The sequence below is a fragment of the Neltuma alba genome, unplaced genomic scaffold, assembly GCF_004799145.2.
Source record: "Neltuma alba isolate B1F8T4 unplaced genomic scaffold, ASM479914v2 tig00011574_pilon, whole genome shotgun sequence".
Taxonomy (NCBI): Eukaryota; Viridiplantae; Streptophyta; class Magnoliopsida; order Fabales; family Fabaceae; genus Neltuma; species Neltuma alba.
Window position 1 is genome coordinate 37,246 of NW_021636228.1, and position 72,089 is coordinate 109,334.

General features: G+C 31.8%; 4 protein-coding genes and 2 long non-coding RNA genes across 6 annotated transcripts; 1 reads left to right on the forward strand and 5 right to left on the reverse strand.

Moving 5' to 3' along the window:
- Positions 1-3,002: 3,002 nt before the first annotated feature.
- LOC114715071 (probable disease resistance protein At5g63020) lies at positions 3,003-10,891 on the reverse strand. The gene is made up of 6 exons (XM_028899881.1): positions 10,856-10,891; positions 10,691-10,749; positions 5,490-6,863; positions 4,404-4,946; positions 3,100-3,574; positions 3,003-3,016 (listed from the first exon to the last, which is right to left on the reverse strand). The coding sequence occupies exons 3-6, from the start codon at positions 6,849-6,851 to the stop codon at positions 3,003-3,005; spliced, it is 2,394 nt and encodes a 797-aa protein (XP_028755714.1). The 5' UTR covers positions 6,852-6,863; positions 10,691-10,749; positions 10,856-10,891.
- An 11,617-nt stretch (positions 10,892-22,508) lies between these two features.
- LOC114715110 (uncharacterized) lies at positions 22,509-23,367 on the forward strand. The gene is made up of 3 exons (XR_003737522.1): positions 22,509-22,655; positions 22,934-23,001; positions 23,198-23,367. It is a non-coding gene; the product is annotated as an uncharacterized LOC114715110 (long non-coding RNA).
- Positions 23,368-31,620: 8,253 nt separating this feature from the next.
- Positions 31,621-32,418, reverse strand: LOC114715072 (uncharacterized). The gene has a single exon (XM_028899882.1). The coding sequence runs from the start codon at positions 32,416-32,418 to the stop codon at positions 31,621-31,623; it is 798 nt and encodes a 265-aa protein (XP_028755715.1).
- Positions 32,419-35,333: 2,915 nt separating this feature from the next.
- On the reverse strand, positions 35,334-41,947 carry LOC114715073 (probable disease resistance protein At4g27220). Its single transcript, XM_028899883.1, has 5 exons — positions 39,494-41,947; positions 38,024-38,773; positions 36,618-37,334; positions 35,489-35,812; positions 35,334-35,390 (listed from the first exon to the last, which is right to left on the reverse strand). Exons 1-5 carry the CDS (start codon positions 41,945-41,947, stop codon positions 35,334-35,336), a joined length of 4,302 nt encoding a protein of 1,433 aa, XP_028755716.1.
- A 24,011-nt stretch (positions 41,948-65,958) lies between these two features.
- On the reverse strand, positions 65,959-67,331 carry LOC114715064 (uncharacterized). Its single transcript, XR_003737520.1, has 3 exons — positions 67,283-67,331; positions 67,071-67,126; positions 65,959-65,970 (listed from the first exon to the last, which is right to left on the reverse strand). It is a non-coding gene; the product is annotated as an uncharacterized LOC114715064 (long non-coding RNA).
- Positions 67,332-67,364: 33 nt separating this feature from the next.
- Positions 67,365-71,970, reverse strand: LOC114715074 (uncharacterized). Its single transcript, XM_028899884.1, has 4 exons — positions 71,587-71,970; positions 68,868-69,536; positions 67,482-68,095; positions 67,365-67,392 (listed from the first exon to the last, which is right to left on the reverse strand). Exons 1-4 carry the CDS (start codon positions 71,968-71,970, stop codon positions 67,365-67,367), a joined length of 1,695 nt encoding a protein of 564 aa, XP_028755717.1.
- Positions 71,971-72,089: the final 119 nt, after the last annotated feature.

A 72,089-nucleotide genomic window follows, 5' to 3' on the forward strand; every position in this document is an offset into this window, starting at 1 on the left:
AATATTTATATTAAGGCTTGTTGTTGTTGATTTTCCCTCTAAAATCACATCCATATTTTAAAATTTAAAAAAATTCTTTTGAATCATTTTATAGCTCCCTTTTAGGAAAAAACGTACCAAACAATGCGACACTATTTGTAGCATACCACATTAATTCATTTGTCATCATTTGCGCGCAATTAGAGTCTTGTAACATGAAAAGTGTATAATTTATGGGAGACGGCAGAACGACTTCAATATTTGTATTAAATAGCCCTAAATTTTGTAGATGATAAGGAACTATTTAAAAAGTAGAAAATAAGAATGTTAGAATGTTGGACTTACCTCTTGAGTCATAAACCGATGTTGGATGGTATTGTTAAGATCGGTCATCCAAATATGTTTAGGCTGATCATATTTTTGTACTCGAATGCTTTGAAGCTGCGGGGCATGAATGGCTCCTGGACAGAACATTGTGAGCTGAGAACAATCTGCTACAGTTACACATTTTAATAATGGAAACCTGAAAGTATAACTGTGACTACTAAATCTCTTCAATCTTGGTAAATAGTCAAGTTCCAAAAGCTTCAGTTTGCTAAAAATGATTTCCTCGTCCTCATCATCTTCTCCATCCTGCTTCATTACAATTTCTTCCATCTCACGGCAGTGACTTATCTCCAATGTTTCTAGATTCACCAAGCTTTTGGCAGTTGAATTTGTCATTAAATAGACAAGAAGATTACACTGAGACACCTTGAGCACCGTCAAATTGGCAAGGCAGAGTTCCCTGAATGGTGGAATTTGATCAACAATAATGTGTGCATTATGTGATGGGAATATCTCCTCAAAAGAACTATTCTTCACACGAAGTTCACTCAGTTTCGGAAATCTTCCAAGCAATGTGTACGGAAATGTTACCCCATCACCAACAAATCCTTCTATGCGAAGAATTTCGACGTGAGAAAAACGGTCCGCTGGAAATTGGTCATTCCTTATCATGCTGACATCATCCTCATCTAACACCAGCTCTCTTGTACCGACAAATCGCTGTAAAACGAATATAGGCAAAGATATATTATTCAATTGTACTGAGAAATGTTTATAAATGATAATGTCCTATTTTTATATCACGTAACTTCATATTGAATCATTAGCGTAACAATAATTATTTTTTATTGAGTCCCAAAGTCAAATACGCTCACGAGCCAGAAGAAAGAAAACGATGAACAATTTTGTCGCCCATTATCTTCCTAATGAAAGAAGAGTCACACATTTTGAGTTCCTTAATTTTTATTATTAATATTGGAAAAGAAATAAGGATATCATCAACTACGACAAAGAAGAATAATAATACTAAAACACTGCTATGTATTCAATCAATTAATTATGACGAAACTTTTTGTGGTGTTTAATTTGTAATTAAACTGATGCAAGAAGATTATACTTACAAGTTTAGCAGAATCTTTAATTAAACCAAAATAAGTAAAGGGAGATTTATATTAAATATCATAAACATGGAACTTTGATAGATGAGTATTTTTGTAAAATATGGAAATAGAAAGAATTAAGCATGCTGGTGGACGCACCTGTTGGTGGATTGGTAGGTCACAAAGTTGCAAGTATAATTATGGCCGCAAAATCTCTTCAGTCTTGGTAGGTCACAAAGTTGCAAGTACTGCAATTTGTTGAAAAAGATTTCCTTATCCTTATCATCCTCTCCTTCGTGCTTCGATATGATTCCCTCTATTTGATTGCAGTCACCAATTGAGAGATGTGTTAGATGGACCAAGATTCGAGCAGTTGATGACGTCATCAAAGTGGTCAGCCCATAAGAATATCTCACTGTAAGATGTGTGAGATTTGGTAAAGAAACTAAGGATGGTGCCAAGCTTCTCATCTTGTAAAGATGCTCAAGAGTCAATTTTATTGGAAAGGGAACTTCGTCCCCACCAAAAGCCTCCTTAATGTCACCACCGAACTCTAACTCCTCTAATTTTGGAAAGCTCTTCAACAATGATCTGTACGATATAGTTGTGGCTTTCTTTACAGATAGATGAAGCAGTTTTACTTTGGGAAAGTGGTACGCTGGAGACTGGCCACTCCCTATCATCTCAGCACCTTTACCCTCCAATCTCAACTCCTCCAAATTACGAATATCCTGCACAATATATAAATAGTAACTAACTGTACCAATAAATTAATACGTACGTCAAAAACCATATGTGATTTTCATGAGGGGATCTTCAAATTAAAATTTGATGCATCCACAATTTTCACATACGTATATTTTATGAACTTCAAATATGAACTATAATAAATTAAAATAAATAATATAAATTTTCGGTATCTGGAGTTACAATAATTGGTTATAATGACACACAGACATTATACCTCCCTTCTTTTTAGAAAATAAAATATTATATTAAAGCTTATAATGTCTAAGGGGAAAAAGGGGGGGGGACCATATTATCCCCTCGCCTGATTCAACGACACACCTCTTTTATGTGAGGATGAAAGCTGAGGATTGAAGTTCCTCTTTGAAAAAGAAAGAACAGAACATTATTTACAAAATCTACTAATTAAAATAATTATAATGAATTATTTTTTGTTTTTTTAAAAGCCAATCATAAAGTCCTAAACAGCACTATATTCTAATAAATATTTTGGTAATTGGAGTAATTTACATATTTGTATACTCAAAAATATCAAATTCAAGTGTTTTTACGTTCTAAAACAAAATAATTTGATGTTTCATTATTTATTTTAATGCTTCAAGTTCGTTTTGCTCTTTTACTACCTTATTTTTAAAACAAATAAGACGTGAATAGCTAATTTAGAAATGTACCTTGTGATGGGATAGTAGATGATATTTTGAGTCTAGTGTGCTTTCTTCCTCATGTATTTCAAATGAATTTGAGGCTTCCTTTTCAAATATCTCTAACTCATCACAATACCTAATGGATAATCGTCGAAGTTGTGGCCATTCTAACGTGTGTCTCTGTGGATAAAAGTTCTTCAAATTTTCAAGCCAACAAAGCTGAAGGGAAGTCAGCCTAGGAAACTCAAATGCAGCAACAATAGATTCTGAAACTTGATCTTTTGCAACAACTACATCTATACCACAATCATCTATTCGAAGCTCTTCAAGATCACAAAGCATGCCTTTGGCTATGGATGCAGGAAATATACTTGTGAGACTTTCACATCTAAAAACATTGACATTCCTTAGACATGGGAAGGAGACATTTCCTTGGTAGTGATTGCTCCACACATTCTTCAATTTTGGCAAGCCATGTAGCGTTAACTTCTTCAGTGGCACAACCTGGATTGATAATGACACCGTCTCTCTATATTCGTTCAAATCTTCAAAATCAAGCACCATCTCCAACATGTGACAATTCCTGACTTCCAGTTCTTCCAACTTGTATAAAGATCTTAGCACACAAAGGGGCACTAATTTCACAAAGCCACAGTTTTTCACAATCAATGTTTTCAAATTGCTAAATGAGGTGTGTGAAAGTTGGTCATCCCATATCGTTGGAATCAAATTGATTGAATTGGACAATTCCAACCTCTCTAATTTTGGAAGTAACACCTGTTGAAAGAAAATATGATTAAACACAAATAACTTATAATCCATAGGCTTACTTTTCATTAAAATTTCCAAATAAAAATCTCATCTATCACAATCCTTTTCAAGCCATTGCTAAAAGTTCAATTTGAAATTTCACGGTCACAAAATAAAAATTAAGTAATTAAAAAAGTGAAAGAACTATAAAATGCTATAGTAATTAGCATAATACCAAATTAAGTGGTTCCAGTGAATGTAATTTTTGTAGATTTTGTTAGAAAAAATTAGAAAAAAGACTCCGGCAAAGCAGATAACTGTAGTGAAAATGATTTTTTTTTTTTTACAGGTAATTAAGTTTGAAGTTTTGTGGTAAAGTTAAAACAAGAAAAAGTAACTAAAATAATATGAATATAACCTATTGCTGAAAAGGGATTGGAAAACCATGAGCTACTTTCTCATAAATATTTTTTTTGAGTAATGAACAGCACAAGCGTCTGGCATCCCCGTCCAACAGTGTCGTTATTCATAGCATCCAAAATACTCATAAAATGCTGTTTTTGTAACGGAAACAATTCATATATTAAGATACTCCAAAATATCACGTTGACGTGTTTTTAGGATGTAAAATGAATAATTTGAGGCTTCATTATTTATTTTAAAACCTAAAGTTATTGGCTTTTCTCTACTATTAGCTGATTTTAAGTAATTAAAAAAAATAAAAAGCTGCAAACTTCCATAATTGCCTAATAGTAGAGCAAGTAATTCTAGTGAAAATGATTTTTGCATATAATTTTGAAGTTTTGTAAGAAGATAAAATAAGAAAAAATTTGTAAACAAAATAATCTGGAAATACCTTGTTGAAAAGTAACTCAGATATTTTGCTGGATATGTTATTTGTTGCAGCTTCAAGATGTGCTGAGTTCAAAACAATGTATCTAATAGTATCATTACTTTCAATTTGAAAATGCCTTAAATGTGGAAATGCTCTTCCATCGTGACCATGAAGAACATTTTCAAGCCCACTAGATCCATATAAATACAAATCTTCAGCTCCTGTTATCAACTTTCGTACCCCAGGCTTCAAATGGATACTACCCTCTAGCTCAAGTTTTAATATCTTTGAAGTTTCATGATTGCCTTGCCATTTCCAAAGCTCTCCAATGAATATTCTATATCTCTTCAAATTCAAATCTAAGAACAAAGTCTCCGGCAACATAGAGACATTAGGAATATGAATATCGAGAGAAGAGATGGGCAAATCCTTTAACTCATCAAGACTTGCATTTTCATTAGCTTCACTAGATTCTTCAATTTTCCATTGGTTAAAGCTGTTTCCCATGTGCAACACTTCCAATTTTTTGAAGCAAGATAGAAGTTTCGGGGGAATCACTTTCAGCTTGGAGCAATGGGCCAAATTCAACATTTGTAAAGAAGTCAACTCTCTTAATTGAATTGGTAGCAATTCAATTTCAGAGTAAGCAAAACTTAGGACTTTTAAATTCTTCAAGCTTTTAACCTCAGTTATATCTTCTAACAAACACGAGTGTAGACACAATGTTTTTAGTTTTATTAGAAAACTAAGTGATGGTAGTTTTATTAGAAAACTAAATGCCAATAGTTTCAGCTCCTTTAAAGATTTGAAAATCATGTTGGGTATGGTCAAATCACGTTTTGTGCTATCTAGTAGAAAGAATTCTAATCTTGGACAATGCAACTCTTCTGGAAGGTCACCAATTTCACTCCGTCGTAAGCAAATTCCTTTATAGCCTTCTTGCGTATTTTTGTCTGGCCATTCTGTCAACTTTCTATGCATCACAATGAATGCATGTAATTCATCGGATGCAATCGATAACGCAATGTCCCGAAAGACATCGTGTATTGTAAAACGATGATTAGAAAAGCTATCAAGAAATAAGTTTGATGATTTTAGCTTACTTACAATAGCAGAGATTCCATTGTGGGCTTCCTCCATGTTTTGTGTGTGTTTCAGAAAATCTAACCCCACAGAGTGCATGAGAAGGTCTTCGATTGAGGGATCATGGGACAACATGGCACCAAGTAAGAAAATATGCTTGTTCTCTGATGAGCTTAGACGATCATAGCTTGATATCAAAATGGTATCTACCTCTCTAATTCCTGTGATGTTTCTCCTTAAAGGATTATTCAATCGGGCAAGGTAATCTTTCCAGTCATCTGGATTTTTTCCTAGCAATTCTTTGGCAGCTGTAGCAATCGCTAGTGGCAAGCCTCTGCACTTTTGAACAATCGCATTAGCTATAGATATCAGGTCAGGACTACTTGAGTCAATAGACAATTCAGCAATCCTCTTGAACAACTCCCATGCTTCATCCTCTGACAAAAAACCCACCTTGATAATTTTTTGACATTTCATGCGGTTCGACAGCAGCGTTTCGTTCCTTGAAGTTAGTAAAATTTTGCAGCCTTCATTCTTTTTGTTATAATTCTCAACATCAACAAAAGGAATTCCAACTTTGCCAAAATCAAGTTCCTCCCAGAGATCATCCAATATTAGGAGCATATTCTTCTCTTGCTTCAACCTCTCATACAGATGACAAGCTCTTACTTCTTCAAATGTTTCATTGAGTTGCATACCCAGTTTCACAGCAATCTGGCCTTGAATCTTCTCAACATTCAATTCTTGAGAAACAATTGCTAAGATTACCTTTTCAAACATGTTTTGACTCTTTGCTACCTCTTTAGCTATAGTGGTCTTGCCAACACCACCAAGCCCACACAATCCAATCATATTAACACTTGGATTCCGTAATTCCTCTATAATTTGATTCACAATTTGCACTCTTGAACCAATCCCTGCATTGCTTTCTCTGTTGAATAATTCTGGCATGGATGGCGGAAGAACGCGATATGAAACTGTATTGAAGTTTCCCTTTCCACAAATTTCAACAACTTCTTGCGCCATTGCCTTTGCTCTTTTGCTTAGTTTATAGCGTAGCCACGGGTTGGGACATGAAGTTACGCTACACCCTGTTTTTGCTTGACTCTCTTCTTCATGAAACTTTTGAATTTGTTCTGAAATCCCATCTACTTTGCGCAACCAATGAAGAACTTTGTCTTCAATTGGTTCTGCATTGTTTGTAGCCTCATCTATTTGATGTTTTATGGAGCTTCTTTCATCGATGAGTTCCACAAGTCGTTCATTGAGCTGCTTAATGTTTCTGTGATAGTGAGACAGATGATGAAACTGCTCGCAAGTTGGGTCCAGCACTAGGTCCCAGAACTTGTCAACAAAACTGCTCAATGTTCCGCAAGTAATATCCATTTAATTTGTGCTCTGTTAAAAAGATGTAGCCAAAACTCAATTAGTCTTGTGTTGTTCACGCAGAAGTATTGGCATAAATATGTATATTTTGAACTAACAATAACCAATAACCAATATGAAATTTTGCAATCTGAATGTATATAAACCTTCGATATACCAACAGTAAGAAGCTTTCCCTGGTGTTCCAACACAAAAATGACAAGTTGAGAAATCAAGAAACACAGGAGAAGTAAGGAATGCTGTGAAATTATGAAAGAAGCTAAGACAACGAAAACAAATGAAAATCAAGCAGATATTACTAAAAAGTGCCAATAAAAGGAGTAATAAGTTCAGTAAAGGCATTTTTTCAAAGATTGATTTTAAGCACAAGACAGTGGCCAGACGCTCGAAGATTTAAACACAGGCATATCAGTACTCCACTTCCACGAGGTTGCCTCAAACACTACGGTCAGGACTTCATTGTTTTCCATTGCTATTCCCTCCGTTTAGTTCGGTTTTTTCTTTTTCTTTTTTAAAGAGAAACATAGAAAAGAATGAATAAAATGACAAATTGTTGCTTTGCTAGGATCTTTTTAAGATAATTCGCATGGATTTAAAAGATTAGGTGAGTTGGTTACATGTAAAGAAATGTGCGCTAACTTTCTTAAAATATGATTTATTTTAATTTTTTATATTTAAAAAAATTATAACGTAGCTTATATCTCGTATGATAATTGCATATAAAATTATTTTAAGATACAATAGAAAAAAATACGCTAGACACTGTTTGCAACTACTATGGGGGGGAAATTGGGCTAAAAAGTTGGAGGAACCAATCTATTTTCTCATATCAAAGTGTCGGAAGAAAAATGAGAAATCCAAAAGTGTCATTAGCTGCTCTTTTTAGCTATATTTTGCAAAACATCATTGCAATTTTAGAAGCATATGAAATTATTGGCAATAAAAAAAAAAGACAGAATGGTATATGAAATTTTTTAAAATATCAAAGTCTTATATATTATCTACATTAAACTCCGCTTTTCGTTGGCCCAAAAAAGCCCCCAAAAAAAACGCTGTTCTTGAGAAATTCATGAGTATTACAAGAGTGTCGCATAATCTATGCTCTGGCTAATTAATATCCTCCAAATCACATGATGGGAAGGGGTGTTCATTTTGTCTTGTTCTGAACTTGCTGAATTCGGTACAGGACAGGATGGGACCAAAAAAAATTTTAAGATAAGACAAGTACAGAATTAGACGGGACAGTAATTGGGACGGGATGGGACGTGGGACAAGGTCGTCCCGTCCCATCCCGGGATTTTTTTTTTAAAAAATATTTATTAATAATAATAATTATATTATTCAATTTACTTATTAATAATAATTATTATTTATAGTGACTTTTAGTTTTTAAGTTGTAGTATTATCTCAACAAAATCTCCTTTCTCAATAAAATAATTCATAAAACCATTATATAGTGTCTCTTTTACGGTATTTTTTTTTATAGTATTGTTTTTATACATTTTTTATACTATATAATTGAGCTTTCAACATAATATTTTTTAATAATTTTTTTAAAAGCTCAATAAAAAATAAATATTATAATATAAAAAAATTCACGTAAAAATTTATAATATTTTTTTTTAAAAAAAGCGAGACGTTCTGATTCTATCTCAATTTTATTCCGGTACCGGAACGAGACGAGACACTCCTTGGGACCTATACTTATGCAGGCATTTATATATTCTTTTTACTTTCGCACACGCGCTCCCTCTCGTCTCGCAACTCTCTCTCTTTCTTTTTAATTTGATTTTCTCTTTCTTCATGTTCGAACTCCCCCTATCGTAAGTTTACGACTTTTTAAGTTTTATCTCTCTATTTTAATTTCGCATAATCTCGCCCTCCGTCTTCATTTTTAATTTTATTTACTCTCATTTAAATAATATTACTGCATTTTAAGCTTTAACTGGAGTTACAAAATAGCATTAATAAAGACATTGAAATGCCGAAGGTTTACATTTTAAACCAAAAATAAGAAAAAATGAAATACTTTTATAAACACAAGCTATCATTAGTAAATATCACTGAAGCTGCAAAAAAGGTTTGAAAATTCAATTTTTTTGTTCAAGATGGATTTTTTTTTCTTAGAACATTAATACACCAGCGATCTCATAAAAAATGAAGAAAAATAAAAAGAAATTTATAAACACAGGTTATTATTAGCAAAGGCATGTCATTGAAGTTAAAAAATCCTAACCGGATATTTTATTTAGTTTGATTCCTTTTATCAAAATCTGGTTAAGATTTTGACATGTCTTTTTTGGTCGAATAATTTTCACATGTCAACATAAAATAAATCATAAAAAAAGGAGGGAATTTTAAAATCTGAGAAACAATTCAAAGGTTGGGTTATAAAATATAAATTAACATATCCATCAGAGTTTAATTATTATATAATTTTACTATTTTTGATTTGGAAATTCAAAATACAATATGTAGAAATAAAATAGAGAAATAAAACAAATTTAAAATGAGGGGAGGAAGTTTCGGGTGAGAGAGAGACAATTAAATTAAAAAGAAAGAGGGAGAGTTGAGAGAAGAGAAAAGAGAGAAGAGAGAGAGAGAGATTGTGCAAAAGTAAAGTCTGCCACAAGTATGGGTCCTACAGTGTGATTTGGAAGATTTTTATTAGTTAGAGCATAAGTTACGTGGCACTCTCTCATAACTTAAAAATTTCTCACTTTTCTGTATCTCATATCTTTCTCTCTCATTATCTTAATTATATTCTTTGTTTTTTTTTAAATTCAGTTTATCTCTTCATCAACAAGTTTCATCAGAATTTCATGAAATCCATTTTACGCTCTCAATTCATGTATAACGTTTCAAGGATTTTGTTGAAAAAAATCCTGATTTAAGTACGAGATGATGTATTTATAACTTGCAATTAATATATTGTTTTTTTAAGACCAGTTTATTAAGCGAACACGAAACAAACTTTCGAATGTATTAAAGAAAAGATAAAATGTAATGAGATCCCATTTATTTTTTTTATTTTTTGGTAAGAACGTCCCATTTATTTTACATTTAGAAAGGATGCTTTTTATTTTTAAACAATTTATAAACTTATAGAATTAAAATTTGTGCAAAACAAACCGTCTTTATATTTTTAATATTATATTTTCGCACACCCCAATATTAATTACACATCTTGGACCAAAATATTTCTCTTTAATAAAAACTTTCGAATTTTTATGGAAATATTTTTAATGGTGTTAAAAATGGAACCAAGGGGTAAAAAGATACTTTTTATGAAAAATTAATTATTTAGTCCTAATGTATATTTTTAGTCTTTTAACTTTACATAATTTTTTATTTTGATTTTCGAACTTTAAAAAGTAAACTTCTAGTCCTCTAACCTTAAAATTGATAACAAAAAATAATGATATTAAACTCTTGAATATTGATAAAATATTATTAAATGCTAATATATTAAGTTTAATTTTCAAGACCACTATAATTGTTAAAACAATTATCATTTAAAATCAACAATTTTAGAATTAAAGGACTAAAAGTATACTTTTTAAATCAAGGAACCAAATTGAAACCTCACATAAAATTAGAGGATCAAATATATACTTTAGCTTATATATATATATTTAGAACGAAAGCCTTATATATATATATATATATATATATATATATATTTGGTTGGAAAACCCCTTATATTTAACTTTAAAAAATAAACACAAGAGAGTATCTTCAAAACCAATAGACATCATGTAAAGCTGAGAGAGCCACGTTAATATTTAAATGAGAACTTTGAAAAAAAAAATTCTAATATTCAAGTGAGGGAGCCAGACCTTAGGTATCTTTACTATGGCTAGAACACATTTCTCCTTCTTCTTCTTGCTGCTGCTCCCTGTATTCAGAAACACATAAATATGCTGCAAAAGTTGAAATACAAGTAAATACAAATCAATTAAACAGAGACAAACTTTGGCACAAATCCATAGTTTCAAACTTACAGTAGTGGGCGATGTGAAACTTTGTAATTCAAGCTACATAATCCTTAGATCTGCTAACAGTAATCAGCTTTCCTCAGCATTCCAATATGGAGATCAAGCATGAGAGACCTCTTTTTTTTTTTTTTTTCCTTTTTCAAATGGTGTTTTGGACAACTTTAAGAAACTAATGCTTCACAAAATCCACGACAACTATAAAATCTGAAAGTTTTCAAAAAAAAGATGATGAATTTGTGAAATCAAACAGGAAAAACAACATCAACTAAGCAATAAAAATATAAGAAAAACGTCAAACTCGCCAAAAATAAAATCATCCGGAATAGCGAGTTTTTTTTTTTAAAGAGATGTGAGCCATCACAAATTGAAAGAGCACTTTTTTTAAAAAATTATTTTTGGGATTTTTTCATTTTGAAGAAAGATCACAAAACCAGCAAAATAAAGTTAAAAATGATCACGAATTGAAGTGCCAGCACAAACAATGCAAAAAGCAGGAAATTCAGGAATTTTTTTTTCTTTTTTCGAGAAAAGACCAAGAAAAAAGGGGATCAGAAAGCCGAATATATAACACAAAGGAAACTACAGAGAAGATGAAGTGAAAGAAGAAGTTGGGAAGCAGTAGAAATTAGCACAGGGAAGAAAGTAGGACATATGTGAAACTATGGAGAAGAAAACGAAAAAGCAGATTGAAGCTTTAGTTGGGAGGAGTGGCTTCAAAATCACTGGTTTAGATAGGATTCAAGTCTATGTAATTGGGTCAATGCTGTGGGGTTTCCATTATTGGGATGATGCATGACAATTTATGTCCTTGTACAACAAGTTAATATGGCTGCTCAAATTTTCAAACTCCTCGTGTTTAGATTCCTCATATTTAGTACTTTTTGTTTTTAAAAAAAAATCCCATTTTAACATTAACTTTTTATGAACTATTGCCATTCTATGGTGACCTCTTGATGTACTTATCAAGGGGAAAAAACTAACTCACCAAAAAAAAAAATTGAGGCCCTACTTTGTTGTACGGTTTCTAAGCAACTTCAGACCCTCATGAGGGAATTGCAGATATTTTTGAGTATGGAGGACCACAACGAGCCATGTGTTAATCATATAATAATAATAATAATAATATTCCTATTGATCCAATTAGCTGTGCGGGGGACCAACTTTGAATATTCGCCAAAGAGAATTATTGAAGTGAGCCAAAATTACAATATATTGATTGAAAAAAGGAGCACGATGATGATCACGACCCTTCGTTTCACCGTCACCCCATTATCAAGTAATTATATATGAATTCATTTGGTCGTAGATTTTTATTTATTGGGCCCCCCACCAAGTAATTAATAATATCAACATATGCTAACCCAAGTTTATGGCGATAAATATGGGTTGACAAAAGTGTGTATTTAGTTTTTCAATCTTAAAATTTTGAGTAAAATACATTAACTACCTTTATATTCTACTTAAATTACAGAAACCCCCTTTCTATTTTGAAAACATATATAAACTTCCCTTCAAATAAAACTATATGTTACATAAATCTTTCTTATATTTTTAAGATTCAATTTCTATCCATCTAATCATTAGTTGACCGTTAAGTTTAACTTTTAAATTTTTATTTTGACCAAAATATCCCTCTTTAACATAAATATTATTTAAACATTTATATTTATTAAAAAAAATTTGATACAACAACAAATAATTATAATACATTTATTTTCAAAATTTTTAATATGTTATAAAATTTTTAATTTCAATTAGATTATAGAATTATATAATTTTAGTTTCTCATGAAATATTGAAACTCAAGATTTTTTTTAAATGGCTAGAAAATATTTTGAATGCTTATTTTCTTATCACATAATATAAATTATACAAGTTTGGAAACTTATATAAATCATTTAAATTTAGGTTTGTATTAACTAAATTAGTTAATTTTTTGGCCCAATACGATAAAAACATTAAACAAACAACAAATTTTTTTTTAAAAATAAAATTAAGGTAAAGGAGAAAATCTTAAATTCTTTGATATAGTTTTAATCAAGATTTTGGGATTTAGTATTATGAAGGGTAATTTAGTAAATAGAAAGTATTTCAAGATAAATTTGAATTAAAAAAACATCTTTTTGAAATATTCTTAACAAAGTTAATAGTTTAGATTTGAGTGTATGTTTTCAAAATAGAGGGAAGGTATGTGTAATTAAGACAAAATACAAGGGAGGTTAGAGTATTTTACTCTTAAATTTTTAGGCTTACATGATGTGTTTCATTAACAATCATGGTTGTTTTAAAAAATCAAACTTAGTACAATATTTAAGATTATTTTAATTGTTATTATTTTACGTTAACAATTTTAGAATTAAAAGACTAAAAGCATACTTTTTAAAATTGAGAGATCATACTTAAATTCATATAAAGTTGAAGGATTAACAACATACTTTTACCTACTAATGATTTTCTTATAAGATTATTTTTTTTAATAATTCTGAAATATTAAATATTATTAAGATTAAATATATTTTTATTCTGAAGCCACTTTTACCTCAAAGTCTCTAGAGCTTGAGGTTAAGACTTCATCCTTTTTTATTGTCATGCTCTCCATTCAGTTTGGCTTTTCTGAGAGAAGATAGTAAAGAATGGCGCGTGGACTATGAAGTCTGAAAGTGACAAAAGTAGTATGTGGGTTAGCCAAACGTTAGGGATAAGGTTTAGGAGAAGACTGAGAGACGACTTCCTATTGCACAACTTGGACTCATATTAGCGTGGGCCAGCTACTTATGTGCTTTGTAACTATAATCAGAATTTAGTTGTCCAATGTTTAAACCCTCAATCCGTTGTAGTCCAGCCGATGAGGATACTCGGCTCTCACCCAAGAGACTTTGATTCTCGGCAATGGGAAGTTTTTGTTTTCTGCATTTCACACTTTCAACTACCAATAGAGATGTTTATGGGACAGGACGAAATTGAGACGACCTCAACCCCTGTCTCATGTGCATTTCACACTTTTACCTACTAATAGAGATGCTCACGGGATAGGACGGAATCGGGACGACCCCGTCTCATATTTCATCTTATTCCAAAGCTGTTCAGGTTCTAATCAAGATGGGATAGGACCAAGATGTCTCGTGAGATTTTTTTAAAATTTTTATGTGACTTCTATTTACTTTTTTATGATTAATATTTATTTTTTGTTGTTAGAATAAATAAACAAAAGTAATCTATAACAAAAATTAAAAAATATATATAAAAATGTATATCCTAGGATAGAACAAGGCTGTGCCGCATCCTGTCCTATCCTGGCTTCCATCTTGTCCCGTCCCCGTATGAATAGCCTTAGCTACAAACATGAAACGGGGGCATTATAGTCTTTTCGTGTGATTCACGGCACTCCGCCGTCTCACTTTTGATTTCAACCTTCCCTCTGTTCATCTGTGTTTTTCTCTGCATCACTGTAGTAATGGTACACTTCTCTTGTAAATCGAGTGATTTGTGAATATGGTTATATGAATCTTTATGTAGGCTTTGGAAAAGAAGTGTTCGAACCCAACAAGGGAAACCAAATTACAGAAACTCGCCCTCAACATCTCTGCTGGTGAAAGTAGTGAACTTCTTAGTAGTGTTAGTTGCTAAGATTGGCTCTGTACCCACTTCCTATTTCTGGTTGGGTTCAGATGAATATTGGGTTTCTAGAAATCATAATGCTTCTACGAGTTCATGTCTCTTCTAGTTCCTACGATAAATGAAGCAATCCAGAAGCAAGTTATTGTACAATGGCACAAGATTACTGCTATTATACATTCAGTATGTAATATCCATCTCCCTGTTTATTTTTCAATTCAGTCCTCATCTCATGCATAAGGTGTTTCTCAATTCTGATTATTTCTCAATTTGGTTTCTTTAAATAAATCTATTTATCATCGAATATCTGTTTTTGTCTATCAATTTCAGATGTACACATTATGTGATGGACCATTATTTATATTTCTATTTGGGAGGGACTTGATTGAAAAATATCTATATCTTAAAAATATAATTAAGACAATGTTGCCAATGATGAAATTGAGAAATATACGCCTCATTTATTCTGTAATCGCTCATTTTTTCAATATTATGCTTAGGTGCTAAAGCAACTAATTGGACGAACCCAGTATTCTCGAAACATAAGCTTACTAAGATCCTTATGATCAATCTAGTTTAGTTTGGCATTAAACTATTTTGTTTATACATAATAGTGAGATCATTTGGAGTTAGGTGTAATGAAAAAGATTTCTTGCCATGTCACCTTCGGGGGTGACAGGCGATGCAACTTCTAGAGAGTGGGTTGAAGGTGAATGAGCATGAATTACTGAGAAGAAACTTCAGTAACTGGATGTTTCGGGTTTGGTCTTCAATGTAAGACATATTCATATAAACAAGTAATTGATCCAGATGATAACAATATGAACCCTCTTATAAGAATACAGCGGGAAACTTGATAAATACTTCTGGCCATAACCTTGATTTCAGTTATCTCGGGATCTAAGATATGAGATAAGATCTGCAAAATAGAACAAGAGTCAAAAGAAAGTAATTGTTCAAGTCTCTTCTCCTGACTGGCAAAAGGTACAATGACTGCAACTGAGATTAGCTATTACTAGTCAAGGAACCACAAATGAGTAAATAGGGTTTTTCTTCTTACTTAATGTTTTCAATTGTCAAAAACTTAATTGTGTTTATCACTATCAGAGAAATTATAATTTACAAACTGAAATTAATTAACCTGTAACTACAGGTCACGGCCAGGATATTTTATTAATTTCCTAATTAAGCATCTACAAAATAATAATAATAATAATAATAATAATAATAATAAATATCTCACATATTGATCGTGGAATCAAGTACTTTATAACTATTTGGGTCTAAGTAACAAATAATGAATTTTGAAAAATATGTCCTGCGTTATGATTGGGAAACTAACTTCACTTTAAGTATATATCTTCACGCCATCAGGCGAAATGGTGGAGCAATTTTGATGTCTTGTGTAGTGCATCGTTACTTTACCGGGAAAATCGATATTTGTTTCTGGTTTTTTGATTGGTTTGTATATTTTGCTACTTTTTTTTTTTTCAATTTTGTGATGCATTTGTTTTGGCAGGGACCATCGATAAATATGTTACTATTGTTTGAGTGATCATGTTTGTTAGCACCATTTATGTCGATAAAGTTTGACACCGCATGGGCCTAATCAGTTGGCTAACCTTGTTCTATCTTGAGGCATATATGATCCTTCAATTGGGATCCATGGGATGGATTTCTTCGCTGTCCTAAAATGTCCTGGATTTCATGCTGTTCTTTGTTGTTTCCCGTCGCTGTACATAGGATTACCATTTTTCTTCTCTTTTGCATGATAAAATCGATATCTCTGTCTCTTCCTACATAAAGGGGAGTTCGGTAACCCCAAAATCATTTTGACCAAAAAAACAAAATTCATATAAGTCAAAACAAAATTGATCTCACGTACTTACTTTATAGTTTATACACCATAAAATAACGTTTAAAAACCTAATCCAAACCCTCTTAAATCATATTTATGCATTGGTTATTCAATAATTGTAGAATGAATTATAATTAGATAAGCAAAATAAAGAGCCAACATTAATATTTCTCTCCTTTTGACATTCATGTACCTGAAAAATACTATAGTTTGGAACATTCTCCGCTCTCTTGACTATCTTCGCCAAATTAAAGTTGAATTATCCATGTTTAAGAAGAACATCGTTGCAATTGTCTTCAAAATACCATAATTATTATTACTCCGATCTTTAATATAAGAGTTAGTTTAACTTTTAATTTGATCCTAAATATAAAATCTCAATCCAGTTTGTCTCTCTTTGTTTTTCCCACAATAATCCTTATAATAATTATACGTGTTAAAAGTTTCAGCAAATGTTAAAGTTAACACTAGATTAGTAAGGGCATTTTAACAAAGACAATGCTTATTTATTATAAATAACTAATTTAACAAACTTTCTTAATTTACGTATTCAAATTAACCAACTAGTTCTTATATTAAAGATTGAAGGTAGTAATATACATGTTGAATGCTGATTATTAGTCAAAGAAAGAAGTAGTCGCTGTGCTTGTGCGTGTAAGCGTAGAACAAATATTAGAATATATTATGTCTGGTTCTTAGTATAAGAGCTAGATGACTAATTTGAGTATATTAAGAAAATTGATTATATTAATCATTTGTAATAAATAAATAATTTTTTTTCAAAAATATCCTTGCTAATCAAATGTATTGGTCATAACTATTAGTATTACATTAAATACCTTAAAAAAATAAATATGATAGAAAAAATAAATTGAAGTCTTATATTTAAAATAAAAATAAAAATACAATGAGTTCTTATACTAAGTCTTAGAATTAGTACTTCCAGTTCATTTTGAGATTCTGGTTAGACTTTGCATGAATTCTCGGCACTAACTACTCAAACTAGAATTACTTTCTACGGCACATACCTTCTGAGTCTCACGAATCAGAAAGATCAAAGCGCCAACGATGGCTCTCAAAATATTTTAAATTATTGGGATGACTTGGATTTATATGTGTTGAATGCCGATTAGTCAGGAAACAAAGTTATTGCTATGCGTATAAATCTAAAATAAAGATTACGTTTTTTTTAATAAATTAAAATAAAGATTGCCAAGTACGCTTAATTACTGCTGACTTGGACTACCTTTTTTTTTTTTTAAAAGAGACTTTCCTTTGTGTTTGTTTATTTTTTTTTTGGAAGGAAGAATATATTAATCAATCAATAAACTTTACAAAAGTAACAGGTAACTACCAAAAAAACATCACCTGTTCTCTAATAATAAATCCAAAATATTCCTAGCTCTAAGTGTGTGTTCAGTATGTACATTAACCGAATGAGCTAAAGAGTCTGAGTGAGCCGAGCAATCCTGGACTACCTTATTTTAAACATAATAATGGGAAGCAACTTTCTCGTACGGTTTGTGTTTCTGGAAGATTAATATTTAATCTTTGTACTTTACCTCGATTTTTAATTTGGTCCCCATACTTTTATTTTGTAGCTGCAAATGCAATAATACTTCCATTCATAACAAGCCTCTTATCAGCGATCATCATCTCTAGGAAGTTACCTACTCTGCTCTTCTCTGTTTTTCCATTCAGAAACAGAGCATTTTTATTACTTAGAATTCATCTCGTGAATCTTGCTCCTAAGTGAGTGAGAAGTTGTTATGTGCGTGTGTGTGTTTCTCCTTGCTCTCTCTTGTAGAGGATTCGCAGTGAGTAATCGGAGGAGAGGGTAACGGGTCATGCTTCACACTTCATCAGATTCTAACGCTATTATAGAAATAACTTGAGGGAAAATGGCAAGCATACCAATCCTATTATTTAACACTGTAAAAACAAAAAAATATAATTACAGCTTTCATTATTTAACACTCGTACTTCGTCAAGAATTCACACACACACACAAGCGCGCACACATACAACACTTCCATTTTTTAACACAAGGATTTGATCTTCATGCATTACTTAATTTTACAAACAAGGCCATGTCCCTTCATAATGATTATTAAGGGATAAAAATTTTGTTACTTTGGTCCTTGAACATAATTTCCTCTGTGCGTAGCCAGCAAAACATGTCAACCTTTAACATATAGTGGCATGAATACTTCATCTATGATTAACAACTTAATTTTGGCAAATGGGAAATTTAACATATATAACTACTAAAACATATATCATTTGAGAATTTAACAAAAGCATCATTGCACAAACATCTGTCCACATTCTTCATCAAATGTCAACATCACTGCCCACAGCGTATACCTGCATTAATCAAGCAAGGAAAGTAAAAAGGCAAGTTTATATTTTGAGTATATCCATGTCATTATATATAGTAGCATTATATATAGTACAAGAAGTGATGAAGTACTTGAGGTAATTTTTTCTTTCTTTGAGTATTTCTTCTTTTTTTTTTTTGGTCTTGTTCTTTGGGTTGATATGTATGCATGGTGCTTAAATTTTGTGTGTTGGACAATTCATAGCTGTGACAATATTGGATGATTCAATGGCAAACTGGCCTTTGGCTACTGTTGCAAAAGAAGTATTCTGTGTACTGAGCACTATTTAGTTCTTCGAATTAACAAAATCTGCCATATTATAGTATTTGATAGTTATCATTTCTGGAGAATTTACAAGTTCACAAAGTCCATCTAACAATTTTTTATGTGGGTTGTAGATTTTTTTTAAAAATAAATTATTCATAGATTTAAAATGATTTTTTTACAGTCATAAGGCGCCAGATTTATAAATTTAAAATAATTTTTTAATGACTAAACTTCATTTTTCTATTATTTTCTTTCTTAATTTGTTTTTGAGATATAAATTAATCTTTTAAATATTTTTCATTGCAATTTAAACAGTGATGGTTAAAACCTAACAATTTGAGTTATTTATTTATTTTAAAAGTTTATTAATATCTTTATAAAATATTGAAAACAACCCAGTCAAATTTTAATTCAATAGTTGAAATGAGAAGTGGAGAGAAGTAGAATTTCTCCATATGTAATAGTATTTATTTGAATTATTATGGTAGTATTTAATTATAGTTAATGGAATATAAGTAAGGGTAGTTTGGAAAAAATAAATAAATATGAAAAACAAAGTGGATTGGGGTTTTATATCTAGGACCAAACTAAAAATTAAACTGGTTCTTATAATTAGAACTGGAGATAGTACATTTTTTTTCTAAAACATCTTAATCATCTTTCTTAATTTTTTTCCTTCCTCTCGCACATGATTGTTGTTGAGAGAATATCAACAAGGTTAATTTAAAAAAATTGAGAATCATATAAAATATGTCTTATATATAAGACCAATATCAACTTTTAAATTAACTCTTATATTAAGAATATGAGGAGTACAAATTAAGATAAATGTAATTTTTTAATGATTTTTGGGTTTGAATATTGGCACTTGCTAGCTTGATCTCTTTCAACATAAATTCATGAACTTCGCCGGGATGTTAAAAAATTTCTCCCCATACAATTCATGGATTGGAATGTTAAATTTTAAAACAATTGTGGAGAGCAAATATATTTACATTTAAATATATTGATAGAATATATTGGTAAACATGTTACATTACTATTGGTTAATTATTAGTACATACCAGATAGATTTTCTTTAGAGGTGTTCAAGGCCGACCCATTCCGGTCCCGACCTTATTGGAACAGGACGGAAATTTTGGGACGGGACAAAAAAGGGACCGGGATGAGATGGGACGGGACAAGGGATGGGGTCGTCTTGTCCCGGTCCCTTTTTTTTTTAATTTTTTATGCTATTTATATAATATTATTTTTTATATTTTTTAAAGATTTGAGACTATTATATGGAACTATAGATATATTTATTTAGAGCTTTTATATTTGTTGATGATTTGAGATTATTGATGATTAGAATTTTTAGCAAGTTTTTATTGTGTTAAAACTTTTGTTTAGAGTTTTTAATAATTATTATATGTAATATTTTGGGCTTTTGTTGAAGAGTCTCCAAACAAATAAAAAAGAAAAGAAAATGATATTTTTATAAGGTCTAAGCCCAAAAAACTATAATTAAAAAAATCAGATTTTATTAAAAAATTAAAAAAAATTTAAAAAAAAAATATATATATATCGGGACGTCCCGGTCTCATCCCAATCAGGACTAGGATAGCACTGGGACGGACCGAGACACGGGATAGATTTTCTGTCCCGTTACTGTTCATCGAGATGGAACTGGGACGGGCCTATCCCAGTCCCGATCCATCCCGTGAATAGCCCTAATTTTCTTTGGCTGATGGTCATCAGTACAAACTAATAGCTATGTAACATTTAAGCATGATTAAGGTGTTACATTTTTCTATTGAAATATAAGCATGCTGCACACCTTAAACATGATGCACTATATTTCAATTAAAAAAAATAAAAAATGTCAATTCTTTACATTATTGTAATTTATAGCTGTAGATACTCTTTTATAAATATTTTAGGGCAAAAATTTGAAACAGCTCAAGATGATGAAAATAGCTTTTAACCTAAAATTAATAATGCATTAACTAAATATTAAATATTATAAATAAAAAATGGGGAAAGTTAATGTTTAGGATAATACTTATATTAATTTTCTTATATTGATTATACCAAGTTCTCCACATGAAATAAAAAAAGACATATAACCCTATATGATTGGAGAATTTGACATAATATATATAAAAAAACTTGATATAAGCTTTTGTTTTTTTTTTAATACCCCTCAAGGACATAAGTCCTCAGTCAGTTTTCAGGCAATAAATTTTGTAATTGATGGTTTTTTAGTAATTTTTCCTTCTTATTATAATTATAAATTAAATTAAAGTTTAAGAAAGTTTATTAGTTTAACTACGTCGCTTAATTTATGGTAGATCGTAGCCGTTCAAGTAGTGGAAAAATCGAGTCCATTTGTTCAACTCTATCAGTTTCTTTGTCATTTTTAAAGGTGGGAATCAGGGCCGGCCTGACTCTTCAGAGCTTAAAAGGGCCGACCCTTTAAGGCTGAAATTTAAAAAATACCTCAATTTGCTAGCCTTAAGTTAACGGGCTCAGGACCGGCCTGCGGGCTTTTGGCCCGTTTAAAAAAAATGCTACTTTTTATATTTTTCATATTTTTTAATCAAAAAATAAAAATAAACCAATGAAATTGTTAATAAAAGACATAAATATAAATACAATTAAGTCACAAATACAAAATATCGTCATATATAAATATCTATCAACATCCAAGAACATCTAAAACAATCATTAACAAGATAACAATATCTCAAAGTTTTATCCATAGTGCAATTGCGCAATAAATAAACACTATTATTAATCTTTTAAAACTTCATCATTACTATAATCAATTACTTTTCTTCATAAGTATGCTTTTCTTTCGTAACAAAAATATCAAGTTTTTTTTTAAAAGGAATTTATTTTTAAATTTTGCAATCTAACTATTATTTTACTTTAATGTGAGAAATATTGTTGTTAAAACTCATGAATTTCTAATTCAAATTATAGAATTACAAGTTATATAAGTATAAAAACACTCTATTATCAAATATATATAGTATAAAAATATTAACACATATAATATAAATCAAATCATTATTAAAGTCTGAATTAACCCATTTTTTAAAAATTTAATTGGATAAATTATTATCTAAAACTAAATAAACCAAATCATTCTGTAAAATTTAATTTTAAAATAATAATAACTAAATATTTAAAATATTATTAACAATATAAAAAATTAATAATATTAGAATTATATAAAAAAATAAAAAATAAAATGGCTTAAACAGGCTGATCCTCAGCTCTTTAAGGTCGGCCCTTTTAAACCCTCAATCCTCTAGAGCTAGCTTTTTAGGATCTATTTCCTATTTGAAAAAAGAAATTTCAAACCCAGTCCCTATAATTTCAAGATCTAAATGGGCCAACATGATAGACTCGTCCGTTTTCCCGGCTCTAGACTCATTCTTCTCTCTTGGCTCTCTCGAGTCTTGACGACAGCGGCTTCTTTCGTTCTCCCTCTCCAAAAATGTCTCGTCGACGGGTTATCCGAACTGATTCACCAGCAGGTTCTTGTCACGGGTTTTCCCTCTCCGTTCTTGTTGCCGTTCTTCGATATGATGTTTTAGATTGTTTCGCTTAAGTTGTGCTGTGAGTCGGTGTAGTCCGAAAAGTAAAAATCCTAGAAGCATCTTGAGCTTAGAGAATTCGAAAGTTTAAACGATCTGTAAGCATTCAACCTTCTTAAGTATTTTTTTTTTTTGGGTGATTTCCCCGTTTTATTTTTCTCTTCGCATTTATTGGAACAATAATTGTAGGAAGAATTTGAATTTTAAACCGTATTTTTGGAAGTTATTGTGTTGGCAACACTTTGAACGTTGATTTTCTTGCTTGTTGAGATCTTATAGTCTATAAAAGTTAAGCATATGTATATTGTCAAGCCTAAATAAGGAACTTGACCGGTAGTATTTGAAATTCTCATCCACGTCTTAAACATGGTCGCAGCCATACATCTAAAGGCTCAAGGCTTGTGATATTACCTTTAAAATCAATGCAATTGAGCAAAGAGCTGGGTAAGTTGTTTGAATATCAATTGGTTCTGGTTTAGAGTCTATATTGTCTTGAGCCTACCAAGTTAAGGTTGCCAGTCATGCTGTATAGATTCCCATATTTGAAAATTCAACTTTTGTTTGAATATTCTTTCTACCTTTTCTTTTCCTTTATCAATTTACTTGCAAATTAAAGCTAACTCCCTTCTCCATTTTGCAGCACAATACTCGATTTCTTCAACAAATTCTTCAAAATAGGAAATCAGATTTTCTAGAGTGGCTTATTAATCATTATTGCATTGAATGGTGTCAAGATTCTTCTTTCTATATGGTTGACGTTATTTTAGGCTGAATGTGAGCTGCAAATAGGAGGGCTGGCAATGAGAGAACCCAAGCAACTTCTGTCTTTACTAAAATTTAAATTTGAAGATTTTGTTCTTTTCCACCTTCAATGCATTAACACTTAGTATTTTACTAGAATTTGCACTCGATTCTTTCTATCTACGATACTTTTCTATTTGATCAACCTTTTGGATTAGTCACTCGAGCCCCTAGCATCATGGCATCCAACAAGAAGCAATACTAGGGTATTGCTTTGCTGTCCATATACAATGATGAGGAAGATGACGAGATGGAGGATGTTGAAGGAGGAATGGAGAGAGGAGAGCGACAAGAACAGGATGGTGGGGATGTGAGGATTGCAGAGGAAAATCTAGAGAGTGATGCTGAGATGATATGGATCCTTGATTCTGCTAATGAGGCTACTCTACTGGCTTAAAATTACAGGATGACCCCAGAGAAGAGTAAATTTGGGACTAAAATGCCACCACAACCTTTGGTTGATATGTTGGTTTCACAGCAGGATCAACAAGTAGTGTCTGTTGAATCTAGGAGGACTAAGAGAGGGACAATTACCATTGTAGACTGTGGTCATGATGAGATAGCAATGTCACCTGAGCCAGAGTTACTCTCTCTTACTTGAATCCACTGCTCTGTTTTTTTTTTTTTTTTTTTAAGAAATGCATTTAAGTAGGACTAAGGACATGGCAATTTTGGTATATTATATTTGTCTTCTATACGTTCCTTCATCGTTATTTTCTTCCATTGATGGAGTCATGTCTCTTAAACTTGAAAATTACCCAAAATGTTTAAGACCCTGATGTTACCTTGGCCACCCTGGCTTGGCCATATTTTCCAGGCAGGTTACCTTCTAATAGGAAACCATTTTCTCCTTCTTTATTTTAGGTTATAAGTTAATAACTTATATTTGGTTCTGATATCAGGATGGAGGGCTTGATGGTAATGGTCAACTCATGTTTGAGGAAGAACTTCAAACAACAAATGGTATTTCCCCTTTTGATTAAAGTATGTTCTACTAAATTTAGTGTATCCTTTCTTTGGACACCTCATCCCACTACAGGTTATTCTCAGAGAATGAATATTACTTGATTAATCTGTTGGCGGTAAAGAAGAATATCTCAAGAGCTTCACAATGTCATTGATTTCTTTTTGGAACAGAAGAATTTAAAATTTTGACCAGTAATCTATTCTCTCATTTGGCCAAAAAGTCTGTTCTTTCTGGAACTTGTGTAGACAGTTCTGGTAAGATAATTATGAATATGAGCTAATGAATCTGAACTGTTATATTGATAAGGTAATAAACATATAAAATAGTTAAAATTAACTTCTGCATGAAATGTATTTAATCAAGAACGATTATTCAACTGACCTTTTATCTGCTAGTCTCTCCGGTTCATTGTCCAGTCGGGCTTTTAAAACATTAGTTTTAAGTAATAGTTTAAATTAAAAAATAATTTCCCTCAATTTTTGATAAAGTAGAAAATTGTACTCCTCCAGTCCTTAATATAAGACCCATTTAACTAATTTGATTAGATTAAGGAAGTTTGGTAAATTAGTTAATTATAAGAAAGGTGACACATTTTTCCTAAAATATCATAATCATCTTTCTTAATACCTCCTCTTTCTTTTCTACTTGATTATAGTTGAGGGAGTATACATAGGGGCAATTTAGAGAAAATTGATAAATATAAGAAATGGGTCTTATATTTAGGACCGAAACCAACTCAAAAATTAGATCCTATATTAAGGACCGGAGGAGTATAAAACTATTTCTAGCTTTTGCATATTTGTTGTTCTTTCATGACAATGTGCTATGATTTTTATTATTATTGCAGAGAAAGATAAATAAATTTCTTGAGTGTAAGAAGGCTGGAAAAAGTTTTAATGCAGCAGTTCGCAATAGGAAGGACTATCGGAACCCTGATTTCCTGTTGCTTGCTGTGAGGTATCAGGATATTGACCAAACAGGATCTTGCTTTGATAAGGATGTATTGGACCCTCATAGATATGACCCAAGTGACTACTACGACCAAATAGGTGCTTAACTGTTTCTTCTCTGCATCTACTTTCTTGTACTTCCCTGTGCTTGTTTATTTTATGCTCATATTTTACCTGATTTTGTCAATTATATGATACTTCTTGTGTGTCCTTGCAAACATTAATATTTCATGTTTGTCATACTCTAGATATACTGGTCGCTGGTATCTAGGCTGTTTAGGCTATTATTGTTCACTATACTAACAACGGACTTGATATCTGGTACTAAAGAACTTGTTTATCTTCTAACCTGATGTTGAAATTATGTTTTGCCATTGGATCGTGTTTTTTCTCTTCAAAAGTCCTTTTGATAATATTATTTACGCTGAAATGGACAGCCAACATATATACATAGCTGTGTATGGCTAGTTATATCTGCTTTAGGGTTCTTTCTATATTTTTTATGAATATGTTGGTCATGATTTTGGAAGGTAAATACTAGCCTAATTTAAGTTTGGGATAATTAATCTACAGCTCCTTATAGTTTTTTTTCTTTTTAGTAGGTCCTTATACTTTCACCTGTTTTTAATTTGGTCCTTGTATTTATTTTTCTTTGTATCAAGTCCTTATAAGTTCACCTTATTTTTAATTAAGTCCCTGAATTTTTTATTCTTTATTTTATAAATTCTAATAGTACTATTATATAAACATAAAATAGTATATATTATTTAATATTAATTTATAAACAATAATATTCTAAAGATATTGAATTATTATAATGATTTTAATTTTTTCAGCAAAAAAATTAATTGTTCTAAAAAATTTTCCTGAATTAATTAATTCTATTATTTTTTTATTACATAATTATTAATTTAATTTAATTATTAATATTTTATATTTCGGTATTAATCTATTTAATTAAGCTTATATTTAATTAATAAATAAAAATTAAAACTACATGGACCTGATTAAAAATTTAGTGAAATTATAAGGATTTAATTAAAAGAAAAATAAATACAAGGACCTAATTAAAAAAAGGTAAAAGTATAAAGACCTGATAAAAAGAAAAAAAGCTATAGGGACCTACTTCAAAATTCATTGAAACTATAAGGATTAACGAATTAATTAACCCGTTAAGTTTTCATTGTGAATTTAACCAACTTATTTGTCATCCCATATTTTGTTATTTGTTCATATTTTCCTCAGCACCCTCAGATCATTAAGGCCAACTTTCGTCCCTACTTGAGGGATTGGTCTTGCAGTCAAGCTCCCTTTAAGTACTTGATACTGATGTTGCTTTACCACCCCTAACTATCGCATAGGTAGATATGAGACGTGGAAGTGACAAGAAAGTGCAGGAGAAGAAAGCCCAGAAAGTTGAATTTTTCTCTGGGAGAGCACAACCAGGAATTGTAACTAGTGTTCCAAGGATCAATGTGTAACATCCCAAATTTATTTAGGTTTTAGAGTTAGTTAGTTAGTTAATATATATATATATATATATGAATTACATATATATGTATGACAATTAGAAGGAGTACGTTTTCCTTTATTATTTAAAAGGTATCACAAAATACAAAAAAAGAAGAAGAGAAGAATTAAATTGGAAAAAAGAAGAGGATAAGTTTCTTACGTGTAGTCATTGTAAAATACACATAATAATTAAAAGGAAAAAAAAGTAAAACGGTTTTATATATAAATAGTTTTTACATATATATATTTATATAAATCAAACATCTTGATATCTTTGATGTTAGTTTGAACAGCAATTTAAAGAGGAAGAATAAATAATAATAATAATAATAATATCAAATGGACTGAAATTCAAATTTTGAATCTGTTATATGAATTTTGATAAAATATATGTTTATAATTATATGGATATAAAAGAGATTTGATAATGATAATGATAATGCTAATGATGAAAATGAAATAGATTTAAAATGTTATGTGTTTTCAAATCCTTTGTATCCTGAAGTTAGTTTTTATAACATTTGAGTAACAAATATATAATCCGGAGGATCAAGTAATGATATAGCAAGACAAGGCGATTTTTTAAAAAAAAAAGAAGAAGAGAAAATCTGTATATATATGTCCCAACGGAAAAGGAAATAAAAAAAATAATTAACAATAAGAATAATAATAATAAAAGAGAGAATAGAGAAGGGACGGAAGCCCTACGTCAATCTCTTTTAATACCCTCATCTCTTCTATACCTCATTTATTCTGCCGCAACACAAACCCAACTCCTGAGATATAATGCCATTCGCATCATTCCTATTTCCTCTTATTTGTCCACTGTAGCCTTGCCCTTCTTTGTCCTTTTCTTCAATCAACAGTCACCGGTGTCTTCCAGGTACATAGCATAAGTTTCTCTCTTCCATGTATATATATACCTGTAGCCACTTGTTTGTTTTATAAAAGTTTTTTTTTCCTCATGAGTAGGGAGATTCGGCAACACCCACAGTGCACACCCTATCATACAACTATACACTTTAATGTTTAGTATGATCAAAAGTCTAGGCATGCGATTATAATGTTACCGATATATATATATGCCCAAACATGAACAAATCAAATAAACTACCAAATAGCAATAAGAGATGCTTTTGAACACACACACACACACATATAAGTGCTAGGAATTGGCAAAAATCCTTCGATTTTCTATTTGTAAGTTTTTCCTTAAATTATTTATATCTATTCTCATGATAAGTTAAAATAAATAGATAATAGGAAAATATGTAAACTAAATATTTGTATGTAATTTCTGGGTAGAATGAACTAGTTAAGTTATAAATAGGTATGAACTTAAAAGGCCTCTTGATAGCTTTAAAGTAATATTTGAATTTTATAATATGTAAGTGACTTATAATCCTGAAAATTTAAAACTAAATTATGGGTGTGGAGTAGATTTAAAACTTAGATAGCTTTTAGGTAATCTTTAATAGCTCAAATTATAATTTAACTTGGTACTTGTGTAATTCTTGTAGACTCTCACTGAGAGCCTTATTGCTTGGATTTTTTTTCGTTTCACTACTGAGGAGCAAAGGGAGTCAGGTAACTTGGGGTTTTTCTATGTATGTGCAAACTTTATCCATCATGATTAAAATTGTATTGACTCTATTTACTTAATTGTTGCAAATCAATAGATAAGACTAAAAAGGTGAAAGAATAAAATTGTATTATCTTCTATGTTATTTGAATTCTCCTTTAAGTATGAATGTGTCTTGGATATTTTTGTGAAAAATTTATAGTAGTTCGTTTTCTTTCAAGCATGCTTGCATATACTCGATTTGTTATATATTCATGATATGCATAGGTAGTTGGACTTGGGAGTTTATAATATTGATATGTGTGACAAATTGTGACCACGTGGTTTGCCTCCACTTAGGGCCTCGTTCCTTAATACTTACCTGACCAGGTTTGTAGAGGGGAAACGTGGGACAATGACGCCTCCAGGTTCTTTTAAGGAGGGGAGCTATAGTCTAGACTTGGGCTCTATATCTTTGGCCAGATACATCCTAAGTATTGAAGTAGCTTTAGTCAGTCCAGTGTGTGGACCAGACCGTTTATAAGCCTATGGTTCCAATCAGCGGAATAAGGTTGGATGAACCAATAAGAGTGGAAGCATCCATTGCATATGAACATGGTATATTATTGAATTAGTTACATATTTTGCTAATGATTATTTCAGCTATTGCAATATCTGTTTGCTTAGCCAATATGAAATGTTTGGGTAATGGTTGTATCTACATGGTTGAACTCTCGGTTACTGAGACGTTTGTGCTCACCCTAATTATTTAACATTTTTTCAGGTGACAATCCTTATTGGGAGCAAGGGAAGGTACCAGAGGAGTGAGCTAGTAGCTCTTACACTTCTCAAGTACATGATGAATTAATTTGATTCTTTACTATTTGCCATGACCCTAGAACATCAAATCAGTATTGTGTTAATTCCTTGAATAGATAGATTTTAGCGTTTCATTTCAAGTTTTATCCATGGGTTATGTTATGTTAGACTTTAAGACTGCAAACTTGGATATTTATGCTCGAATTATATTATGGGCTTAATTGCTCATGTTTACTTGTGGTGATTAAAAGGCTGAGTCCTTTAGTATAAACTTTATTATTGAGACCTTAAGATTAAACTAGTTTTTACATGGTGCTTTAAGTAGCTTAGAAAATTGGGTGTTACACCCGTTGCAGGTTATAAAGCAACCTAGCTTACCTATGGTATGGCAAAAGTCATTCTTACTACTCATTTTCTATTTTATGCTGATTTTCTCTCTTGTGGTTTGCCTTTGATGCCTCCTACTGCTGAGGACACCAATTGTGATGGTAGACTAAACAAAAAATCAAAATGGGACGAGGTATTCATTTAAACAAATGCACCTTCAAATTTTTACACAATATTTTAGTGAATAATAATCCTGTTTAGGTGGATGGGGATTAGAATGGGGCAGCATTCTGTGCCTACTTACGCTACAATTTTGCTGCTAATGCTGGTGATGGGTACATGCATTTTGCGTGAGATTATGAATAACTTTGAGCTTCTTTATGTATTCTAGAATGGGATGTGTTTGATATTCTGACCACTGTTGTACTTTTGGACATGCAGCAAAAACGACGAGAGGCAGAGGAGAGAAGGTCAACTGAAAGGAAGGAAAGAAGGTCATGAGCTCCACTCATTTTGGTCTGTCAAACTAATGCCTCCAACCATTTTGAAGTCCTTTAGTTTGCCGTCGACAAAAATGTTTGTCTATTCAGTAAGTTTTGCTAAGTCACCATTCTATATATCATGAAAGGTGGAAAGGAATAGTGTTGTGGTTAGCACTGCAGGATTTAAGTCAGCTAAATGGTTGGTTTTATTTTGTTTAACTTTTTTTACGAGCACGCTGAATCAGGATTTTGAGCAGGATTGTCATTCCAGTTGCTTGCGACAGTACAAAATGCACCTCTGATTTGCTTTATAGTGGTCTATGTATAAGCTTTTATTTTTTATTTTTTTGGATAGTTCTTAATACATGTGAGAGAGCATATAAGTGACTTTTTTTCATTAAAAATGATGTTTTGGGCTTTTAGTTGTCAGTGTGAATGGTGCCAATGGCATAAGCAAGTAAAGCGAAAGATAAAATAAAGGGCATCAGGGAGTAATTTTGTTAACTCATATCAAAAAAGTAAAATATGGTGAATTTAAATGCTAGATATTTCATTCATTCTAGCTAACAGTTTAATATTAACCTAATAGAGTTATTTTCATTATTGCTTACCATTATCTTTCGAAATTTGGACCGTAATAGATAGATTGGCATTATTTAAATCTTTAAATTGGTGTGAAAAAATAACTTGTCTCTTATCTAGCTTAAAATAAAGGGCATCAGGGAGTAATTTTGTTAACTCATATCAAGAAAGTAAAATATGGTGAATTTAAATGCTAGATATTTCATTCATTCTAGCTAACAGTTTAATATGAACCTAATAGAGTTATTTTCATTATTGCTTACCATTATCTTTCGAAATTTGGACCGTAATAGATAGATTGGCATGATTTAAATCTTTAAATTGGTGTGAAAAAATAACTTGTCTCTTATCTAGCTTGCTTGCAGCTAAGTCTTAGTCAATTACACAAACATAAATCTTATATCTAATTTCATTTATTGTTCTTATCTGCCTTCACAGATCATAAAAATGAATATTGTTTCATACAATTATCAAGAACTCCATGGTCAATTGTGACCAATCTCATTGAACTAATTAATAATCTTTATAACACAGTTAAGCAAACCACACAGATGTTGAATGAAAGCTTCACAATCACAACACACTAATTTCTGAGTCTTTCATACATTAATGAAACAAACCACACGTTGGGTGGGGTTTTGTCATGCATCACCCAATTGTTTATGATAAAAACAGAGTCTCATTTATCAAATAATTGAGAATTCAACAAGAGCATCACCGCACAAATATCTGTCCATATTCATCATTTTTTTATTTTCAAGTTTGTCCCCTCATATATGAGGCTTTTATTGATATCATAATAACCACTAGGGGAAAAAAACAGCCGACAAGCAGAAAAATCATAAAAGTAACGAACCTGGAAAGAATGATAACATGGATGATGGACTTATCCTTCTATATATTAAGACTATCCTGCAATAACAAATCATAATATTAGCTGCCTAAAATAGAAGGTAATTTTGAAAAGAGACGTCATTGGCATAAGCACGATACAATCAATTTTCTATTTCCTTGGTCATTAACAACACATTTTCCGAAACAATATTTGTTAGTGTGGGAATGTCATACCTTTGCTGAGCATAGCATTTCTACTGTTTTGTTAAGGTCTTTTTTATCCTTCCATTTCATCTCATGCTCTTCTATTTTTACTCTAGACAACTCTGGTGTTTCGAGCGCTCCTGGACAAAACATCTTCATTTCATGACATCCAGTTATTTCTATTACTTCTAATTCAGGGAATTCAAATGTCAGACTTTGTGAAGAGAACATCTTCAAGCTTGGCATATCAGTAAGTTCAATCCGCTGTAATTGGTTCAGAGTGATTCCACCTTCTACACCTTCATTGTTCTCATGCAATACAATTTCCTCCATTTTTTTACAATCATTTATCCCCAACCATTTAAGACTCACCAAGCTTTTGGTAGTTGAACTTGTCACCAAATAGACGAGTTGATGGCATCCAGATATAAACAGCTTCTGCATATTTTGAAATGAAGCAAAGGAGGGTGCCAACATGACCAAGCTATGACAACTTTCGACTTCCAAGCGTTTTATTAGGTTTTGATGAATTGGTGGTAGCTGAGAGTCATCCTTCCATATGCTCTTGAGTTGATCCAAATAGGCAATGTGTAATTTCTCAAATGGTGGGATTTTCCCCATAAAATCGATAATCTCATCTTGTGGGGAGAATACCTTCTCAAAGGAACTATTCTCCACATAAAGCTTTTTCAACATGGGAAATCTTTCAAGGAAGCTATGGGGAAAGGTTACCCCTTCATCCTTGAAGCTTTCTACATAAAGAGTTCTCACTTCAGGAAAGACATCCCTTATCATCTTGATATTCTCTACATTTAAAGCCATGCTTTTGGTTGTGGAAATTACCTATAAAATGATAATTAATAAAACAATTACCATAATGAGGAGGCGATTTAGTAGATTACATCAGGATATTGTTTTCAAGAATCAAAACTTTTTAAATGGATCACTCATCTTTTGCCAATGTCTAAATTTTCATCATTTCACCATGAAATAAGATCCACACATTAAAATTTTAAAAATCCATTAAATTAACTTCATAACCCCCTTTCTTTTCTTTAAATTAAATTATAAAAAAAAAACCCATAGTCCCCTTCGAATTCACATTTAAGGCTAGGCTTTTTTGACTATGAAAATAACCTGTAAAATGATTATTGGTAAAATTATTATTATAAGAAGGCAATTTAATAAATCAGGTCAGAATATTTTTTAAAATAATAATTTCTTATATAATTGTAGATAAAATCTTTCCTAATTGACCTATCATCTTTTTCTAATACTTATATTTTTCATCATTAATGCCCCCCTCAAAATTACTTTAAACAGAAACAAAATTCTTTGAACCACTTTATAGACCCATTTCTTTCCAGTCAGAGATCTACAAACATTATCAGTCTGCCACATCCATTAATTATCAGTTGCTTATCAACTTTCACGTGCAATCAGGGTCTTGTAATTTGATGAAAAGTTTACAATTTTTGGGTAGACGACGGAATGTCCAAACTTTAATATTTATGTCAGATATTTATCTGAACCTAAATTTTATAGATGATGAGGAATTATTTAAAAAGAGAAAAACAAGAATATCAGTATGTTGGACTAACCTCTTGAATAGTAAACCGATGTTGGATGGTGGCATTAAGATCAGTCATCCAAATATCTATGTGAGGTCCATATGGAGTTGTCACTTGAACCTTTTGAAGCAGCGGGGCATGAATGGCTCCAGAACAGAATATTGTGAGTTGAGGGCATTCTGTTACGATGGCACGTTGTAATAATGGAAACTTGAAAGTATAATTTTGGCTGCTAAATCTCTTCAATCTTGGTAATTCATCAAGTTTCAAAAACTCCAGTTTGCTGAAAATGATTTTCTTGTCCTCATTGTCCTCTTTTTTCTGTTTCGTCATAAGTTCTTCTATTTGATGGCATGAACCATCTAGTGAAGAAGCTAAGTTTATTTCTCCTTGGCGGTCATTATTGCCCAACACATTCTTCAATTTTGGCAAATCATATAGCGATAACCTTTTCAATGGCACAATCACTGGTGATGACACCATCTCTTTATAATCATTTAAATCTTCAAAATCAAACACCGTCTCCAACATTTTACACCCCAAGACTTTCAGTTCTTCCAAGTTGTTTAAAAATTTCAGCACATGAAGGGGCACCAATTTCACAAAGCGACAGTAAATCACAGCCAATGTTTTCAGGTTGCTAAACGAGTTGTGTGAAAGTTTGTCATCCCATATCGGTGGAATCAAACTGTTTAAAGAGTATAATCTTAATATCTCTAACTTTGGGAATGACACCTGTTGAAAGAAAATATAATTAAACGAAAATGTTTTGGCAAAATACGAAAACGAAGTTACTGTTGATTTGTGAGGCTTAGTTTTCATGAAAGATTGTTTAAATGTGCAAGTATATATAGCTCTCGTGTACCACAATATTCTTGAAGAGATTGATAAAAGTTCAACTTCAAATTTCAAGTTTACCAAACAGAAACAACTAACTAAAAAACAAGAGAACTATAAAATGCTACAATAGCTAGCCTAATACCAAAGTAAGTAATTTAAGTGAAATAATTTTTTTTAGATATATTGAGACAAGAAAAAATAAGAACATATTTTTAGTGAACAGAGTAAATAATTCCAATGACATTAATTTTCACAGCGTAAGTTTGAAATTAAGAAGCTAATAAAATAAGAAAATCTTGGTAAGGAAAGAATATACTAGATAAGAAAAACATTAATTTTTGACCAGAAAAAACAGTAATAAATTGATGAGTAAAATATTCTACCCTTCCTTGTATTTTGCCCTAATTACAAATTTTCCTTCTATTTTGAAAACATAAACTTAACTCCAAATAGTTAAATCTGTTGAGAATATTCTAAAAAAATACTTTTCTAATTCAAATTTATATTAAAATACTTTTGATTTACTAATTTACCCTTCATAATACTAAATTCTTAAATTTCGGCTAAAAAGTTTTGAAAATTTTAAAATGTTTTCTTTTCCTTAATTTTTTTTAACTTTTTGCAGCTAGTTATTTTTTCAACGTTTTTATCATATTAGGATTGAAAATAAGTAATTTAGTGAGCGGAAATTTGGTTAATTCTTTAAATAAATATATAATTGACTAAATAAGTTATAAATATTTCTCATTTGTTTAAAAATTTTAAACTATAAATTTAAATAATTTCTATAATCTATCAAACTTAGATAATCTATCTTATATGACGAAAAGAATATGCATTCAACATATTCTTTAGCCATTTAAAGAAACCTAAAAAATTAATTTCAATATGCGTGACAAACAATTAAAATTACAAAATTTTATAAAAGAATTAAAATTAACAAATTTTATTACATTTTAAAAAGTCTGAAAATACATGTATTAAAATTATTTTTTGTGGTATTAAAAATTATTTTTGCAAAAAAATGAATGTTTAAATAACTTTTATGTGAAGGAGGGGTATTTTGGTCAAAATAAAGTTTAAAGGTCAAACTTAACTGTAACCTTATGGTGGGGTGGATGGAAATGGAATTTCAAATCAAATATATGAGGAAGGTTTGTGCAACATGCATTTTAATCTTAAGGGAGTTATACATATATTTTTGAAACAAAGGGAAGGTTTCTATAACTTGGTAAAACACAGGGCTAGTTAGTATATGTTACTGTAAATTGATTTGAACATACCTTATGATTATTTGTTGCAGGGTTTTCAATGTTGAAATTCGTTTTATGCTCTTCTGCTTTCAATCTTGGCAGACTTCTGAGTTCTAATCTTCTCAATGCACTGAACGTGATTCCACCTTCCACATCGTCATTATTCTCATTCTTTATAATTTTCTCCATCTTTTCGCAATCATATATGTCCAGTGTTTCAAGATTCACCAAACTTTTGGCGGCTGAATTTGTCATTAAATAGATGAGCTGATGACATCGGAACACATTCAGCACTGTCAAATTATGAAGAAGTTGAATTTGATGAACAATGGGTGATGGGAATATCTCCTCGAAAGAACTATCCTCCACACGAAGTTTATTCAGCTGCGGAAATCTTTCAAGCAATGTATGCAGCAATGTTGCCCCTTCTTCATCAGACCCAACTATGCGCAGAATTTGCACTTGAGCAAGACAGTCCGCTGGAAATTGGTCATTCCTTATCATGCTGACATCATACTCATCTAACACCATCTCTCTTGATGCCACAAATCTCTGTAAAACAGATATTGAGTGAGAAGCATGGTAATATTAATTTATTAATTATGTCGCAACTTATTGAATCAGTAATATTATTTTGTTTTTTATTGTGTCCCAAGATCAAATGCGCTCACTAGAAGTGCGAAACATTTTGATTTCATTTATTTTTCATAATTAATCTTGGAAAAGAAATAATTATATTAGCCACGACAAAAAACAATAATGCCGACACATTTCACTATGTATCGCATTAATTATTAAATTATGACCTAATTGTTTGGGATATTTTATAATTAAAGTTATGTAATTAAAAAAATGATAACTACTCCCTCTAGTTCTTTTTATAAAAATTTGAAATTTGAATTGTCTTAGGTTTTTTCATAAGAGCCAACTTGAATTTGTCTGAACATTTAATGTGCTTTTACCCTTTTTGTTTCTAATTAATTTTATTCATTGCATTAATTAAAAGGCTAACAACTTGCTATATTATCTTATCTTTTATAATTTTTCTCATTATTACTCTATTTCTCTCTCTTACTTTTTCCCTCATAATTAAAGGTATATCTAGGGGAAAAAATTCATTTCTTACTGAAACATTTTGCTGTGTATCCCATTAATCAATTAATTATGATGTAATTGTTTGGGATGTTTTGTAATTAAAGTTATGTAATTAAAAAATGATAACTAAAATTTTAGTAGAAACTTCAAAACCGAAACATGTATAGGTATATTCATATTAAATATCATAACAATGGAACATTTATAGATTCATAATTTTGTAAAAGCTGGAAATAGGAAGAATGGAGCATTCTAGACGTACCTGTTGGTAGAATGTCTTGTTAAGATTGGTGTCCCAAATTTCATGATGTTCTCCAAATCTATCTTGTGACAGTAGAACGCTTTTAAGAGATGGTGTATCAATGGGTCCTGGAGAGAATACTTTGAATTTTGGACATTTTGTTATGATCAGCTGATCCAATAACGGAAATCTGAAAGTGTAATTGTAGCGGCAAAATCTCTTCAATTCTGGTAACTGTTCAACTTCCAAATACTGCAACTTGCCGAAAACGACTTCCTCATCGTCATCATCCTCTCCTTCCTGCTTCCATATAATTTCCTCTATGTTAGAGCACGAACTAATTGAGAGACTCGTGAGATGGACCAAGCTTCGAGCAACTGATGACGTCATCAAAGTGGTCAGCTCACTACACGTTTCCACGCGCAGATGTGTGAGATTTGGCGAAGAAACCAAGAGTGGTACCAAGCTTGTCATTTTGGGAATTCTGCGAAGAGTCAATTTTATTGGAAGAGGAACATCATCCCCTCCGCCAAAAGCCTTCTTAATGTGACCCCCCACCCTCAGCTCCTCTAAATTTGGAAAGCCCTTCAACAATTTGTATGACATAGTCGTTGCTTTATAACCAACACATAGATGAAGCAGTTTTACTTTGGGGAAGTGGTACAATGAAAGCTGGCCACTCGCTATCGTCTCAGCTCCTTTACCGCACAATGTCAACTCCTCCAAATTATGAGTGACCTGCACAATACATAAATCATAACTAAATGTAACAACTAATCAATACATCAAAATCCAGCCGTGTGCATTTTCTTAGAAGGATATCTTCAAATTTAAATTTGATGCACCCACAATTTTGACGCACGTGTATTTTGTAACTACAAATAATAATTATGATACATTAAAATGAATATAAATTTCTAGACTGGAGTTTCTATCTTTGATTATGACATACAAACCTTATTTCTCCCATCTTTTGTTTTAAAAAAATTATCAAATTAAAGCTAATAATGGCATGAAAAAAGAAAAAAAAAATCCCCTCCCTTTATTCAATGACACACCTCTTTTCGGTGAAGATGCAAAGCTTAGAATTGGAGTCCCACCTTTTTTAAAAAAGAAAAAATAGAAAATTATTTAATTAATTTCTAATATCTATTATTAAATAAAATAATTATTATGAATTATTATTTTTTAGCTTTTTAAGTGAATAACCAAATTAATCCTCAACTACATTATATTCTGATAAATGGTTTAGTAACAGGAATAATTCACATGCTTGAGTACTCAAAAATATCAAATTCAAACGTGCTCCTAGACTGTGAAACAAAATATGTTTCATTATTTAATTTAATGCTTAAAGTTATTTTTTGCTCTTTTATTAGCTTATTTTCAAAATAAATAACACATGAATGACTAATTTAGAAATGTACCTTGTCATGGGACAGTAGAGGATATTTTGAGGCTAATGTGCTCTCTTCCTCATGTATTTCTAGTGAACTTGAGACTTCCTTGTCAAATATCTCTAATTCATCACAATATCTAACATCTAACTGTTGAAGTTGTGGCCATTCTAATGTGTGTCTCTGTGGATAGAAGCTTTTCAAATTTCGAAGCCAAGAAAGCTCAAGGGAAGTCAGACTAGGAAACTCTAACACAGTAGCAACAGATTCTGAAACTCGATCTTTTGCAACAATTACCTCTATACCACAATCTTCTATTCGAAGATATTCAAGATCACGAAGCATGCCCTTGGCTATAGATGCAGGAAACAAACTTGTGAGGCTTTCACAACAGGACACATGCACGCTCCTTAGACTTGGGAAGGAGACATCTCCTTTATAGTGATTGCTCCACACATTCTTCAATTTTCGCAATCCATATAACGTCAACTTCTTCAGCGGTGCAATCACTAATGACGACTCCGCCTCCCCTTTACAATCATTCAAATCTTCAAAATCAAAGACTAACTCCAACATGTTACACTCCCTAACTTCTAGTTCTTCCAAGTTGTTTAAAGATTTCAGCACACGAAGGGACACCAATTTCACAAAGCCACAGTTTTTCACAATCAATATTTTCAAATTGCTAAATGAGGTGTGTGAAAGTTGGTCGTCCCATGCTATTGGAATCAAATTGATTGAATTGGACAATTCCAACCTCTCCAATTTTGGAAGTAACACCTGTTGAACGAAAATATGATCAAACACAAATAACTTATAATCCAAAGGCTTACTTTTCATGAAAGATTGTTTAAATGTCAAAATAAAAATCTCACCTACCACAATACTTTTCAAACCATTGCTAAAAGTTCAATTTGAAATTTCACGGTCACAAAATAAAAAATTAAGTAATTAAAAAAGTGAAAGACCTGTAAAATGCTATAGTAACTAGCCTAATACCAAATTGAGAATTCCAGTTAATGTAATTTTTGTAGATTTCATTAGAGAAAATGAGAAAAACAATCCGGCAAAATGCCAACAAAGCAGATAGTTGTAGTGAAAATGATTTTTTTTTTCCGGGAAATTAAGTTTGAAGTTTTGTTGGAAAGTTAAAACAAGAAAAAGTAACTAAAATAATATGAATATAACCTATTGCTGAAAAGGGATTGGAAAACCATGAGCTAGATTCATTTATTAAAACACTCCAACATATCAAGTTGACACGTTTTTAGGATGTAAAATGAACAATTTGAAGCTTCATTATTTATTTTAAGACTTGAAGTTATTAGCTTTTCTCTACTATTAGCTGATTTTAAGTAATTAAAAAAAATAAAAAGCTGCAAACTTCCATAATTGCCTAATAGTAGAGCAAGTAATTCTAGTGAAAATGATTTTCGCATATAATTTTCAAGTTTTGTAAGAAGATCAAATAAGAAAAAAATTGTGAAAATCTGCACATACCTTGTTGAAAATTAACTCAGACATTTTGTTGGATATGTTATTTGTTGCAGCTTCATGGTGTGCTGAGTTCAAAACGATGTATCTAATAGTATCATTACTTTCAATCTGAAGATGCCTTAAATGTGGAAATGCTCTTCCATCATGACAGTGAAGAACATTTTCAAGCCCATTAGATCCATATAAATACAAATCTTCAGCTCCTTTCATCAACTTCTGAGCCCCAGGCTTCAAATGGATACTACCCTCTAGCTCAAGTTTCAATATCTTCGAAGTTTCATAATTGTCTTGCCATTTCCAATGGTCTCCAATGAATATTCTATATCTCTGCAAATCCAAGTCTAAGAACAAAGCCTCCGGCAACATGGAGACATTAGGAATATGAATATCGAGAGAAGAGATTGGCAAATCCTTTAACTCTTGAAGACTTGCGTTTTCATCAGCTTCACTAGATCCTTCAATTTTCCACTGGTTAAAGCTGTTTCCCATGTACAACACTTCCAATTTTTTCAAGCTAGATAGAAGTTTTGGGGGAATCACTTTGAGCTTGGAGCAATGGGACAAATTCAACATTTGTAAAGAAGTCAACTCTGCTAATTGAATTGGTAGCCATTCAATTTCAGAGTAAGCAAGACTTAACACTTTTAAATTCTTCAACCTTGTGACTTCAGTTATATCTTCTAGCAAACAAGAGTGCAGACACAATGTTTTTAGTTTTAGTAGGAAACTGAGTGATGGTAGTGATGAAAAACGCACATCAGTAAATGCCAACAGTTTTAGCTTCTTTGAAGATTTGAAAAACATGCTGGGTATGGTCAAGTCATGTTGTTTTGTGTTGTGCAGTAGAAAGAATTCTAATGTTGGAGCATGCAACTCTTCTGTAAGGTCAACACTGATGTCACTTTCTTGCAAGCAAATTCCCTTGTAGCCTTCTAGCTTATCTTCGTCTGGCCATTCTCTCAAGCTTTTATGCCTCAAAATGAATGCATGTAATTCATCAGATGCAGTCAATAATGCAATATCTCGAAAGACGTCATGGATTGTAACATGATGACTAGAAATGCTATCCAGAAATAAGTTTAATGATTTTAGCTTACTCGCAATAGCAGAGATTCCAACATAGGCTTGTTCCATGTTCTCTATGCCTTGAAAAATATCTAAACCCACAGAGTACATGAGCAGGTCTTCAATTGAGGGATCATGGGTTAACATGGCAGCAAGTAAGAAAATAGTTTTTTTCTCTTGGCTTAGAGGATCATAGCTCAATTTCAAAGAGGCATCCACCTCTTTGATTCCTGTGTTACTTCGCCTTAAATGATTTCTCCATCGTGCAAGGTAATCTTTCCACTCATCTAGATTTTTTCCCCTTAATGCCTTGGCAGCTGTAGCAATCGCTAGTGGCAGACCTCCGCACTTTTGAACAATCTCATATGCTATAGGTTTCAAATCAGGATTGCCTGATTCAACAGAAAATTCGGCAATCCTCTTGAACAACTCCCATGCTTCATTCTTTGACAAAACACCCACTTTGATAATTTCTTGACATTTCATGAGATCTGACAGCAGACTTCTATTCCTTGAAGTTAGTAAAATTTTGCAACCTTCATTCTTTCTGCTATAATTTTCAACATCAACAAAGGGAATTCCAACTTTGCGCAAATCAAGTTCCTCCCAAAGGTCATCCAATATTAGGAGCATATTCTTCTCTTTCTTCAACCTCTCCCACAAACGAGAAGCTCTGACATCTTCAGTTCTTTCATTGAGTGGCATACCCAACTTATCAGCAATCTGGCCTTGAATCTTCTCAACATTCAATTCTTTGGAAACAATTGCCATGATCACATTTTCAAACATCTTTTGATTCTTCACCTTCTTTTCAACCTCTCTAGCCATGGTGGTCTTGCCAACACCCCCAAGCCCCCACAATCCGATCATATTAACACTTGGATTCCGTAATGCCTCCATAATTTGATTCATAATCGGTACTCTTGAATCAATCCCTTCATTGCTGTCTCTGTTCGTTAATTCTGTCATTGACGGGGGAGGAACACGATATGAAACTCTATGAAAGTTTCCCTTCCCACAAATTTCAACAACTTCTTTCGCAATCTCCTTTGCTTTTTTGCTTAGTTTATAGCGTAGCCAAGGGTTGGGACATGAAGTTATGCTACACTCTGTTTGTACCTGACTCTTTTCTCGAAGCTTTCGTCCTGTCTCTGATATCTCATCTACTTTGGCCAACCAATGACAAACTTCCTCTTTAATTTGTTCTACATTGTTTGTAGCCTCATCTATTTCATGATTTATGGAGCATCTTCTAAGGGTGAGTTCCTCAAGTAGTTCATTGAAGTGCTCAATGTTTCTGCGATAGTGAATGAGATAAAGAAGCTGCTCCCAAGTTAGGTCGAGCACTACGTCTCGGAACTTCTCAACCAAACCACAAGTAATAGTATCCATTTAGTTTGTGCTCTGTTGAAAAGAAATAGCAAAAATAATTAGTGCACATTTTATAATTAGATATAGTTATGGATAGGATTAAATTTACAAATATTTTATAACCGTTTAATTCAAAAAATAAAGTAAAAATGCTAAAGTTGTTCATGAATCATGAGAGAGCGGGGCAGGTTTAGGGTTGGCTTTATTTGGTCAGTGTCCTTAGCGACAGGAGAGACATGTCACATGTGAGAGCAGTGAGAGTGGGGAAGCAGAGGAAATGGCTTTTATTTCAATGTTCACAGTGGGGAGACGTAAGGGAGTTGTTGTTGTTGATGCTGTGGGGCATTGTACGTAAGAGATATTGAATGAAATAAGGAACAGAGAATTGAAGTGCCAGCCAAAAAAAGCAAAAGGCTGTAAATTCAGGATTTTTCTTTTTCTTTTTTTTTTGGTGGAGAAAAGACAAAAGAAAAGGAAAAACACAAAGGAAACTGCAGAGATAATGAAGTGAAAGAAGAAGCTAAGAAAGCAGTAGAAATTAGCAGAAGGGATAAAATAGGAGATCTGTAAAACTACCAAGAAGAAGAAGTGGAGCCACGCAAATAAGAGTTTCAAGGAAAAATATAACCTAGACATATTAATTTGTAAAAAAATAAGGGAAAACTAACTTGGAGGTCCTTATAATTTTTATCAGTTTGGAATCAGGTCCTTATGGTTTCTTTTCTTTTCATTAGATCCTTTAATTTTCTCCTGTTTGGTCCATTAATCCCTACCGTTAAGTAAGACAAACATCGTGATAACTTGCTGTCAACATATTATCCTTCCCTGCCGTTCTCACGGCCTCACTGATATGAGTAGTATGAGCTCGTCTATCAAGCTCGTGAAAACACCTCGAATTCCAGTTGCATCCCACTTGTTCATCTGATATACCTCCTCACTTCCACTTTCTTCCTTCTTTTTTTAATACCGGATCTACGCAAGTCTCTCTCCCTTTAAACGGTTTCTTAAATTGAATCCATGCTAGTTATAGAATTTATCTTTACTTTATTGTTGGATTTTGTTTACTTTTCATTTGTTCCTCTATTTTCTGCGATCCTCTTATCTCAAATTTGCTTCCCCTTAGTCTGGACTCTGAATATTCTATCTTAATAATTCAAGCTCAAAGAAATGAACTTTGTACGAAACTCCCATTTTAAGGTTCTTTGCTTTGTTCTCTTTTCTGCCTCGCCTTCACTCCCTGTGTTCCTACCCTGCCCCTGTGAGCTATATGGACATGACCCAAGAACGCATTTCCTTCTTGGCCTTCAAACCTGAACCAAACCAGATGCTATAATTTTTGCAGAGCGTACTCGATGTACTACCTGATGATATTAACAGTGGAAGGAACAGTGAGTTGGGCGAATGGGGGGTGGGTGAGGAGAAGATTTAACGGAAAGTTATAACGGTGTTTGTCTTATTTAACTATAGGGATTAATGGACCTAACAGGAAAAAGTTAAAGGATCTAATAAAAAGAAAAAAAATTACAAGGACCTGACTCCAAACTGATAAAAATTATAAGGACTTCTAAATTAGTTTTTCCAAAAAATAATAAATCTAATATTTTAAAATAATTTATTTAGCTTTTTAAATCTCTTCAAATTTATTAACTAAATTTCATATTAATAATAAATCCTACCTAAATAACAAAAGGGCATCGACGGGGAACCAGTTTTGGTGCTCATCCCTTTGATGAGCATCCCAAACTCACCAGATCTAAACCATTCATATCTCATTTGGATGGTCCAAATGTGATTTTTTTTATTTTTATTTATTCAAAATAATTATTTTAATATGTATATAATCTATAATAATGATGATCTCTTAACTATCTTTTTTAGAAAATAATTTTTTATTTAAAAATAATTAATTAAAGATTTTAAATCTGGACGTTCAAATCAGATATAAACAGACTAAATATGATGAGTTTAAAGTGCTCATCAAAAGGATGAGCATGGAAACTGGTTCCCATCGATGGAGGGTTGAGAATGTTGGTTTTGTCTTTTCTTGATTCAGGCCTTGGGTTTCCCTACTACCGCACACCCGGGGGGGGGGAGGCATCGACCGAAATCGCAAGCACTCGCTCCTCGACCAAGTGGGCTCCGCTTCGGTGGCTCTCTATGGCGGAAGCACTGAGCGATTACAAGAAAAATAAACGAGGCCAATTTACCGGAATGCTATGGGCAGTAAAATGAATTATCAATATTCTATATGAGAGAGAGAATTTATCAAAGCACTACATTTTAAAATCATTCACCGTATCAATAAGTTTAAAATTCTAAAGAACTCGTTATTTATCAAAACTCGTTTCTGGGTTATATATACACGTTTTCCTAAATTTAATTTTTTTGTCCGTTTTGTTAACTTAATTTTATTTCTCGTATTTAGATAATAATTGGGAAACCCATATCGGAGGTATATATACTGTGTAAGGAGAAGTAAGGAATGCTGTGTAATTATGAAAGAAGACAACGAGAACCAACAAAATCAGTGAAAAGTGCCAAGAAAAGGAATAAAATTCAAAAACGAAAAATTCTGAGAAAATGCATAAGAAGAAGCAGACATGAGACTTTGGGAGGAGTAGATTGCAAAGTCTCTCGTGCATAGAGGAGTCAATGTAGTATATGGCAATGAATAAGATCCGCAACAATCAATCAATCATCAATCAATCAATTATCAATCAATCAATCAATTATATTTTTGAAAACTTATAATACCCGGTTCATTTTAAAAACGGGTCGGGTATAACATTAAGACATCTGAATATATTTAATTGATAAAATTTGAATAATATTTTAATTGGGATTTATGTATATTGAATTAAATGAAGAGTATCATTATTAAATGGGATTTTAATTTGAGGGTCAAATAAAGAAATTAATAATTAATTTTGAGTTTACATGATATCTTAATTGATATTTGAATATATTGAATTAAATAAAAAAATTATAATTAAATAGTACGTCAATTGGAGACTTAAATAGAGAAATAAATAAATAATTTTAAATTTTTCTATGGTCTTGTTAATTTTTGAATTTCTAATTCAAATTTCATTTGAATGAATAAAAAAAATTACACTTCTATAAAAAGTGAATATGATTTTAAGTTACCTTAGATAATACAATTTATTATCATTTAAAATTTAATAAAATATTTTAATCCGTGTATCGCGTGAGAAAGAAATCTCTAGTTAAAAAGAAAAGGCACTCTTTTAAAGTTGATTTGAAGCACACGACATTGGCAAGACGCTTAAGGATTTAAATTTTAAATAACGCACTTCCACGAGGTCGCCTCAAGACCAGAGGTCATGACTTCATTGTTGTGGGAGGAAGATAGAAAAGAATGGCGTGTAGGGCCTGAAAGTGACAAAAGAAGTGTGTGGGCCCCCCAATTTGGAAATCCATGCACATATCGTTGCTTTACCCTTCTTTTTGGTTTTAAATATATAAATACAATTAAGTGAGCTTCCTTGTATGCACGGAGATGTGAGTTAGTTTTCTAAAATATCACTGATTTTAATTATTTACATTGAAATAAATTACAACATACCATGTAAATCATACAATAATCTTATTTAAGATTGTTGAATGCTACTACGAAGATACTTTTTTCAAGTAAAAGGCGAGAACAAAGCACTGCAAAAATACTTTGAAAATTGTACAGAACAAACCTCCATTGTATTTTGAGGATCTTATTTTCATATCCCAAAATGTTAATTGAGTGTTAAATTACACATGTTGAGCCAAAATATCTCTCTCTCTAATAAAAATGCTCTTTAAAATTAATTCAAAAATATAATTTCACAGCATATATTTTCAAACTTGTTTTATTCATATATTAAATTTAAATGTCTAATTCATGTGAACTCTATTTTTTCAAACTCAGCGACTAATGAATGATTCGAATAGTGAATGCTACAAAAAAAACAAGTTACAATTAGTCAGAGTTTCCAAAAAATTAGTATTCAGTAGATTGAGAGTCAATAATCAAGTTAAAATTATGAGACCAAAATGACTAATTTTTCGTTTAAAATAACTCTTATTTTAGCACACACAAAAAAAAAAAGGAATAAAAGAGGGTATCTTTAGACATAATGTAAACTAGGGAAGCCACACCTTAAGTAACTTGCCTTCGATCTGGTTGGAAGTTGGAACAGGTTTCTTCTTCTCTTTGCTGGTTGCTGTCTAGATTCAGAAACACGAGGATATGCTGCAAAAGTTGAAAAACAAATCGAACTTTGTAAATACAGATCAATTAAACAACCACAGATTTTGGCAAAAATCTACATTTCCGAACTTACAATAGTGGCCGATGTGAAACTTTACAATTTCAAGTATATAAACCCCAGATCTCCCGATAGTAATCAACTTTCCTCAGTATTTTAACACAGATCAAACCATGAGATACCTCTTTTTTGATGGCGTTTTGAACAAGTTTGAGAAATAGATGCTTCACAACAATAGAAGACAACTATAATGTGAAAGTTTACGAAGAAGATGAAGAACTTGTGAAATTAAACAGGAAAAAACATCAACTAAACAACATCACAAATATGATGAAAAACCAGTTTTTTTTAAAAAAAATTATTTTTTTCTGGAAGAAATATCACAAAACCAGAAAAATAAAGTTGAAAACGATCACAACAGAGAAGAGCAAGCAAAAAACTGCAAAAGGAGCAAATTCAGGGTTTCCTTAAGAACTTATCTTTTAATATGGGTGAGACAGAGAGAAAACAGAAATCAGGAAATACAAGCAAAACCCAAAGTGCCCGAAAGACGTTAAGGAAAGAGAGAATTAGCAAGGAGTGAGGTGAACAGTGATACTACGAAAGAAGATTTAAGCACCAACGAAAGTTGCAAAAGCAGTAGATTCAGAAAGTAAGAAAAAAGGGAAATCAGAATGACAGTGGAAACTGCAGATGAAGTAAAAGAAGAAGCTGAGAAATGTGGAGGGGAGAAAGTAGGAGATTTGTGAAATAGAAAAGAAGAAGAAGCAGATTTGAAGCTTTTACTTGGGAGGAGTGGATACAAAGCCTCTGGTTTAGATGGGAGTCAAGTCATTGTAGTTTGGTCCAGACACTGTGCGGTTCATAGTATTATTATTTGTTTTTGGGGGGGGGGGGGACACGTTCTATGGTTTAGGATTATTTGCGTGTCCTTTTTTCCCGGTATAATGACACATAATGACGTAAAGAAGTGGGAAATTGCCATATTTCAGACCAAACACCCAACTTTTCCAAACCCTAAAGGGAGGGGGGGGAGCCTAATATAGTATTTTGTAAATATAATTAAATAATTAATTAAAATATTTTTATATCATATTTGAAAAAAAAAAGCTATCAAACTTGTTATTGTCAATATATTTTTTGTCATTGATTATTTAACATTTATCATTATTAGTTCACAACTTGTTAATAAATAATTTGTCATTACCAGTATATTCCTTGTCATTTGTTATTTAATACTTGTCATTGTCAGTTTATAACTTATTAATAAATTTTTTGATACCAAGACATTTTAATCATTTAATTATATTTGCAAAATATCCAATCAGGTACTAATTCCTTTTCTAAAATTTTAAAATCTTAAGTATTTGAATTGAAATATTATAATTTTTAACTTTTTTATATGTGATTTTTCCCTTTTTTTTAAAGGGTGTTGAGACTTTTTCAACCTAGTGACTTCAAAAAAAAAAAAGGCTAAAAAATTAAGGCTTTCACATTATTCATAAAAAAAATTACTTAATTATGGCTCACGTCACATGATTTTTTTTCACGAAAATGATATAAAAAAAAGTTAAAAATTGTAATATTCTAATTTAAATAGTTAAGAGGTTAAAATCCCAAGAGAGGAAGTGGTGCCTGATATAATATTATGTAAATATAGTTAAATGATTAAAATGTGTTTGTAAAAAACTATCAAACTTGTCATTATCAATACATTTCTTATTATTGGTTATTCAACACTTGTCATTACTAGTTTATAACTTATTAATAAATAACTTGTCATTGTCAGTATATTTCTTATCATTTGCCATTCAACAGTTGTCATTTTCAATTCACAACTTGTTAATAAATTTTTTGATACAAGGACATTTTTGTTATTTAACTATATTTGTAAAATACAAGACCAAGCATTAGTTTCTCCCCTTAGGTTTTTACAGCCTAGATTAGAATATTGCAATTTTCAACTTGTTTTATGTCATTTTCCCATTTTTTTAAAGAATTAGGGTACACTCAACATTCCAAAGTATTTTCTTGTGTGTGTTCAGCACTCTAAAATATTTAACTATATTTGTAAAATACAAGACCAAGCATTAGTTTCTCCCCTTAGGTTTTTACAGCCTAGATTAGAATATTGCAATTTTCAACTTGTTTTATGTCATTTTCCCATTTTTTTAAAGAATTAGGGTACACTCAACATTCCAAAGTATTTTCTTGTGTGTGTTCAGCACTCTAAAATATTTTGTAGTGCATCCAGAACCCTAAAGTATTTTTGTGCCTTGGTGTTGGCTGCACTAAAAAATATTTTAAAGTGTTAAATGTATTTTAAAAAAATACTTTAGGGTATTAAATGTACTAAAAATACTTCATAGTAAAAAATTTCAGAATACTAGATATACCTTAGCTATTTTTTAAAATACTTATATATATTATTAAATTATATATTAGTTTATAAGTTAAAAAAATTAATTTAAAAAATGATAAATATAATATGTTTAAAAAATTTATTTAATTTCTTTGGCCTTTTCAAATTAGTTAAGAATCTCATGTTAAGGATTGGATGTACTTAAATAACAAGAGGGCACCAACGGAAATTGCGCGTGCCCGTAAAGCAAGTGGATGCGCGCTCGTAAAGCCAGTGGGTTCCACTTCGGGTGTTTTTTATGGTGGAAGCGCTCAATGATTACAAGAAAAATAAATTATAATATTTTCAAGTAGAATTTTAAGAAGCATTTGTGATGTTTTTGACTTCAAAAAACAATGGAAAAATCCTTTTACAAATACTTTTACTTTTCTTAAAATTTTAATTTATTATCTATTTATTTTTTAATTAAATTATTTAATTTTATTCTATTAGAATTAGCAACCCCCGATATTTGCTCCATGTGAACTGTTAGCCACTATTAACTATGCTAATAGAATAAAGTTAAATATTTAATTAAGAAAGAAACACACTAAGTATTAAATTAAAAATTGAATGAGCAAGAATAAGTATTTTCAAAATAATTTTCTCAAAGAAAAAATAAAATCACAAAAGTAAATTTGATGATGATCAAAACAAATAAAAGTACTTACGGAGATAACACTAAGCTACATGTCCGTCATATGATAACCTTATCTATTATAACTGGGAGATTGTTGTTTATTGGGCCCTACACCAACTCTAATTAACAATACTAACATCCGCGAAAGCAAATTTACAGTAATACAAAGCTTATTTAGAATAGTTTATAAGTAATTTTTTAATCGTGATTTACGAATACGAGATAAGTATATGAAAGAAATTTTATCTAGATTTACTTTAAACATGCTTATAAGAGCTTTTAAATACTATCCCAATCAGGCCCATGAACAAGTTATCATACTAATTTCCTTCCATTATTATTTTTATAGGGTTAAGGATGATTTTTGTATATAGAAGTATTTTTGCCACCAAGACAAGGGGTGAAGACTGAGTGTCTGTTTGGATTAGTAGTGAACAACTGTGATTTTAGATAATCGTGAATTTTATAAGCGACAGTGGTTATAAGTGACACTGGTTAATCGTTTGGATTTTTTTTAAATAAATGATTTTAAGAATTGTGATTATATTTGGTTTTGATTTATTAAAATCACTTCTAGATGTATAATTACTAAAAAGGACATGAAATTAATAAAGTTGTTTACATTTTCATAATTATTATATTTAATAATAAATTTTATTAAATATAATTTAATAAATGACATGAATATTTAAATATTATTTTTATTTTAAAATTGTTATTTAGAATAACTTACAAAATTTATGTGTAGTAAAAATATTAAATAAAAGACCCCATATAAATAAGAGATGAATGAAAACAAAAACAAAAAAATTGATTAGCAAAGGGTAGATTGGAGAAAATTTAATTGTTGAAGATTGATCGGGATTTTTTAAACACATAAGCTACTTTTTGTTGCTTATCCTAAAAGCGTGGTAGGAGGTTAAAATCACGATTTATTGGGATTTTATAAAAATTACCCAAACAACTCAAATGTGCTTCATAATCACTTATTTGGATTTAAACGGATTTATTTAAGATTCTACCGTTTAACCAAACAGGCTCTGACTCCACTGTCTTTATGAGGGCAAGGAAAAAGAAGACTCTGTTGTTTTTCATTGTTATTCCCTTCGTTCAATTTGGCTTTTTTGAGAGAGAGATGGAAAGAATGGCATAGCGGGGTTTGAAAGTGACAAAAGGGGCGTGTGGGTCCGCCAAGCATTAGGGGAAGACCGAGAGAAGACTTCCTCCTGTATGCTTTATTTCAAAACGGTATGCAGCGCTTTCTGCTGGTTCCTGCCATGACTCATTGCATGAAAGCCCGCATACCGTTTCAAGGGAACCACCCCAGAAACAACCATATTGCGCACCGGTACAAGATTATTATCACCTATTCTCCTTAATATAAAAACTACATAACTAATCTGAAAGGATTAAAAAAATTAATTAGGTTAATTCTCTGTAACATATGTGTTTTATTTTTCTAAACTGTCCTATTTACTCATGTGTATTGGGATTGCCTTTTTGTTAACACCTTATTAGAGAAAATATTATAAATTTAGGAGATAATAAATTAAAATCTTATATTTATAATCAAATTTAACCCTCCAATTAACTTTTATATTGATACCTGGAGGTAGTATTATATAATCACTTTGTAAAATCCATTCTCCTGCTTATTTTACAACTCCTCAGTCCTCACTCCTTACCTCCTACATAAGTTGTTTCTCAATTCTGGTTATTTCTAAAAAAAATTTCTTTAAGTAAATCCATTTATTATCGAATATCTCTGTTTTTCTATCAAATTCAGTTGTACTCATTTGTGAGGAACAATTATTTATGATAGTTGTACTCGGATGGACTTGATTGCGAAATATCTGTATCTTAGAAGTATAACTAAGAAGACAACGTTTGTAAGTGACAAAATTTAGAATTGCCCTTAGCTACGGACGCAATTTTCAGAAAGACCATATTGAGAAACACCACTCTAGTATTATTACTCCTCCTGTCCTTAATTAGGATCTAATTATTGAGTTAATTTTGGTTCTAAATATAAAACATATTTTCATATTTATCAATATTTTTAAATTACCTCTATAGATAATCTCTCAACCATAATTAAGTAGAAAATGAAAGAAGGATATTAAGGAAGATGATTATGGTGTTTTAGGAAAAATATGTGATATTTTTTTATAATTAACTGACTTGCCTAACTTTTTTAATTTAATCAAATTAGTTAAATAGGTTTTATATTAAGGATCATAAGAGTATTAATTTGTCAATTATAAGAGGTATGGTCTTTTTTATTTGTCATTTGTAATCTTTTTAATTCTTTATTTTCAATTTTGCCCATACTAGTTATTTAATAAGGACAACAGTAAAAGATTTTATGTATTTAAATGAGAAACTCCTCCAAATGACAAATAAAAATGATCAAAATGGCACTTATTAATCTATAGTCCTTTGTTTTTCCATTCAAAACCAGAGCATTTTGATTATGGGAATCCATCATGTGAATCTTCCTCCTAAGTAAGTGAAAAGCTGTCATATATCATAAAATCATTCCTACCAAATTACTACATTTCATCTTAAATATAAGATCTAGTTGAGTAATTTAAAAAAATTACTAAATTGTTTAATTATACCATATTTAACATGATCTCTATAAAATATTTGTGCATATTATTATATTTTATATCAATTTATAAGTGAAGTAAATTACTTTGAAAGAAAATAATAAACATAAATACTTTAAATTCATTTATTAAATTTCTTAATATTTTTAAATTAGTTAATTATATTTTATATTAAGAACTGAAAGTAGTAATTTAAAAATTCAAAAATTGACGAGGAATGGAGTGAAAGGAACGCTGAGAATAAGGAAAAGGAATAGAAAGGGCGTAATGTATGGGGATGTCAATATCATGTATTCATATCACGTCGTATATAATCTAGACATCCATTTATTTTTGAAAATTTTTTTAAAAAATAACTGTTAAATTTTAAAATTAAAATTTCAAATTAGTATTGATTATTATACTTGTAAAGAAAATGATTATACTCAAAAAGACAAATGAAAACATATTTTTGTAATAATTTTTAATTTGAAAATTAACCTTTTTGAAATTTTCTTTTATTTTTCTTTAATTCAAAAAATAAAAGAAAAATGATAAAGGGGTTCATGAATCATGATCGAATGGGGCAGGTTTAGGGCTGGCTTTATTTGCCCAGTGTCCTTAGCTACAGCCTGGCAGGAGAGACATATGAGCCAGTGAGAGGTAGTCAGAGAAGGAAAAAGCAAGTAAAAGCAAGGCATCCAACAGGCAAAAGGATTACTCAAAGTGATCCATGCAGTATTTGTGTGTAAATTAAAGCATGATGTTAGAATTGACGTGTAAAAAATTTTTTCTCTCAATTTACGTAAAAACAGTTTTAAAAAATATTTTTTGGGATTTCTAAACACCTTGTTAATTTGATTCTTTAATTTAGATCCGTTTGGTACAAATAAAAATTGAGGAAAGAGGAAAAAAATTTAAAAAATTTAAAAAATTTAAAACGTTTGATTTAAAAAATTAAAGTTAAAAATTTTTAATTAATTTTTATTACTATTTTATTTTACTTTTTTGGATAAAAATTTTAATTAATTTTCCTCTAGGCTAAGAAAAGACCTCGCGTTGCTCAGCTTGGATTCACATGAGCCAGCTACTTATATACTGAGATCCATCTCTTTGTTTATTTTTCAATTCAGAACCCTCACCTCATACATTAGGTATTTCTCGGTTTGGATTATTCCTCAATTTGGTTCTTTAAATAAATCTATCTATTGTTGAATATTTATGTTTTTCTATCAAATTCAGATGTACTTTCGTTTTGGATGGACTTGAACGAGCAATATCAGTATCCTAAAAATCTAATTTAGCCGCGACAAATTTGAGAATTGCCTTATTTGTGAAGTACCTAGAGCGTTTTGATTACTAAGAATTCATCCTGTGAATCTCAACTGTGCTAATTAATAGAACTGGCATAATTAGTAGGTAATTTAGCACTATGTACTCATCCCGGTAATGCAATCTAAACCATCCAAAATCTAATATGGATGGTTCAAATTTAAAATATTTAATATACAATTTTTTCAATAATAAATTTATTTTTTAAAGATATGTTAGTTATAATATTATATTTATTTTAAATTCTGCATCTATTAAAACAAAAGATTAATTAAAACATATAAAAATTTTAAATTTAATCTGAATCATCTAAAATTAATCTGAATAATCTAAACTGTGATGAGTATGGAACGTGCTCTTGTTTCATTTCTCTTATCCAACTTAGCCTTTTGAAGAAAAGATAGAAAAGAAAGGCGTGTGGAGTCTGAAAGTAAAAAAAGAAGCGTGTGGGTCCACCAAGTATTACGTACAAGGTAAAGGTTTAGAAGACTTTCTGTTGCTCAGTTTGGATTCACACGAGCGTGGGCCAGCAACTTGCCATTATATGCTTCGTAACTATAAAATAATTAGATAAGATGCGTTGGCATAAATTTAGAATTAGAACTAGCTATAGATTATATGATTGAATGATATAAATATAAAGTGATGGTAAAATTAAAATTCGGAGAAACAGAAAAATAAAACCATTTTCTTTTACAAATATCTAAGCGCTGAATACTTATGATAACGTAATTAGAAAAGTGAATTTGAGAGAAAGAAAGCTTAAAGCACTAGCGTGGTGAGAGACGCACTTTCTCTAACTTGTATTCTTCTGGGTTAAGTAATATATCATGAACTTAACTCTCTTTTCATATTGGGATTTGATTGGAATGTTGGCAAGTTGATAAGGCATAATTGCTTGACTTCTAATCCTCTGTTTTTGCTTTTGTTTTTCTTTAATCTGTACCATATCCATTTTCTTTACTTCTCCTTATTCTTCTTTTTTAGATTGAAGTATATGATATTGTATGGTGTTATTTTTATGTGTAGGTGACATTCGAATATTTGAGCACATACAAAGAGTAGTAATGGGTGAGATTCTGAGAAAGCAATTTTGGAAGAATTAATAGAGATGATATTGGCATAAGTATAAAAACTAAATAATCAATTTTCTGATTCGTTGGTTTTTAACTAGACAACCAAAAAAAGCTATATCTGATAAACTAGTTCATCCAAAGGTGTTTCTCAAGCCATTTGCTTCACCTTTGCCCCACAAATGAATAATTCAATAGCACTTTCAATGATGACGAAATTAAAATGGTCGCTCCATTGTTGATACTGTCTCATCTTCAATGCAGTAAATAACAGAGCAACAGACAGAAAATTTAAATAATGCAAGTCAAAGTTCTCAACAACCAGCAAAAAATATATATCATTGGTGAAATAGATGAATCTAAATAACCACACAGAATTCAAGATGCTCTCAAGTCAGACAAGCGGAGACAACCTACGAAAGAGGCCGAATATAATGCTCTAATAATAATAATAAAAAAAAAACATGGTTACTTGTACCATAATCAGGACAAGGCAATGTAGTTTGAATTTGATGAACCATTTAGCCCAGTCTTGGAAACATCTTCACTGAGGTTGTGTAATTAAAACAAAACAGAAGGGTGATTAGGTTTAAAATATAAAGTGATGATCAAGTAAAAATTGGGAGAAAGAGATAATGAATACTTAATTTTCTACTCACATCCATTCTATTAGATACGGCGGCCAGATCATTTTGTTGTTGATGCGTTATACATATTATGTTTTATTGATTGTGCTTTGTACCTGTGGCAGAATATTTTGGTTAAACACAATTATTTTTATGCGTCACGATGCTTTATTTTGGCTTTTATCACTTTGATTGAGTTAATTAGGTCTTGATTGTGTTTAAAGGTATTTCAAAAAATTTTGTGCTTAGTTCTCATATTTTTAGGGAATTTAAATTCCTAATGATTTTAATTTCCTTGAATATATGATATTATATGGTGTTATTTTTACGTGTAGGTGACATTGCAATATTTGAACACATACAACTGGTACCAATTGGTCACTTAGGGTTGCAAAATGGCGAAAGTATAGGATACTGGAAATCAACCTGCTACTGGAGTCCTTATTAAAAGTCCATTCTAGAAATAATTTTTGATCCTAAATGTGAGCCACTTAGGTAATTATTACTCCCTCGGTTCCTTTTGACAAGCAACAACTACCATGCTACTCTTATCCTTAAATATAAGTAATATTTGTAAGTTGTTTTAAATTTTTGTAGCAAATTTTCTATTTTGCCTCCTATTAGTTACTTATTTTAATACCTAATATACTTATTATCTCATTTTTCAAACTATCATTTCTCTCCATCTATCTTTTTCCTCTTTCATAAATAAGGGTATTTTGAATAAACACTTCTAAATTTCTATCTATTTATTGTCTTTAACTAACTTTTTGATTTACATTATAGAGTATAATGTTGTTTATAAAAAGAGATAAAGGGAGTAATATAATAATTGTTTTCTAACTTTACCCTTATTAAATGGAAAGAGGAGTATATAACATGTTTTTTCCAATGCACATCAACTTCAAAAATTTTATCAACGCAATAAATATTTAATGACAACTTTTATTCTTTAGTTAGTGAGAATTACTTTAAAATGAATTATAATAATTATTAGAGTGGTAAGGGCTAATTTTATTAGAGGAAAGACATTATCATTTATGGAACATGACATTTTGGGATAGCTGGTATTTTTATTTGTTTTTAGTTTTATTTTATTAGGTTGATTCTATACATTTGGCATATTCCGCATTCCCATGTAATTCTGTTTAATTTTCATTTTAGTCGCCAACTGATCTCTCTTATTTTAGGTTTTGTCATTTTATTTTTATTTCCTAATTCTCAGTTAGATCTTAGCCATCGATTGGGAGCAATGAGATTTGAGATGATATACAAGTAACCATATCCCTCCACGTTTATCTAGATCTTATCGGCCTCCTCCAGTTAAGCCCTTCATTATTAAATTGATGCCACCGTCTTCAATAATTCACGGACCACCACAGAAAAGAAAAAATCGACTCCACTTCCACATTGATCAATATCCAAATCCACTACCTCCACGGAATTTGTCGTTTTGCATACAAAGCAATTGAACAGAAAAAGGTAACCTTAAAGACTTAAAGGGTGTTTGGCTTTCCTCATAAGTATTTTTCAGAAACACTTTTCTGTAAATCGAAGCAAATTCCTCCACATATTTACTTTGTATACCGTAAAAACACTTCTGAAACTATGATTTTGTTCTTACCCAAACACCCCCTTAAAGTAAATGCATTTTTAAAGATTGATTTGAGTGATAATGAAATTTAAAATGCAGGATGTAAATTTAAAATTTAAAATAATATATATTTTTTTTCGCATTGTGACAATTAAAGCTCAATCATTTTTTATTGAATAATATGTACTCGGGGTGTGTTAGCTGAATCGGACCAAGTTAGCATAGTCTGATATCCAAAGCTTGAGTCCAGGTAAGGCTACTCATTCTCAACTCATCAACGGGCCATGTTAGGACTCTCAGCTTTGAATACCAAATCTAGGATAACTGGAAAGATTGCCACTAAACACTCCTTCATGGATCAGGGGTGTGTTAGCTGAATCGGACCAAGCTAACATAGTCTGATATCCAAAGCTTTAGTCCAGGTAAGGCCACTCATTCTCAACTCATTTACGGGCCACGTTAGGACTCTCAGCTTTGAATACCAGATCTAGGATAACTGGAAAGATTGTCACTAAACACTCCTTTATGGATCATTGTTAGATTCTATTTCTGATGCACAGGATCCTCTTAAAGAGACAAGTGCAGAGCATACTCAGAATCTCAGATGATAGAAGAAAGACATTATAAGTGAGGCTTTTAGAAGAAAGAAATTTAGAAAGAGCTCATGAGAAAAGCACACTAGTATTATACAAGAAAGTTGATACCACTCCTTCTTCCTGTAACGGGAGGTAGAGTGAGGTTTATATAGAGGCTCGGTGCCATTATATGACAGTCCTAATAATAGATATCATTATGACGGGTAGGTGTCATAATGACTTGTTATTTAATAATCACAACTACTCTAATAATGACACAACTACCAACTACTTTGATTATGACACAACTACTTTACTTATTACAAGAAGACAAAATATACTAGAGGACGAACTACTTTAATAAAGTAAAAATGGATGGCGACATAAAATAGTCCTCTGACAGGTCCCCCTTATCTTCAAAGTTACACAAAAGGAGATTTTCTGATGATGGTGTTCCCTAGTCTTTATAGATAGATTCATGGCTAGGGGACAGGTTTATGATGCCTTCTAGGTCAGAGTCATCTGAATCATAAAGTCTCCTTGTACAGTGGAATTCCTCGAGTTCTATGAGCCGGGCCTCATCATCATCATTTTGGTTAGGGTCTTGAGATTCTCCTACAAGGAATGGAAGTAGTGACTGAAAACCTGGCTGAGACAAATGGAGTCCTTCAAGCTAAGTTAGTTGAATCTGCGAATCTCCTTGATAAGGGTCTTGGGAGGCTTCTGTTGGTAAAGGGGCTTGTGACCTATTTGGTGGACGTCTGACAGTGCTCATGATGAAATCTCTCTGGAATTCTTCAAGTGTTGTGCTGCTAGCTAGCGGTGAACTTAGAGGGAAAGGTCCAAGAGAAAGACATGATAGACAAAATATGTCCAGAAGGTATAGAAGAACCTTTTTGGCCTGGCTTTGTGAAGACAGTTTTAGTTGTTCCATCTAGAAATCTTTTTATCTCAGGAGGAGTAGAAGTATGAACATCCCTTTGAACACCATGAAAATGTCTTTCATAGTTGGTGATCCACTCAAAAGGCATCAACTGAGCAAGTTCCTCTTCTAAGATCTATCGGGGAATCTGGAAGATGGAGGTATCATTAGCTCTATCAAAAACCACATAAAAAGCATCTTTAGTGGAATTTGGAAAATGAAGATCAAGAGCATGGTTCTGAAGTCTGTAGATAACTTGATGATGAAGAGTTGCTGCGACAGCTCTGGGATCTTGTTCTGCCCCAACTATCTGGACTTGGATTTTTAGTCTGTCCGTCAAAGTTGGATTTGAAAGTTTGATGTTGAAATCTAGAGCCATGGTAAGGATGACACTACCATTGCTAAGAATGGTCAAGATGGCACCAATCAAAGCATTAATATAAGAAGTGTAGGTAGTATCAACTAGAGCAACTATAGCAATAGCTGGAATTCCTTTTCTCCTATAGAGTGTAAGGATAAGACGTACAATACCAATATGGAGATGAGTATAACCTTGAGCCATCCATTCATTAATCAAAGGTTGAGGTATATCAATAGTGACATATTGTTTAGAAGAGGCAGGAAGACCACAATTTTCTAAACTGGTAGACTTGACAATTTCTTTCACATGGGGTCTTTAGGTGGAGATCAGATTTCTAACATTTTTGGTGATACGATTAGTACATTGGTAAAGGCTATAAGGGCTAAGGAGAGGTAGATCTGTTTTCTAGACTTTAGCATCTTCAGGAAGATGATCTATCTCAACAAGATTTTCTATTTTTCTAGAAAGAGTCGTACGAATAGAGGAGGGAAGTCTTTGTGGGGTAAAAGGGGTAGAGATTCAAACAGGTTCAATGCTATTTGAAGTTTCACTCATGATGTGGTGATATCTTCTTACTCACCTTCACAAACAATATCTTACTTCTGTCAAAAATTGTGCCGACTCTGATACCACTCGGGGTGATAGACAAAATATGTCCAGAAGGTACAAAAGAACCTTCTTGGCCTGGCCAAAGAGGAATGTTCTATACTATTCAAATAAAGCCTTATTGAACCAATAAAATCTGCTTGGGCTTGCCAAGCGTTCTACGTTGAAAAGAGGTCAGAAATCAAAAGAGGGAAGAAAACGTTAGTCATTGACTATAAACCTTTCAATATTTTTCTCTAAGATGACAAATTCCCTTTACTAAAGCCCAGTTCACTTACAATCTATCTTAGAGATGCTAAGATCTTTTCTAAGTTTGATCTTAAAGCTAGTTTTTGGCAATTGGGTATCCACCCAGAAGATCGGCCTAAAACTGCTTTTTATATTCCAAATGCCCAATACCAATGGGCTGTTATGCCATTTGGGCTCAAAGTTGCCCTATCATTATTCCAAAAGGCCATGACCAGAATCTTTGAACCTATGCTTGATAACCTCCTCAATTATATTGATGACCTTTACTCTTCTCAAAGGACGAGGATTCCCATAAACTTTTATTGTCCCATTTTGGAAAAATAGTTGAAAAATATGGGATTATGTTATCGACAAAGAAAGGAGAAATAGGTGTCAAAAGTATAGAATTTCTTAGAATGAATTTTGAAAATGGTCAATATTATCCTGGATCACATATTGCAGAAGAATTGCTCAAGTTTCCAAACGAGAATCTAACAACAAAACAAATTCAGCAATTTTTGGGAATTATTAATTATCTTAGAGATTTTATCCCTCATGTGTCTAATCACACCAGCTAGCTGTCCAAACTTCTAAAAAAGAATCCTCCCGCGTAGGGGACAGAGCAGACCTCAGCTGTCCAATCTCTCAAAAGAATTGCACAGCAACCACCTCCTTTAAAGATCCCTGACAAAGGACTACGGATCCTCTAGACTGATGCTAGTGATGACTTTTGGGAAGCTATCTTAATTGAAGAAATAAATGGAAAGAGATTCTACTATGGATATGCAAGCAGACAATTCAAGGAGTCAGAAAAGCATTATTATGCTACCTTCAAGGAGATCCTTGCATTCAAAAGAGGAATCGAGAAGTTCAGTTTTCATCTCAGTCCTTATCAATTCAGAGTAGAAATGGACAATATGTCTTTTCCTAGAATGCTTAATCCTAAGGGAAAGATTTTACCAAACAGCTAGTTACCCTGATGGAAAGACTGGTTCTCTCGCTATAAATTCTTTATCCATCACCTTAAAGGTCACCAGAACGTCATTACAGATTTTCTCTCAAGACCTCAGAAAGTTTCTCAGCCTCCAAAACTCTTGTCACTCTCCAAATACCAACCCCTTTTCATCCTAATCATCTTTGAACTGAAAATGTCTCACAGAATGAGAGCCACCATTTTTTGCTCCCAGATCCCATCCTAAATCGCCAGCAGATGTCCAAAACCTTGCCAGAAGCACTATATTCTACTGGCTCCACCGTCTTCTCGTGGATATTGGAATTCACCCATATCCTTAGCACTTTGATGCTGACACTCCATACCTCATCGTTCCCACCATTAAAGGACCCATACCAAAGGAACTCTTATGGTATATTTGGTCCATCTCAGCCAATTATACCTGTGCCATAGCCTTCTCAGCCGTAGTCATACATAATCATCTGAATGACTCCAGAAACGAAAATTCTCCTCTTACCACACTCTTTGAGATGATTCTCCTCTTCCTTACTGGAGAGGAAAACTTTGAAAAATTCTCAAAGATCATAATATCTAGGACTTACCATCTCCCAAACAGAAAAGATTTTTCTGTTTGTATACTTTTTTCAGAAACTATGGTATAAGTGCTACCCAAAGGCTTTACATAGACAACCATCTGCTTCTCCAGGTCACCACTCCCTCATGGCCAAGAAAAGAAAGATTATTAATAGAAAAAATTAGGAAGACATTAATTGCACTTAATCAGCTAAACATAGGGGAAGACACTTCATGTCTTTCTCTTGGACCTTTCCCTCTAAGTTCACCGTCAGCCAGTAGCACAACACTTAAAGAATTCTAGAGAGATTTCATCATAAGCGCTGTCAGACGTCCACCAAATAGATCACAAGCCCCCTTACCAACAGAAGCCTCCCAAGACCCTTATCAAGGAGATTCGCAGATTCAACTCACTCAGCCTCCATCTCTCTCAGCCAAGTTTTTAGTCACAACTTCCATTCCTTGTAGGAGAATCTCAAGACCCTAACCAAGATGATGATGATAAGGCCCAGCTCGCAGAACTCGAGGAATTCCATTGTACAAGGAGACTTTATGATTCAGATGACCATAATCCAGAAGGCATCAAAAACCTGTCCCCTAGCCATGAACTTATCTATAAAGACTAGGAAACACCATCATCAAAAAATCTCTTTTTGTGTCACTCTGAAGATAAGGGAGACCTGCCAGAGGACTACTTTATATCACCATCCATTTTTACTTTATTAAAGTAGTTCGTCCTCTAGTCTATTTCGTCTTCTTGTAATAAGTAAAGTAGTTGTGTCATAATCAGAGTAGTTGGTATTAGGGTAGTTGTGATTATTAAATAACAAGTCATTATAGCACCTACCCATTATAATGATATCTACTATTAGGACTTTGTCATGTAATGGTACAGAGCCTCTATATAAACCTCACTCTGCCTTCAGTTACAGAGAGAAGGAATTGTATCAACTTCCTTATATAATACTAGTGTGCTTTTCTCATGAGCTCTCTCTAAATTTCTTTCCTCTGAAAGCCTCACTTATAATGTCTTTCTTCTGTCGTCAGAGATTTTGAGTATGCTCTGCACTTGCCTCTTTAAGAGGATCTTGTGCATCAAAAATAGGATCTAACCACGATCCATGAAGGAGTGTTTAGTGACAATCTTTCCAGTTATCCTAGATTTGATATTCAAAGCTGAGAGTCCTAACGTGGCCCGCTGATGAGTTGAGAATGAGTGGTCTTACCTGGACTAAAGTTTTGGATATCAAACTATGTTAGCTTGGTCCGATTCAGCTAACACACCCCAAGTTTATTGAATAATATGTGAAACTGAGTTGCGAAAGTCATAAAATTAATTGCAAGTTGAATTAGAAATACGAAACAATTCATATTGCTGCATGCCTCGTAATTGTAAATAATTAGATTAGATGCGTTGGCATAAATTTTGAATTAGAACTAGCTATAGATTGTATAATTGAATGATATGAATACAAAGTGGTTGTAAGGTTAAAATTTGGAGAAATAGAGAAAACTATTTTCTTCTACATAGATAGAAGTGCTAAATACTCAATATTTTATATTCTACTTTTTTTCCTGTGAAAACCATTTAATTTGGTAGTCATAATTTTTTCTTTATTAGTTAAATCTTTTAATTTTATTATATTAGTGTCGTTAACTCCTATACAGGAGCTAATGATACTAACATAGCAAAGTTAGCACTAAAAAATTAAAAAAAAATAAAGGAGAGTATATATAACAACCTCTAAAATGAGTTTTTTTGTTGTTTTTTCCATCACTGTATTCTATTTATATTAATGTTATAAATTTGGTATTAATCACCTTTAATTTTAGGATGTAAGTGGTTGTGCGATTAAATCTCACCGTTACCACTTGCTCCAAAATATTCCTCTCGGCCCAAGGAAAAAAAACCGGATTGGACTGGCCGGTTCAACCGGAAAATCGGTGAATCGGTGTCTGGTCCAGTCTGGTTTGATAGAAAAACCGCTAGGTGAACGGACCGGTAAGAAACCAGCTCAACCAGTCAAAACTGGGCAACCTCTGGGTTGATGGGTTGCCCAGTTTGAAGTTTTTTTTTTTAAACCTTCAACTGTTGAACAATGCCGTTTCAGGTTGAAGAAATTTTGAAAAAAAAAAAAAACATACAGCTTATCGAAGGGCGAAGGCAACTCAACTTTCGGCTTCGCCATTTTCATCCTTCCCCCTAAATTGAAATCCCTAGCCAAAATCCACCCTCATTGTAGCCGCCGTTTTCTTCGCCATCGGAGGTCGTCGGTCTTTGCGTGACGTCTCCTGGTCGAAGCAGCAGCTAGTAGGCATTCTTCAATCAGGCCACAGCAGCAGCTCCTCGTCGCCTCCCATCGTCATTTCTTCTTCACCGTGGCAGGTTCTTCATTCTCGTTCAGCTTCTGTGCTCTTGTTTTCTGGTTAGTTATTTTCCTTCAGCTCGATGTGGGTTATTTGCTCGATGTGCTCTGCTTTTTCCTTCGTGCTTCTGTTCTGTGTTCCAGCTGTGACTTGTGAGTGAGATTGAGATATGAAATGTGTATAGCCTCCATTCCTCCAATAATCAAAGTTTCTTGATCTGTAATGATAGCATTTTTACCTTTGGTCTAGTGAGAGAGAGAGACGCCCAGGAGCAGAAGATTTGAGAAATGAAGAAGCCATTTGTTAATTAAAAAGTAAAAACGCAAGTTCCCAAGGCTTCACATAGGGAGATGGAAAGTCAAAAAGTTCCATTGTGCATCTGCTTCAAGTCAGCACCAAGCCCTGTCATCAATGCACGGCCTATAATATGCTTGAGGCATTGGGAAATTTTACTTGAATTATTAGTTTTTAAATCAATTCAATTAATACGTTGTTCATTGAAATATTATTTTTTATGATTAAATATAAACATGTTTGTAAATTTTTAATTAAATTATATTATTTTAATTGTAGCCGGTTTAATATCTAGTCTAGTTTTTTGAATCTTGCTATTTATTATTTATGAATTTTGTTCTATTTTAATATTATGAATTAAATTATATTATTTTAATATGACCGGTCTGACCTCGGTTTGACCCCTAGTCCGACCAGTGACCCTTGACCCACTGCTCTGACCGGTTTAGTCTCTGGTCCGGTTTTTTGTTCCTTGCTCTCGGCTCATGAACATTCCTCTTTCTAGCGGGAGTTGCGGTGCTGACAATGGTCAACTCTAATGAGAGGGGTTCCTGACTCTTTTCTTTCAACAAATGAGGTGCTTTTATCTTTTTGCTTGAATTTTAAATCCCATTTTTGGATAGGTTCCTCATAAGAATGTATTGATTTTAAGTACTTTATGGAGATTTAGCATGTTCAAGATTTTTTTCGAGTCATTTTCTCTAACTATTTTCTTATTGATGTGTTAAAAACATAAGAGAATTACAATAAAATCCTACAAAAAAGAAATAATTATTAAAAAGTTTTAATAACAATCTAAGCGGCGTGTAATGACAAGTCTAAACAGTGTGTAATAACAAGTTCTATAATAAAATACGACAATCTTAGAACTTGTTTTGTAATTTTCTTTTTTCCTATAAAACTTGATTGTAACTCTCCCTAGAAACATACGGCGTTTTTAGGGCCTAGGTGGTTGTAGTTTGCCCTTGGAGCATAAGGCGGAGAATATTACCTTTACGCTCTTGTCTTTTCCCTCTTGTCTTTTCCCTCACCTTTCTCCTTTCGAAACAAATTATCATGCCACTCCCAATCATCTACCGTTTCCCGCATTAATTCTATATTTATCTACATATATTTTATGGAACTTTTTTATAATTATCTTGTTATCTAATATTAATTAGTTAAAAATAGTATTAGAATAATTTGTAATTTATATATATATCTTTTAAATATATCTAATTAAGTGTTTTAGTATTTACATTTTTTTCAATAATATATTCACTCTTTTCATTTTTATATAATTTTAATTTTAATTTTTTCCAAATTTATCAAATTATACATATAATATATTTATAAATATTTTATAAAACACATGCATATTTTTAATCATTTTACATCCAACATGCTTTTCAAATATATTATCCAAATAAATTTCATTTTGTCTTGCTGATTTTTGTTACCAAAAACCAGTACAGACATAAATTACATTATAATAATTAATTTTTACTCTGATTTTAATTTGTAATAAAATTCATTTTTAGCAACATTATATTTAATAATGTTTTATCAATATTTAAAATTTAAATATCAATATTTTTTTGTCAACAACCTTAGAGTTAAAAGACTGAAAAAAGCACTTTATACAATTAAAAGATCAAAATCAAACCTTGTTAAAATATTTAAATAATAGGGTTAATATAATTTTTGGTCTTTTAAGTTTTGCCCTTATTTTTATTTTGGTCCCTAAATTTTATTTCATTTAAAATATTAGTCCCCATAATTTAATAAATATTTAGACCACCTTTTGAGCAGGATTCTGTATATATTAGCGGGGTACACACTGCAATTATTTTATCTGCTTCTGATGCTGGTGGCAGATACATGCTTTTTGCGAAAGATTAACCACCACTAGTTTCAATATCATCCATATTCTCGAGTGGTGGAATTTTCGCCATATGATCAATAATGTGGTCTCATGATGGGAATATGTCCTCAAAAGATCGAGCTACGCTCTTTGGAAATCTTTCAAAGGGGCCACATAGGGAGGAGGGCTCACTTCAGCAAAGACACCTCTTATTGATCTAATATTCTTCACATATATTTAACGTCATGCTTTCAATTGTGGAAATTAATGCATCTTGCATAATTAGTAGGTGATTTAGTATACTAAATCAATGTATTAGTTTAAATAAAAAATGATCAAATAAAAATAACTTCCGATCCTAACACTTGCTCATGAAAGATTGTTTAAATGTGAAAGGGAAAAAAAAACAACAGGTAGCTTTGATATCCCTCGATCCAACTCAGCCTTTTGAAAGAAAGATAGAAAAGAAAGGCGTGGGGAGCCTGAAAGTGACAAAAGAAGCATGTGACCAGTCTCATTGAACTACTAATTAATAATCTTAATAACACAATTAAGCGAACCACAAAGATGTTGAATGAAAGCTTCACAATCACAGCACACCAATTTCTGAGTCTTCATACATTAATGAGACAAACCACACTTTGCGTAGAGTTTTGTCATGTATCATCCAATTGTTTATGATAAAAACAAAGTCTCATTTATCAAATAATTGAGAATTCAACAAAAGCATCACCGCACAAGTATCTGTCCATATTCATCATCCTGTAGTCAATGATTTTGTAGTCTACACTTTGGATTAGCCGCCTGCATTAATCAAGGAAGGAAATTAACAAGACTACTGAGTGTATTCTACATATATTCATGTTATCAGATAGAAATCATTTCGTAGTCAATGTGTCAAAAAGCCTTGTTTGTTTTCTTATTTTGAAAACCGTTTTTTCTTTTTAAAAAATAAAAAAATTAAAAAGGCTTTTTTTTAATTTGTTGTAAATTAAGTGTTTTTAAAAACAAAAAAATAAATATTTTTAAAAACTAAAAAACAAAAAAACTTTTAGTTATTTTTTTTTTCAGATTTTCTATTTTTTGTTTGGAAAAATTGGGAAACCTTTTTTTCTCACTTGAGAGCTTTTTCTCCATTTAAAAACTTGAGTTCTTGTTGAAACTTCACTGTCCGGTCTTATTATGTTTATTTCCAAATATAGTTTTTTAAAACAATTATCCAAACAGTTTTTTTTTCAAAACTTGTTTTAAAAAACAATTTTGCAAAAAAAAAATCAATAAAACAGAAACAAACAACCCCTATGTTTTTATCATTCTATTTTGTAAATATATATCATATTTAGTTGAAAAGTTGGGTTAAATACAAAATCATCCTTTTTGAAATATGCTAGCTGTTTCTTTTCTTCTTAATCACAGTTGATCTCTCTAAAATAAGCAAAAGTGATCCACTAACTCAACCGATACAATACAGAGGAAATGTACAGAAACAAAGAAAAATTTTATAAATAAGCTAAAAAAAAAAAAACACTCACACTCGGAAAAAGATGGCTCCTCTGTTTCATCCTTTAATGATATATATATAGCAGTTGTTGATATTATATTTAACTACTATTGGAAAAGAAATTGAAATAAATTTCAACAAGCAACTCATATCTTTTAGTGATTGTAAAACACAGACAAATGTAGCAAAAACATACAAATCATTTAAGAGAAAGAAAAAATCGGCGTATTGGGAGGGAAAAAAAGAGATCCAAGTTTTTTATTTGAGGGAAAAAAAGAGATGCAAGTTTTTTTTTTTAAAAGCTTGTCCCCTCATATATGAGGCTTTTATTGATATCATAATAACCACTAGGAAAAAAAACATAGACAATAAGCAGGAAAAAAAAATCATAAAAGCTACGAACCTGGAAAGAATGATAACATGGATGATGGACTTATCCTTCTATTTATTAACACTATCCTGCAATACCAAATCATAATATTAGCTGCCTAAAATAGAAGGCAATTTTGAAAAGAGACGTCGTTGGCATAAGCACGATACAATCAACTTTCTATTTCCGTGGCCATTAACAACACATTTTCCGAAAAAATATTTGTTAGTATGGGTATGTCATACCTTTGCTGAGGATAGCATTTCTAGTGTTTTGTTAAGGTCCCCTTTAGCCTTCCACTCCATCTCATGCTCTTTTATTTTTACTCTAGACAACTCTGGTATTTCCAACAATCCTGAACAAAACATCTTCATTTCAGGACATCCAGTTATTTCTATCTCTTCTAATCCAGGGAATTCAAATGTCTGACTTTGTGAAGAGAACATCTTCAAGCTTGGCATATCAATAAGTTCAATCCACCGTAATCGGTTGAGAGTGATTCCACCTTCTACACCTTCATTGTTCTCATTCAATACAATTTCCTCCATTTTTTTACAATCGTTTATCCTCAAACATTCAAGACTCATCAAGCTTTTGGCAGTTGAACTTGTCACCAAATAGACGAGTTGATGGCATCTAGATATAGACAGGTACCACAAATTTTGAAATGAAGCAGAGGATGGTGCCAACTTGACCAAGCTATGACAACTTTCGACTTCCAGGCTTTTTATTAGGTTTTGATGAATTGGTGGTAGCTGAGAATCATCCTTCCATGTGCTTTTGAGTTGATCCAAATAGGCAATGTGTAATTCTTCAAATGGTGGGATTTTTCCCATAAAATCAAGAATCTGATCCTGTGAGGGGAATATCTCCCCAAAGGAACTATGCTCCACATAAAGCTTATCCAACTTGGGAAATCTCTCAAGGAAGCTATAGGGAAATGTTACCCCTTTATCTGTGAAGCTTTCTACATAAAGAGCTCTCACTCTAGGAAAAACATCTCCTATCATTGTGATATTCTTCGCATTTAAAGCCATGCTTTTGGTTGTGGAAATTACCTATAAAATCATAATCAGTAAAACAATTACCATAATGAGTAGTCGATTTAGTAAATTACATCAAGATATTATTTTCAATAATTAAAACTTTTTAATGGATCACTCATCTTTTGCTAATATCTAATTTTCATTTTTTCACCATGAAATAACATCCGCACATTAAAATTTTAAAAATCCTTTAAATTAACTTCATAGCCCCTTTCTTTCATCTAAGTTAAATTGAAAAAAAAAATCCATAATTTCCTTGGAATTCACATTTAGGGCTAGCCTTTTTTTACTATGAAAATAACCTGTTCAAAGATTCTTGGTAAAATTATTATTATAAGAAGGTAGGTTAATAAATCAGGTCAGAATATTTTTTAAAATAATAATTTCTTATATTTATTGTAGATAAAATCTTTCTTAATTGACCCGTCATCTTTTTCCAATACTTATATTTTTCATCATTAATTCCCCCCAAAAAAAATCACGTTAAAAAATAAAATAAAATTCTTTGAATCAGTTTATAGGCCCATTTCTTTCCAGTCAGAGATCTACAAACATTATCACACTATTTGCAGTAGTTTGCCACATCCATTAATCATCATTTGCTTATCAGATTTCGCGTGCAATAAGAGTCTTGTAATTTGATGAGAAGTTTATAATTTTTGGGTAGACGACAGAATGTCCAAACTTTAATATTTATATTAGATGTTTCTCTTATCCTAAATTTTGTAGATGATGAGGAATTATTTAAAAAATGAAACTAAGAATATCAGTATGCTGGACTGACCTCTTGAATAGTAAATCGGCGTTGGATGGTGGTATTAAGATCATTCATCCAAATATCTATGTGAGATTCTTCACGTGCTCTCGTCACTCGAACATTTTGAAGCTGCGGGGCATGAATGGCTCCGGAACAGAATGTCGTGAGTTGAGGGCACTCTGTTATGGTTACAGATTGTAATAATGGAAACTTGAAAGTATAATTTTGGCTGCAAAATCTCTTCAATCTTGGTAATCCATCAAGTTCCAAAAGCTCCAGTTTGCTGAAAATGATTTCCGTGTCCTCATTGTCCTCTTCCTGTCTCGGTATAATTTCTTCAATTTGATTTTGATGGCATATGGATGGTGCCAACACATTCTTCAATTTTGGCAAATAGATTAACCTTAACTCTTTCAGTGGCACAGCCATCGATGATGACACAATCTCTTTATAATCATTTAAATCTTCAAAATAAAACACCGTCTCCAACATGTCACAAAACTTGACTTCCAGTTCTTCCAAGTTGTTTAAATATTTCAGCACATGAAGGGGCACCAATTTCACAATGTCACAACTACTCACACTCAATGTTTTCAAGTTGCTAAATGAGTTGTGTGAAGGTTTGTCATCCCATATCAACGGAACCAGACTGTTTAAAGAGTATAATTCTAATATCTCTAACCCTGGGAATGACACCTGTTGAAAGAAAATATAATTAAACGAAAATCTTTTAGCAAAAAATGAAAACGAAGTTACTGTTGATTTGCGAGGCTTAGTGTTCATGAAAGATTGTTTAAATGTGTAAATATAGATCTCGTGTACCGCAATATTCTTCAAGAGATTGATAAAAGTTCAACTTCAAATTTCAAGTTCACCAAACACAAATAACTAACTAAAAAACGAGAGAATTATAAAATGCTACAATAGCTAGCTTAATGCCAAAGTAAGTAATTTAAGTGAAATAATTTTTGTAGAAATATTGAGACAAGGAAAAATAGAACATATTTGTACTGAACAGAGTAAATAATTCCAGTAAAATTAATTTTCACAACGTAAGTTTGAAATTAAGAAGTTAATAAGATAAGAAAATCTTGGTAAGGAAAAAATATACAAGATAAGAAAAACAAAAACAAATTAATTTTTTGTCCCGAAAAAACAATAATAAATTGATTAGTAAATTATTCTGGCCTCCTTTGTATTGAAAATAAGTAATTTGTGAGTGGAAATTTGGTTAATTCTTTAAATAAATATATAATTGACTAAATAAGTTATAAATATTTCTCATTTGCTCAAAAACTTTAAAATTTAATTTTAAATAATTTCTATAATCTATCAAACTTAGATAATCTATATTATATGATGAAAAGAATATGTATTCAACATATTTTTTAGCCATTTAAAGAAACCTAAATAAATTAATTTCAATGTGCGTGACAAACAATTAAAATTATAAAATTTTATAATAGAATTAAAATTAAAAAAATTTATTACATTTTAAAAAGTCTGAAAATACATGTGTTAAAATTATGTTTTGTGGTATTAAAAATTATTTTTAAAAAATGAATGTTTAAATAACTTTTACGTGAAGAAGCAGTATTTTGGTCAAAATAAAAGTTTAAAAGTCAAACTTAATGGTCACCTTATAGTTGGATAGATGGAAATAGAATCTCAAATCAAATATACAAGAGAGGTTTGATCAACATGTATTTTAGTTTTACTGTAGTTATACACACATATATATATTTAAAACTAATTTGACAGCCCTTATGCTTTTATCAAATTTGGAATCAGGTTCCTGTAGTCTTTTTTTTAAATTTTATTAGATTATTTGCTCAGTTAGTAACTAAGGTCCTTCCGTTTATAATTGCCGTCACTTTAAGTTAACAGCGGTGATGTGGCATGACTAGGCACCATCTTACTTACCTCATCTGGAACACTTCCTCCCACATTTTCTCCCTCCTCCGGTCGGTTTCCTTTTGAGAGTAAAAAGCTTCATTCAGTTTCCTTCCAAACCAACACCATCATCTCTCTCTCTCAACTCATGCACTCTCTTTCTCCCCACCATCGTTTTTACTTGCTAATATAGAAGCTTCATCCTGTTTCGAATTCCTTCTCAGACGGCGATGCGGATCTAAGTGATGATAGTTGACTAAAAAGAGGACCACGATGTTGTGAGATTCATCGGTTCATCGTCTTCATCCTTGAAATTTTTTTTTGAAAAATTAGCCCATTTGAATAGACGATTAAGTCCAATAGTGAAACGTGGAAGAGGTTCTACTACTCTTTGGCCCACAAAAATAAATTAATAAACAGAGAGAGAATCTGATGATTTTAAAACATGGAGTGAAACTTTTACAAGAAGAGATAAGGATAGTGGCAGGGAGAGAGAATATGAAGTGTGTGAGAGAGAGGATGATGTTAGTTTGGAAGAGAACTGGGTGGAGGCGGGGGAGAGAGAAGATGAAGGCGTAGGGGTTACTGGTGAAATGAAGAACATGATGCTAGTCAGATCTTGAACAGTGCCACGCCAGTGTTGTCATCTTAAAGTAACGGCAATCATAACGGGAGCAAAAAATAAGGATGTAATAAATAGGAAAAAAAATTATAAAGACCTGATTCCAATTTGATAAAAGTATAAGGATCGTCAAATTAATTTTCCCTTTTTAAAATAAAGGGAAGATTTCTATAACTTAGGTAAAACACAAGGCTAGTTAGTATATTTTACTGTAAATTGATTTGAGCATACCTTATGATTATTTGTTGCTGGGTCTTCAATGTTGAAATCTGTTTTATGCTCTTCCGCTTTCAATCTTGGTAAACTATTGAGTTTTAATCTTCTCAACACACAGAACGTGATTCCACCTTCCACATCATCATTATTCTCATTCTTTACAATTTTCTCCATCTTATTGCAATCATCTATTTCCAATGTTTCAAGATTCACCAAACTTTTGGCAGCTGAATTTGTCATTAAATAGATGAGCCGATGACATTGGGACACCTTCAGCACTGTCAAATTATGAAGTTGTTGAATTTGATGAACAATGGGTGATGGGAATATCTCCTCGAAGGAACTATCCTTCACACGAAGCTCAGACAGCCGTGGAAATCTTTCAAGCAATGTATACATAAATGTTACTCCTTCATAATCAGATCCTTCTATGCCCAGAATTTCCACTTCAGGACAACTGTCCGCTGGAAATTGTTCATTTCTTATCATGCTAACATCATACTCATCTAACACCATCT

What these genes read in the sequence shown, in the direction of transcription:
- LOC114715071 (XM_028899881.1), bottom strand. Translation starts at nt 6,851, where the DNA reads ATGGATATTACTTGCGGAACATTGAGCAGTTTTGTTGACAAGTTCTGG. An exon ending in ACAATGGAATCTCTGCTATT is followed by an intron (nt 4,947 to 5,489) that starts GTAAGTAAGCTA and finishes CATTGCTCCAAG; the next exon opens with CTGAAAGTGATTCCCCCGAA. An exon ending in CTGAGTTACTTTTCAACAAG is followed by an intron (nt 3,575 to 4,403) that starts GTATTTCCAGAT and finishes TTCTTTCAACAG; the next exon opens with GTGTTACTTCCAAAATTAGA.
- LOC114715072 (XM_028899882.1), bottom strand. Translation starts at nt 32,418, where the DNA reads ATGGCTTTAAATGTAGAGAATATCAAGATGATAAGGGATGTCTTTCCT.
- LOC114715073 (XM_028899883.1), bottom strand. Translation starts at nt 41,947, where the DNA reads ATGGATACTATTACTTGTGGTTTGGTTGAGAAGTTCCGAGACGTAGTG. An exon ending in CTGAGTTAATTTTCAACAAG is followed by an intron (nt 38,774 to 39,493) that starts GTATGTGCAGAT and finishes TTCGTTCAACAG; the next exon opens with GTGTTACTTCCAAAATTGGA. An exon ending in CTCTACTGTCCCATGACAAG is followed by an intron (nt 37,335 to 38,023) that starts GTACATTTCTAA and finishes TGTATTGTGCAG; the next exon opens with GTCACTCATAATTTGGAGGA.
- LOC114715074 (XM_028899884.1), bottom strand. Translation starts at nt 71,970, where the DNA reads ATGTATACATTGCTTGAAAGATTTCCACGGCTGTCTGAGCTTCGTGTG. An exon ending in CAGCAACAAATAATCATAAG is followed by an intron (nt 69,537 to 71,586) that starts GTATGCTCAAAT and finishes TTCTTTCAACAG; the next exon opens with GTGTCATTCCCAGGGTTAGA. An exon ending in GATATGCCAAGCTTGAAGAT is followed by an intron (nt 67,393 to 67,481) that starts GTTCTCTTCACA and finishes TGTTTTGTTCAG; the next exon opens with GATTGTTGGAAATACCAGAG.